Here is a 72,089-nt window from a genome sequence, read left to right as displayed (position 1 = left end):
GTACGCTCTATGTAAACCTTCCTTGATTTCGTTCCATTGCTTAAACACGATAACCGGTTTATCTTGGATAAGTGCGCTTCGAATTCCTTATCTTTGCGAGCGATTAAAAGAAGATATTTGTACTCTAGCAACATTAATTTCCATTTAATGGAAATGGGATTTTTGATTGAATATAGTTAGACTAAAGGTCGATAGTGGGTGATGAGTGCAAATTTACGAACACAAAAGGTCGAAAATATTGCGTAGGCATTCCTTCTCAGTTGCTGAATAATTCTTTCCGACTGGGTATAAATAGCGAGAACCATATGGAACCGGTAAATCGGGACCAATTTCATCTTGGCTCAATACTGCACTCAAAATTTGTATGATCTAAAGCGCCGGTAATGATAATGATTGGATGGTTGAAATCTAGATAATGTAGTATTAGTTTTATGCAGGCTTCGTCTTGCAGATTTTCAAAGTGCTTCTATTGTTCATCGGTTCATTTCAAACGGATTTCTTTTTCTAGCAGTTGAATCAATGATTTTGCGTTAACAAACTAGTCTCTGATAACGACGATAATATGTGATCCTTGTCAATCCTAGGAATTGTTAGATGTCCTTGGATTCTGGATTGTTGCATTCTGACTTTGGAGTAAGAAAATTTTCTACAGCATGAAGTTTCCTTGGACCTGGTTTGACACTATCGGCAGAAATTATGCCTTAAGTATGTAATTTCTTTACGCAGAAATTCACTTTTTGAGATGATTCAACAGTCTTTAAATTTTGACTTTCTCCAGAGATGAAGAGTAGACTATTATATCATTCTTGTAATTTTGAATTTATATTTCATTCAATTAATACTTGATATATTAAACGTTGGAATTCATTTGCCAGATCAAAGATTGAGAAATACTTTACACCTCTTAGTTGGTCCAGAGTTTCGTAATGGTAATTTGAGATAGTGGATACTGTCGCTTTGTTTTTTTCGTTTAGTGCACGAAAATTGATTATCAATCCATAATGCGGAGTTATACGGTGAAGTGCACGGTCTAATTGTTTCTTGGAATAACAGAGCTTCAAATTAATGCTGTATCTTCTCTTGATTCGTCGGTGGGTAGCGGTACTGGCTGGTATACATTTCGTCTGTTACATAAACCGAATGGTAAATTCTTCATTCGTTATACCTTGCAACTTCCCCAAGCAATAATTTCCTTTATTATTTGGAATAACACTGATGTTTCAAGTGGACAACTTTGGTAGAACAATTATCTATAGATACAGTAATATAATCTCAATTTTTTCCACCAAAATTGTATCTGTAGATACAGTAATATAATATCTACCATAATACATTGCCGAATATTAATGCCACTTACTATATGCATATTGGTGAGCTTTCATTGAAACGTTTCGTCAGTGGCTTGCATGGACAAACATTGCATCTCTGAAAAGTAACTAAGCAGGAACGCCTGCGCAGAGTGCAAAAGGTGGAAGTCCCTAACCTCGAAACTAATTATTTATTTGTCATAAGTAAAATTATTAGAATGATGTTTAATATCGTATAGTATTGGTATCGGTATTAATGTCTATTATTACGTATTAATATTAATTTATAGTATAAGTACGTAGTGTTAGGATTTCCACCAGTATATTACGTATGGTAGTAGTATGTATATATATGTACTACTGTAAACATCATACATATGTATATACATGTATATACATGTGCACAATGTAAGACAGTAGTATATGTACATATATTATGAAAGAATAATAGATAATATTACCTTAGAGGTAAATATCTTATCTTTTTAATATATAGACATAGAATTTTGTTTTATATACATATTTCAAATTTAATTATTTCAACATATACCAAAAATACCTTCTTAATACATGGGTTATCCTCGGTAACTATGGACAGCCCTTTATTGCCTGATGTATTGCAGATACCAAAAATTGTTACATGGCGATTGTATGATACAATTAGGGCATATTTTTAACAAAGACTAACTTATTTACATCATTATTCTCCAAGGATATGGAGGTAAAATTCAAATTCAACGTAAAGTTCAAGATAAAATTCAAATGGAACTATATATTTTTCTATTTCACAAGATGCAATATTTGATATGTGGCACTTTAAGACGCGAACAAGACCACCAGCCACGCTTTTGACCCACTTGAGGAATGTTTTCCCTCAAAAATCAGCAAATTTATCACACAATATCTCAAAAATTAATTGAAATCGGTAATATACATGAAAGGTTAGTGAGAATTATCAAATGCTGCCAAAAAAATACATAATTCCAAATAAAAACGGAACTACATCTCCATATGTAAAAAAATAATAATGTAAAAAAGATGGTTTGTTATGGTTAATTACATATATTAAGTTTATGTTTTCTTACAAATACAGTTGAGCAAAATTTGATTTACCTATTAAATAATAAATAACAAATTAAAGTAGCATTTTAATTCTGAATAAGAATTAAATTTCTTATTTAAATAATAATCGTTTAGACGATACCAAAAGTAATTTATTTATTACTTCGTAGTTGTAAATGAAATTTTATTTTCTATATGGATTAAATCCGACAACAAATGATAATATATAAATATGTTTTGTTTTTGTCTTATCTGTTTCATTTTGTACAATGATAAAATCGTATAATTCATACGATTATTTTTCAATAGACAGATCACAGTTCATATTATTCTTAGCTAATATTATTAAAAATTACAAGTTGTAATTTACAGCGTTCTTTCCGATTGAAACGTTATATTTACGTAAACATAAATTCCCTCAACGATCGATAAATAACAAATAAAAGTTATAAACAAGAAATAAAATTTCATTTGGTAATAACAATTAATCTCATTATATTAAATATTGTCTTTAGACTTGTCCAATAACAAATAATTCGTTTCTGCTTTTTATTTGAACTTTCCGAAAATTTATTCCATAATATCCAACATTACTCTCGACCAAACAAATCCTGTTTGAAACATTTTCGAATCAATAAATAATTCGAGAATATAATTGGATTTATAGATTAAAATGGACCAGTCTCTATATACAAGAATAGTATCTCGCACACATCATGATGATCCAATATACGTTTCTCTTTTAGTCTCTCTTTAGTTATTGTTGTTGGATTACAGTTATTTTAGTTACATTTTTAGTTTTATGGTTATTGAAGCGTGCTATTAGTCAGAGGTATTCAAGGAAGGTTCGCTTACCGAACTAGCACTTTCAAACATTTTGGAAATACTCGCAGAACATATGGAAGCAATTATGAGTTGTAGTTTATGATTCGCAAGGGTCAACTTTTATGAAATCCGTTAAGCGAATAGAAGGTGTTCAAGAACTCGATTACCAATGTTCGGTCAATGAGATCGACCTCTAGAAAAGTATGAACAACTTTGTCATCAATGTTGATTTATTATGAGTCTGTGCAATCATATATAAAATCAGTTGACAAAATATGCCTGAACTCCCCCTTCCACGACAGCTTGTAATGATTATGCTGCTAAGAATCCTGATTGCAAAGAGCTGTTACTCATTAAAAACTAGGACATTGATCATTACGATACAATTGAAGTAAACTCGTTACAATTGAGAGGATTGCAAGAAAACAAAGAAGCTTTTTGGTTTGACCTCTTACATTCACAACCCACTTACTTGCCAAATTTACAAATTTTTAGCTACTGTTGCACTTCCGGGTTATTTACTGATAACGGCCGTTTTTGTCTATACACTGTCAGCGAACAATACGAATTACATGCATTAATAACGGTATCCAAAAATTGTATTGTTAGTTAAATAAATAAATAAAAGTACAAAAAAGTTTTAATGATTTTACGAAAGAAGGTTTAAGATGAAACATGTAGGTTTTGATACTCAAACTTAGTTCTTATCTTCTTTTATCCAATATTACATCGTTTCGTGACATCACAAATATTTATAAACGAAGAAGAAAAGTTATTTATAGAATTAAACCTTAATTATGATCTTTCACCGATTCGAACGAGAAATTTTGCAGTTTTATTTACTAAAGAAAGTCACAAAAATATTTCTCACAATTGGATAAAGAACGAAACAGCATCGTACGAATGGTTTCGAAGCTTTATGTCTCGGAACTCTCAGCTTTCCCTTCATGCTCCTGAAGCATTCAGTAAAAGTACGGAGACTGCATTTAGTAAACATAACGTGTTTTATCTTTATAAAAATTTGCGAATATTTCAAAAATATAGCTTTGGTTCAAAATCGATGTATAACGAGAACAAAGCTGGAGTAACCACACAAGCCACAAAAGACAATTTGTAGGAAAGGATAAAAACAAATTACGTAACATTATGTAATAATATATATGTCGGAGATGAAAGAAAAGCCGAAGCCGTACCTTGGAAATTTTGGGAACATCCTCTAGTACTCTAGCCTGGATTTTATCATAGCTGTAATTGTTCGAGATTTGTGATATCAAGATTGGATTCGAGGTGACAATTGGTCGCCGAACGTAGCCACGGTCACGGGATGTACGTTTTGCCTAACGGAGGTCTGGAGTGGTTGTATGGGTTTTCGGAGAAATGTGGTTGTGGCGGCATGCGGCCTCGGGAGCGGGCCTAGCCACGTGTGATACAGTGGGTCCATACATTGTATTACTAATCAAACTCCAGGCAGAAACCGCCTAACAACGGTACAGCGAGAAAAATCCCGACGAGGCTGCCATTCTTGCGACTGCTTTGGAGAGTGACACGTCGTGTTTCTGTGCTTAAGATCAGTCTACGCTTAGTAAAGAGTCATCCCGTTGGCCGTGGATTCGTTTGAACTCAAAAATATTGTTAATAGCGTTCATTAAACTTATTGTTCGTAAATCATACTATTCATTGAACTTACTATTCGTTAAACTTATTATTCATTAGACTTATTATTTGTTAGACTTATTATTCGTTCAACTTATTATCCACTAACTTTATTATTTGTTAAGCTTATTATTCACTAGACTTATTATTTGTTAATCTTTGTAGTAGACTTGTGTATACGTGTAAATATAACCTCGGTTGTGTAAAACAATGGTTAATTCACGTGAAGAGTTGTTACGCGCCCAAAATTCCAACCATAACCCGACATATAAATGATACGTCTGTTGGTGTAGACAGAAGTGTTTAAACATTCTTAACACTATGTTTACGGGACCCGACATTTTGACAGATTTCATTCAAACTTCGAAATGAAATATCCCAAAAACCATAGCATTAATTTTAACCATTTTGCATAGTAAATTAATCTATTAAATTAATCTAAATTAATTAACTTATACACACAATTATTTTTTCCTAAGCTTTTTCATTTTTTAAATTTGTATGTAATATACGAATCTCTACGAAACCCGTCAAATTGACGGGCTAGCTGATTTCATAAACAATCCGTTTTTCAAAGGCAGTGTGCAAAAGTTTCAGATTATTACAAGTATTTACGATAGGATAATTGAATTTAGGCACAGTATTTTCTTATTTTGACCAATCTCCCTTTTCTAGCAATCATGTGTCACTCACCACATCCAGGAGATATAATAAGATATCTGAGGTGATCGTCGGCGAAGGTGCTCACAAGAAATACTCTTGATTTTCAACAATAACGTTTATTAAACTCTTAACGATTAACAACGGTTAATGATTAACAACGGTTAACGTTTAACAACGATTAATAATAAGTAACGATTAACACTGAACTCCTCAAGAGACAATAACTCGTTTCTCTAATTGTGTTGGCTTCGCTTAACTTTTCACACTTCGCAGCTCGGGGCAGAATGAATCTTTTGGTTCAAAATCAAACAGATTCTTTCCTTTATTGCCCCTCGATAACCCCACTACGATCGCGTTTATTAGAAGTCCGGATATTCGGCGAAAGAACCGTAGGGATATCGATTAGGCCTGTCGGCCTTACGCTTTGGAGGTATAGCGCTTTGTGTCGCGAAGCCGTTGGAAATTTCCGTGGTCGAGTGTCGCCACATATCGAACAAAATTGTCAACATGAATGAAGATTGTTTTGAAGATACCTCCGAAGAAGATCAGTATAAATTAGGCCAAAGCGAAGCTGACAGTGAAAGTTCTGAATACATTGAAGATGGAGAGATAGAAAGATCTTCGGATAATGAAGAGGAAACCTTCTTGAAAGTGTGTGGTAAGAAGAAAAGGATGCGTATTCTTTCTAGTTCCGACGATAAGAGGACGAGCATTCTAACACATCCCAAAATATAATAGGTAAAATTGAAATTGCAGTTGACGGGACACAGTGGATAAAACTGAAAGCAGGGGGGTCTTGGGCTAGGACGCCGGTTCGTATGATATTCAAGGATATCGCAGGGCCTACTGGTTATGCTAAGAGAAATATTATGTCGGGTTGTGTAACTAGCGCTTTCGAATGGATAATTGACAGACACATAATGGAACACATAAAAGATTGCACTGAAACCGAGGCGCATCGAGTTTTGAAAAAAGACTGGACAATAACAGTTGCTGAGTTACGTAGTTTTCTAGGAATACTATATGCCCGGGGCACATATGAAGCGAGATCATTGATAGCCTCCGAAAGATTACAAACAGATAAATTTGCGCTGATATGCGAAATATGGAACAGATTTATAAGTAATAGCCAGGCTTGTTACAAGCCATTTGAAAATATCTCAATAGATGAACAATTATTTCCAAGGAAAGTCCGATGCAGGTTTACGCAATATATGACGAATAAGCCTCATAAATTTGCCATTAAGCAAATGTTAATGTATGCTTTGCCATTAAGCATTAAGTTTTGGTTAGCAGTTGACGTACAAACAAAATATATCTTGAATGGTTTCCCTTATATGGGGAAAGATGAAACTCGATGCTCAAGGGAAAAAGGACAAAATGACTTTGTTTTCCTCACATTTATATAAATTAGAAGACTGCACGCTTACTGTGTATACAAGTAAACCTAACGTAAAAGTCCTCCTTCTAAGCACCAAACATACAGGTATACAAGTACAAGACTATTATAAACGTGTTCCAGAAACCATTGCTTTTTATAATAAAACAATTACAAAACAAACAAATTAGCTGGAGAAAACAAGGAGAACATTTGCCAGAGATCAGACGCTTCATTTCGGTCACCTTCAACGTCATAAGTACGAAAAAGTTGCCTAGTGGGCTATTGCAAAAAAAAAATAGAAGCAATAATTGTTGTATATGTTATTATTGTTATCATTTCTATGATAATTTAAAAAAAAAAAGACTTGGAAATGACAACGTGAGTTCGTGCTCGCCATCCATATGCAGATGCGTTAGTTATAAGAAATAGTAACTAGAGCATGATCCAAGTTACAATCGATAGATTTAATCGATAGGCTTAAGATGCCTTTTTGTTTTTATCACTAGTTTTTTGTAAACGTGTGCAACAAAGGTTTTTTTGGTTCAGAACGGTGTGATAGATTTATCCATTCAATAAAATAATAACTATTCTGATCTTACCTCTGAGTATAGAAATAACAACAGACTTCTTACTTATTAATAATTTATTTAAACGTGAAGCCTGATATTGTTCGATTCAGACTTAATTTGAATAAATCGATTTTTTAAAGAAAACGCGTATTTTCGTTTACCCGCCAATTTGACGGGTGCTCGTAGAGTTAGGTATATAAGAAACGTTTGTAAATCTAGTGCTAAAAATGTTCTGTGTGTAGTGTACAGGATGATACCTACACGTGTACCCGCCGAATCATCAGAATTGATTTATTCGAAAATTAAACATTGTAGAAGAACATGTCACTACATTTTCAATGTATTTTTTCATGTAAATTCGCACACCTTTTTCTTGTATCACCAGATCGGTATCAGCCTGCATATTATATACCATACATTTTAAAACACCATTAGTACCTAATCAAACACGACTATCGTCATTAGATTGACAAAATTTGAAACGAATCTGGAAATGTATAGAGCAAGTGCAGGATATTTTCGAATATTGTTAATAACTCGAAATACTCAAGTATCTAAAAAGCTATTAACATCATCCAATTTGTAACATCGCAAATAGTAGCAATGAATGACCTGTTCAACGACATTTGGGAACGAATCGTAATTTCCACATTTCCGACTCAATCCCAAAGAGTAAAAAAACGTTCAAAAAAGCTTTCCAGTAAGTATTCAATCGTTGCAATCGTGATTAAAATATACGTGTCAAAATTTTAGAATAAGTCATTTACTCTACCCACTCGCATATTAATTCTATGATCTCGTGTCAATTTTACATTAACTTCGAGAATACAAAATGTGACACCAAATTCTAGCTTTTAATGCCATGTTGCTAATTCGGAATATCGAATAGGAATGTAACTTGGAGTGTTCCAAAGCGTAACAATACTTTTGTTTCATGGATAATGGCCAACGTCACGTCAGTTTGAACTGATGGAATCTCCTTCAGGATACTCTCAGACAATCAATAATATCGTCAATATTTCAAGATTCTCGTATCATTGCGTTTTGTTAATAAATATTGATAATATAAACAATATGTATCGTCCATACCACTAGTATTTATTGACGATGCATTCAGTTTCGAGTTAGCGTTCGTTCAATAATGTCGAGTAAGAAGAAAGCATTGTGCACTTTAGCATTATTAGCGAAGAAACCAAAGAAGGAAAGAGCATGTGTGAAGAAACGGCTTTTAAGAAGAGATACATTTTCACATAGAAATTCGTTGTATGATTTGTTGAGATAAATGTCATGTTGGTATGATCACTGGTTTCTACATCCAGAGTTGGTACAACTGCTTGCGGTTCTCTTTTGTTTTTTCCCCTGTCCGCCACGGTTTTTATCTCAGTATCCGGTGTGTTGTAATGGCTGTACATGGTGGTGAAATACAGAGCATACAACACTGATCTGTGTGAATCAATTAATGTATCAAAACACAAACCTATGTAATAATATGATTTTGATTACTTCTTCCTTAACAAACACAAAAAAGCTTCTTCTTACAGAAACGAGCTGGAGGTAACACAGAATAGAAGAAAAATAAAAAAATAGGAGAAAACCAAGGAATAGGAAAAGAAAAAAGGAAGACAATAGGAAAAAGAGAAAGGAAAAATGTTTCGGATAGTGGATCTTCAGACTCCGACATTAATCGTGATCATGTCTCTGATTAATCGGATAAAATAGAATCAACATTTGTGGCAACAGGAAAAGCTAAAATGAGAATGCTGTGTGTCTCTTCTACAATGTGAACTACAGCGAAGACAAAACAAGAGAAGAATGGGTTGTAGTGTTTCATGTGTACTGTAAGGACTCTGTTTCAAGACTCAGAATTTATATTTGCCTAACATGACTGTTCCTATACCGTTATTTCATGTTTATATACTGTATTTTCATGTTTTGCCTGAATAGATGATAAGAGAAAATAATTTTATTATGCACTTGCTTTTTTAATTTGTGAAGTATAAAATGAAGATAGATTGGAATACAGCTATTCGAAATTACCTGCTCCGTATCAAAATCACTTTTCATTTAGTTTCATTAAGTTTCGGATACTTCTTCTTTCTCATATTATTACTGATCGTAAGATGGAAACGTCTCATGGAAAATATATCCGACAAAACAGTAACCTTTTTTCATAACTGTGACTACTTTATGGTGAACATTTTTTTCTTATTTAACTTCATTTTTTATTTATTCAATCCTTAGATTATGTGGACCATTAGGGCTCCATACAACCTTAAATGGAATTTTATTTAATGTGCGAGAATAAGTTGTAATCGTAATTATAATAGCTATTTCTTGTCCCGAATCGTAGACACCAAATCTGAGTAATCCATGGTGTATTCTTCTTTCTTGTTGTTGTATTCTTCTCTCATTCGAATTCAATTAACTTGACTTGAAAAATGAATTTTTCAGACTGACATCATGCATTTTGAGAGAGAATTTTGTACAATATCCACAAGTCTGATCAGTCTAAGTGACCAATTGAGTTTCCTAGCGCCTTCTATTAAGGCTTCTAGAGAAACGAATTCAAAAATCATCACACATCTGATCAAGATCACAGTTTGGATAAACGTATCAGACTTCATTTTTCTTTCTTCTGTTGTCCTTCCTTTTTTTTTTTTTTTTAGCTTTCTTCTCTGAGCTATGATTTGAAATACACCTCACAAGAAATAATACAATAATATTCTAAATTGTCTTCCTTATTATCACTTTCATCTCTTTTTTGACGAATCTTCCGCTTGATTTGGCTTCTATGCTTCCTTCCCTCTGTCACTCTTCCTTCTTTTTTCCTTGTGTTCTTTATTTGCACTACGGAGATTAGATTCCCTGTTTGAGGTCCGCTTTCCTTTTCGACATTCTGATGGTTGGTTCTTGGTTCTCAACTAATTTAAAGTTTTAGCCCTAGTCTTTCAAACCTGACACGTGATCAGCTCATTTTCCGGGGAGTTCAGTGCATCTATCGGCCATCTTAGGACCAAAACGTGGGTTTTATACGTCAATAATAAATCCAATGGAATAAATCCAGTTTTCTGATACATCTAAATGCCTGAAAATGAGATCCTTGCTTGGATCCGCCATATCCAAAGGCCACCGATCTATTAGGTTCGGTACCCTCCTGCGGTTCGTTCCGAATGAATTAGACGACTTTCAGGAATGTTTCACTTGATGAAACCAGAAGAGTATTTATTTATCTTTTTCGAATTCAAGTCAAGCGTTCATGTAGTATCGCAGATGTTCTTGCATTCACGTACCGTATTACAGGGAGCCATCAACAGCAAAATATCGCAATAGACGTTACCGCACTATGCTTCGCAGCAATTATTAATATTAAATCGGCTGAATTTGCAATTTCAAAACTTTTCGGCAGTTAGTCATTCTCCAAAATTTTACCATGTTTCTTGTATTCCAGTCATCTATTATCTCGCCGCGTCTCCCTTTTAATATTTAAAATTCGACGGCCACGTTCGAATATCTGCGATACTATCTACTTAAATTGGACTCGGTAGTTTTCAACTTTCGCCTTGACCGCCGAAGGAGTTTAAATCTTAACGTGTACAAAATTCCAAAAACCACCAATGGGACTGTTACAGCAATGATATACTACACCTAATCGCGATCGCGCAGCACAAAAGCATCCGCTCAAAGTATACGCATTTACTTGACTCTACTGCATTGCCGTTCTCGGTTGTTGTACTAGTAGGAGAATAAGACGAAGAGGGAGAGGTAGCGGTTGAGAAGGAAATGAGGAAAACGAAGGGCAGAAGGAGAAAGGAAGAAAAGGCCGCAGGCGATACCCGCATGCTGAGACAGGATAGGGACAATCGGCTGAAATGCCACTCTGCTAGAACACAACTATATGTTAGCAACTTCGCTTCCTCGTAACCTCCGTTGATAACGATGCTACAGGATCATAAAGGTGCATAAAGACATTTTATGGAAAGATTTACTAGGTACTGTCGAAAATATACCGTATTCCGAAGAGAGCATTGTATTTCAACACGATTAAGACTCCAAACATACCACTAAAAGTGTAAAGAATTGACTAGACACACAAGTACATAAATACATTCTTTGATTCTCTACCATTATCCGTCATTGAATTATATGAGAGAATAAATGAACAATGGGATAGAATCTATCCCTATCATTACAGAAAATTAAAGGGCCCACTGCAAGAGAGAGCTATGTCACAACATTCCTGCTTGCACTATGAACGTGTCTATAAATGATTGTTTCCCTTACATATTACAATTTTTGTACAAAGGAGAGCTATGACACAGAAAATTTTCGTAATCGTTGCATACACGCCCAACTGCGAAACTGAAGGATATAACTTGCATACTGTCGTTTATTTCGTCTGTGTACCATAAAGTTTAAAAGAAATATAAATGAGGAAATAGTGATGAAGAAAAAGACGTGTGAGATTAAATGCTTGTGCGTGCTTTCCATAGTTTATTTAGAAAATTATTATTCATAGATTTCAATGCAAATAAAATGTACAAAAATGTTTTGTCATGTAAGATAGTCCTAAAAACATTGTATTATGAGAACAACCTTTATAAAGCTTTTTCTTTCATCCGATTTTCAGGCTCAAACGCGCAAAAGAGTAAATTAATATTAAATTATTTTCCAAGATATACCAGTATATTAACACATTGTTGACCGGTCACGAGTTGACTCGTGTTTTCGTGGCCAAACGTAGCCGCGGACCGGTCACGAGTAAACTCGTGATCCGCTTTTTTCCGCTCAAGCTGTGTCTTTCGCTGATAAGACCCGTCAAGTTGCGTCCTTTGTTATAAAAAAAAAAAAATTCAACGATGACGGAACGTACTTATCTGATTGTCCGAGTGACTGTGAATCAAATTGTGGTGACTTGGAAAATGATACTGTATCAGAAGATAGTGAATTTGATATTAGGCCACCAAAATATCATTAAACCTACGCGCATATTACAATATAATAAGCACATGAAAGGGGTAGATCGTGCAGATCAGTATTTGGCGAACAGCAGTACAGCAGTTTTACGAAAAACTTTAAAGTGGTCCAAAAAATTAGCATTATTTCTGATAAACTGCACCTTGTTCAATGCATATAAAATGTACTGTACCTATCTGCCAGAAAATAAAACAAGATACAAAAAATTTCCACTGGAAGTAGCTAGAGAATGGATAACTGTGGATTTCAAGGAATGCAGCATTGCACATGATACTTCTTGAATTTCTAAAACAGCTCGGTACAATGATCCACCCTACAGGCATTCCGCACAACTAAGAGACCACGTCTTAGAAAAAATAGTCACTGGCAGAAAAACAAATCCGACTAGAGCGTGTAGAGTGTGCTCTTCAAAAGGAAAACGCAGTGAAACTAGATATATTTGCAAAATCTGTTGTGCATGTTAGGAAGATGATACATTTACATTGGACATGTGAATGTGTGTGTAAGCGTCAGAGGGCGTCCAGGCCTTAGTTGAGACAAAAGACGATTGGCAGTCGTTAAGAAACAGCTGGAAGAGTCGGTTGACAACAAGCGTGCGTGCGAGTAGGATAACGAGGTCTGCAGAGTATGAGATATGTGTATAACTGTCGTGTGCTGAATAAAGTAAATTATTTGTATTTCCGAATCCCTCCAATATCTTAACATAGGGAAGAAACGTTCAAAGAAAGAAGAGAAAAGATATACTTCGAGCACGTGGGAACGCTTGAGTAAGATATAAGGAATCAATTAAAATGGAGAGATCGGAAATCATGATACCTATATTCGATATATAGGATTCGATGGTGAGGATTACGGTATGTGGAAGCAGAGAATAACAATGTTTCTGAAGTATAAGGAATGTGTGTTACGCCACGAGGCCTTCCATAGGCCGTATTCTTAACCGTCGCTCGCTGTCCTACAGGGTCGCAGGCAGATCGTCTTATGTGCCCGGCGGATCATATACGATGTATCGACAAGCGCATAGTTGTCGCCAAGCAGCGAGCTCTAGAAACGTCGAATTTTGTCCGTTACGTTTCCACACAAGAAGGTGACACGCGTGATCATGGCGTGATCAGTGGCGTGACCCGAGCATAGTGGAGGTCATCTTCCAAACAAGACAAAGGAATGATCGAAAGGCGACAGTCCTTTCTGACGAGTCGAACGATACATATCGAGAGATCTGACGAGCAAAATAAAAATCATAAAGTCTAACGAATTCATTGAAAGCTGTTGTACAGTCGAATCAACTTTCTATAGTATATTACCTTATTCAGTGTAAAACAGTTTGTGGCTTGTTCATTATATTACTGTTAAATATATTAATTTATGTTAACCTGTGAATACAGTGTTACATTCATTAAACCACCTCTGTTATCCTAATCGAAACAGAGGAACGACTATTTCGCGGCGTCGATTAACAGAATCGTAGCGAGAATTTACGCCTCTCGCTGACGCGTTTTCCTAGCGATCGCGTCTCTCCGCGAACGGTCGTAACAATGTGATATTGTTATAACGAGAGTGAAGACCGAAACAGATAATCCAGACTGGGACAAAAAGGATCTGAAAGCGATAAATATAATTTACAGTGTCATAACAAATAGACAATTGGAATATGTTAGGGAGGAAAAAACGGCGTACGGAATAGTAAAAAAGTTCGATGAAATATACTTGAAAGAGTCGACGGCGCTACAGATCGTATGCAGAAGGAGATTGGAAAAGATAAGACTGGATAACTACAGTGATTCAGCATCGTTTTTTAGCGATTTCGAAAAATTAATAAATGAATTAAAAGGTGCGGGCGCACAAGTGAGTGAGAGGGAAAAACTAAATTACATGCTGAATACGTTACCAGAAGAATACAGCTACATAGCGGACATAATAGATGCATCGAAAGAAGAAAATCAAACGGTAGCGTATGTGAAAAATAAAATTGAAATGGCGGAGAAGAGAAATAAGTCCAATCGAGGAGAAATGCAAACCAAAGCCTTTTCTGCAAAAGAGGAAGGATGCTTCAGATGTGGAAGAGAAGGACACTTTGCGAGAGAGTGTCAAAATGGCGTCCAAGCGCGAAGCAGTAACAGCTACTGGCATGGGCCAACACGTGGTCGCAGCAGAGGACAAGGAAACAAAGGAAAAACGAGAAGGGGACGTGGAAACCTCCATCGTCAATCAACAACCGGCACGAGCGAGCATGGCAACTCAGAGCAGGCACATGCATAGCGACGGCGCATGCAACACACAACAGCGAGACGAATGAGATATGTGAGAACGAAATAGCATGGCTATTAGATAGCGGTTGTACCGATCATATAATTAATAATACAAATTATTTTGTGAAATGTATTGACCTTAAAGAACCAGTAAATATATATTTAGGCGATAATAGACCGGTAAAAGCAACAAAAGTTGGAAACGTTGTAAGCTACTTTTTTAGAGCATTTGGAAAGCGAACTAAAATAAATATGAGAAAAGTATTTTACGCGAAAGAAATGTCCGCAAATTTGATCAGTTTAGGTAAACTAACAGATAATAAGAATACGGTTATTTCAAAAGGAACTATTGCAAAAGTAATAGATGAGGACAATAGACTTACGGCTGTAGCGTTCAAAGAGAATGGGACATATAGAATGAAAGGTATATTGAAAGGAAAGGAGCACTTAGTAAACAGTGCCGAACGTAGTGGTATGAGTAAGAAGGAAAGATGGCATAGGATGTTAGGGCACGTAAATTTTAAATACTTAAATATTTTGGGTAAAGAGCAGCTAGTGACTGGCATACCGAATAAATTTGAAAAGGAATTTTTGAAATGTAGGGTATGCACAGAAAGTAAAATGCATAACTTACCTTTCAAAAATAATCGAACTAAGGCTAGAGGAATAATGGAAATTGTTCATACGGACGTGTGCGGTCCCTTTATGACTACCGGTTTCAATGGAGAGAAATATTTTATCTCATTTATCGACGATTATAGTAAAGTAGCTAGGATTTATTGTATAAAATCAAAAGATGAAGTCTTTGATTCTTTCGTACAGTTTGTAAATGGAGCCGAGAATTTAACGGGAAAGAGGTTAAAAATATTAAGATGTGATAATGATAAAGAATACTTAAATAATCGAATTTATAAATTTACTAGGGATAAAGGTATCATCAACTAAACGTACATCAACTAAACGGGACAGCGGAAAGGTATAATAGAACAGTGATGGACATGGCGCGGTGCTTGTTAGCGGAAGCGAAAGTACATAAAAGGTACTGGCCGGAAATAGTATGTACAGCGGCATACTTGAAATATCGAATTCTAGCAAATACTGTAGAGAAAAAGACACCTTCTGAAATATTCTTCGGGAGAAAACCAAATGTCGAAAATTTACATCTATATGGAAGTAAAGTGTTTGTAAAAAGGCCAGAACAAAAAAGAGTTTCCAAATGGGACAAGAAGGCAGATATGGGAATTCTGTTAGGATATAGTAAAGTAGGTTACAGAGTCTTATTAGGTGGGAAAATAACAATAGCTAGACATATAGAGGTCATAGAAACAGATACAAAATGTATCGGTTTTGAGGAAAATTCATTAGACGAAGATAGCGATGATAGCAAAGATAATTATTTATTGGACAGCACGAATAAGGAACAGTTAGAAAGTAGAGAAGATGAAAATGATAATAGTTCGGAATGCTTAAACATACCTAGGAGATCTACACGTAATAAGAAAACTCCAGTAAGGTATCCAGAAAAGGAAAATATTAGTGACATTTATGCAAATTATTGCAAAGTAGATATCCCGTGTACATTTGAGGAGGCGATTAGGTGTGAAAATAGCGAAGATTGGAAACAGGCTATGGATAAGGAAATAGAATGTCTCTATAAGAATAAAACTTGGAAATTGGTAGAAAGGGTAAAAGACAAAGAAGTATTAGATGTAAAATGGGTTTACACGAGAAAATCAGATAACAGGTATAAGGCTAGATTAGTGGTAAGGGGATTTCAACAAAGAAACGTAGTCGATGACATATATTCTCCAGTAGCGAGTAATCAGACCTTTAAGATATTGCTATCATATTGTTGTCAAAATGGATTAATCATTGAGCAAATGGATGTAGAAACTGCCTTTTTAAATGGTGAAGTAAGTTCGGAAGTGTATGTAAATCAACCAAAGGGATATGCGGACGGAACGAATAGAGTTTGTAAATTATCAAAAGCGCTTTATGGGTTAAAAGAAAGTCCGAGGGACTGGTACGAGTGTTTCGATAAGTATGTGATGAGATTAGGTTTTAAGAAGAATAACATAGAGTTGTGCCTATATACTCATGGAGAGGGAGAAAATGCTGTTTATTTGTTAATATATGTAGACGATTTGTTAATTTGTATTAAAAACAAAAGGAAGATACAAAGTGTAAAAAAGTTATTAACTGATAGATTTGAAATGAAAGATTTAGGTGAAGTGAAAGAATATCTTGGAATAAATATAGAGTATGATTATTTCAAAAATGAAGTGAGATTAAGTCAAAGGAAATACATTGAATCATTAGCAAACAAATATAAATTACAAAACAGCAAACTGTACTGTACACCTATGGAGACCAACTTCAAAATTGAGAAAGCTGAGATAAATAGAGAACATATTGGATACAAGAATTTAATTGGCGCATTGCTGTATATTAGTGTAAATACTAGACCCGATATAAGTCAAACTGTGAATTATCTGAGTAGATATCAAGATTGTTGTAGCGAGACACATTTTAAATATGCTTTGCGAATACTGAAATATTTGTACCGGACTAGAGATTTAAGGTTACATTATAAAAGGAACGAAAAGTGTGAAACGATAGATTGTTATGTGGACGCTGATTGGGCAGGAGATCATTTAGATAGGAAATCGACTTCTGTATATGTAATTAGATTGTATGGAAATGTAATTGGATGGAAGTCTATAAAACAGAGGTGTGTGACTAAAGCCTCAACGTATGCAGAGTATGTAGCTCTATCGGAAGCGGTGACTGAATTAATGTCCATTAGAGAAATTATGAAAATCTTCAATGTAAATCTAGACGATAACCCTGTAAAAATTTACGAGGATAACTCTGGAGCGATAAGTATAGCAAAGTACGGAAATTGTACAAAAAACTCTAAACACATTAAAGTTCATTACCACTACGTTCACGAGTGCTTAAAGGAAAACAAGATAAATATAATTAAAGTAAGTACAGACGAAAATACTGCGGATATTTTTACGAAGGCATTGTGTAGAGAGAAATTCGAAAGGTTTAGGTCATGGATGAATGTAAACTAAGAGGAATGTAAATAAAGCAATAAGTGTTAAAGTTTCTGTTAAGTAATTCGATAAGGCATGTAAATACGATTAAGTGTACAGTATAAATGTAAGGAGGCGTGTTACGAAGATGATACATTTACATTGGACATGTGAATGTGTGTGTAAGCGTCAGAGGGCGTCCAGGCCTTAGTTGAGACAAAAGACGATTGGCAGTCGTTAAGAAACAGCTGGATGAGTCGGTTGACAACAAGCGTGCGTGCGAGTAGGATAACGAGGTCTTCAGAGTATAAGATACGTGTATAACTGTTGTGTGCTGAATAAAGTAAATTATTTGTATTTCCCAATCCCTCCAATATCTTAACAGTGCACCATTACACGTAGGTGATTGTTACACTGTTTATCATATGAAAAAGAAATATTGTAAGTTGAATAATAAATAAAATTTACTAAAGTTTATTTATATTGTTTTACTTCCACATCCAATTATGGAAGAATAGCCGGTGATATGAGATAAATTCTCAGTAAAATTGCCAGTCAACAATGTGTTAATAGATTTAAATAATAAAAATAGCAGTCTTAATAAGTCTTAACTTCTCCTGAAACATTGCATTTTATAATATTTTATATTTTATAATATTTTATAATATTTATTGCATGCTTAATATTTTAAAATACCAACAAAACGTAGAAGTCCCACTTGTGGCAAGTCCTTCGCTTAATAGAAATCAACAAACTAAAGGACTGTGGACAGAGTAATAGAAACATTTCAAAGTTAAAAAGTTATACTGTTAAAAATATTGCGCAAACCCGAATCAATGAATACTTTTTGTTACATATGAATAAAAATAAATTCAAAATTTATGAAAATTGTTTACGTTAACTTAACCTCTACAAAACGTTATTGTTATGCTTTCTTTTTATATACGTGACTGTCCATGATATTAAATAAAGATTTATACGAAACCTTTGAATATTGGTTCAGTTTTTCTCTTCGCTATAAACGCATCATGGCACGGGCATATAATATAATCCTGACCGTAGACAAACATAAAGCGAAGCGCATTGTGGTTCCTATTACTATTTCTATGACATTTATTTTTTCCGCCAAGTACACTTTTTAAGAACACATTATAAAATTCGCAATTTATAAATATCAACTGAATTTCCGAAAGACGTGAATTAAAAAAATGTTACTGTTAAATTTTTATTATTTTATTAAATAATATGAATATTCATACTTTTAATTGTTAATTTTTCTATTAATCCAACATAGGATGCAACAGTTTATTATAATATTAGTATAAGAAATAAGTAAATATATTTTTGCATTTCGAATTTTTTCTATTTCTATTGTATTCTCTTATCATTATTGTATGAAAATCATAAGTATCACAATGGAAATTTTCAAGTTAACCACGACCGAGGGAAGCATGGCAGTGAGATCAAACGTTCAAGTCCTCCTCACAGCTTTTTTTTCTATTACCGCGGTATTGTGTTTCATAAATTTTTATCGCAATATGTTACGATCCATAGGGAATACTATTTGAACGTTTCGAAAACTTGTAGAAATTGTACTACTAGAACACATCAGCTCATGCGTCACTACTGACTCGGGAGTTTCTCGCAAAAAATAACATTTACAGTCACCATATTCACCTGATCGCTCCCTTGTGATTATTTGTTATTCTCCAGAATGAAAAAATAAAACAAAAATAGTTATGTGAACTATGCACTATAGAAGAAAGTAATTTCAGAAATGTGTTAATGATTGGAAGACACGCTGGCAAAAATATATTATATTCAAAGGGAATAACTTAAATATAGACGAACAAATAAATATTTTCTCAAATAAGAGAAAGATTCAACGATCTTTTTGATCACGCCTCGTATGAGGGAGAGAAAAGAAAAAGAGGGAAGTAAAAAATGATATACAGCTGAGTAAAGGTTCAGAAGAAAAGCCTGAGGAAATTGTGAAAGGAAAATGTCTGTGATCAAATGTGATGATTAAGAAACGAGTGAGATATGAAGCATGTTATATAAAATATACTTTATACATTCTATTTTGGTTCAAGTATATAATATAAAAAGTGTATATGTAGTACAAAACGAGTGTAGAATATACGTACTAATGTTTAATCAGAGTTTCTGTAATTTTAATAGTTTTGTATTTTTTTATTTTTATATTTTCTATACTTCTGTATTTTGAATTTTTAAACGTTTTCTATAATTCTATATTCAAGCAATGGTATAAAAAAAAGGGATACGAATAGTGTGGAATGGCAACGCAGGTAACGGTACGTGAAATGTTACGCGTGCGCCAGATAACCAGGGGAGGTTGTATAGAAATCGACAGTTCGTTTAACAAAGAGAACATTTTTTAGGAATACGTTATGTTTATGTAAACTATATACCAAAGAATTCCAAAAAAGAAATAAATAAAATCGGGTAACCAATTAGTTACCCGAAGAAACAAAGGAAAACATTCGCTAAACGAAATGGCGCGATCAACCTGCGAATCCAAGATTGCAACGATTGGCGTTAACAGTTGGGATGCACGACACAAACAATTTCAAATCGGAGTTTGACCGCCAGCCGCGACAAGGCCACGGTGATTTTTACTCTTTTCTATACGCAGGCAGCGCGTTATAAATAGAGATCTCACTTCGCTGGTCCGATGTTTTTAATTATATTTTTAATACAGCGCTTATCGTATCGAGCAGCATCATGGCCATTTGTAAGCATTCATTGGTAAAGGCATGCGATACATCATTTAAATCCGTCATAATAAAAAGGAGGACGCATGATTACATACATTTCATAATAAAGATAATAAAAAAAAGACTCACCATACCAACGTAAGAGAAAATTTAGAATGATTTACCTTACAGGAGAATAGGTTTAGTTGAATAACACAAAATCCATGCATAAGGTTCTGGAGATCCAAAGACTTTAAGCACCCTAAGAAATTAAAGCAAGTTAGATAAATACAACAATTAAAATTGAAACATGATTATGTTCTAAGAGTATCGTATTGAATTATATATTTAATGCATACAACTAAGTTAAGATGTTACAATATTTTGTCATTATTTGTTTAAATTTCATCAAATGCTTTTAAATATGAAAAAATTTGATAAAAACAAGTAACTTACAGCGTTAAAATAAAAAATTGCATTACCTTTATAGCGTAATTTATCGATAGGTTATAAATGAATTTATAGCTATAATATTCAGAATTTCGCAAAATATTCTCAGGATATATCTTCTTTCACTTGCTAAAACTTTTTAATGGATTGTTACCTAACATACATGATTAAAGCACACTCTTCTGTTAATCATTGATCAATCAAATTCTGTTCTTAAAATCTTAACGAATTCCATAATCAATGTCTCACAATATATAGAAAAAAAATAATTTTAAAGCGATCTGCTCTATATAAAAAAAGAACATTCTCAAGTTTAACATTGCAATGTTGTAATATTATTGCATTTATAAAAGAAACGTTGACATGTTTAAACAAAATCAACCATCAGCGCGTCACATTTTTTTAGGATTATTAAAATATAATTTCACTTGATACAACCCTTGGCGGGTCGAAAGTTTTTAAAATTAATGAAAGTGTACATTATTGTACATTTAATAATAACAATAAGTGTACATATAAGTTATGACGAAAAGTAGAAGAGCAAACTAAGGTTCAATACTTCAATACTTGCTTATCATATATTAATGTTAATTACAAATAAAGATGAGTTTTAACATATATTAACCCACTGAACAACTGTCGTTTGTGTATATAACTATGTGCTATAAAATCTATGTATCAATATTAGTGATTTTCTGCCTGTTGCTTCATATCTAATACAATTTTATATCTATACTCACAATTTAATTTATGAAATGTAACAGTGACATATCAGCAATATGGATATAATTAACTCTTGCTGGAATACATTTGAAACAATCTTGGCAGTTCCATCTTCAGATTCCATAAGAATCTGTAAATACGTCGATAAATGGGTGCCACCCATTATTTATTCTGCAACATAAACAAATTGGTATTGTAATTTTATTGCAAAACTTTACAAGACCATGATATAAGAAGATCATATAAACATATATATACATATTTGCAAATATATACAATTTTCATATACTCCTGAAATCTAGTCCATACCGCTTTATGGCTTTCAGCATTGTTTGAACATATTTCATGCTAATATAATACTTACATCGGGATGCCCTTTCATTTTTTTATAGCTAAGAAATTTTATTGTTGTTATACAATATGATGAAACATGGTAAAAAGGTAGTACGATAATATGGCAAATTTGTAACTTTTAATTAAAAAAAGGAGGAGAAAGAAAATGTTTTACATTTAAAAATGAACCTTTGAAACCCATTATCTTGCATCAATAAGGATAGAAATGAAACAAATTTCGTATATCGCATCGCAAACTCAACTATGAAAATTGGAAAGTTAATCGTTATCGATCGTCATGTAGGCCCATACCAATAATCACAAATAGGTATTTTATTCCTTAATTTTCTTTGGTTCTGTACATATTCCTAGGTAGTCGTGTATTAATATTAGATAGAAAGGTACGAAACTTATCTACACAGTTAATAAAAATATGATTGAATTAAGAACATAAATTCCGTATTTTATAATACATACTATACGTTTATTTGTCTTATACGCACGTCTAGATCTACGATCTCTTCCATCTATCTTTGATACATATAGTTTGATATATTTAGTATACAGCAATAATTAGGTTAAATTGTGTAAAACATATCCGTTTCATATTAGAATAACTTAAGCAAAATCTTTAATTGTATAAACACATATAAAATATTTACCTTAAATAAATCAATGATCGATCAACAAGTGTTACATCTTTTGTATTTATACATTTTCTTCTATCAAAATTTAACAGATTAACTTTGTAACTTTTTGTTTAGCATTCATTACTAACTGATATATATCCACATTGTAGGCATCCTTCGATACGACACACATCCGACCACGTGCGAATCCACAGAACGACTGTGCGGTGCCTCGTGTCGGTTAACCGCTATTATTTCGAATTGCTTAAGAAGCACTGCTTCCTGATTGGCTACAATTCAGCAGTACAACATGGTACATGCGCACATCCTCCCGCGAATATATAAAAATATAAACGTATAATATTTGTACTTTAAGATTGATTAAATAGATGTGTAAGTACGATTTTAACAAGCCGTCTTAACAAGATCATTATGCACATATCGTACATTAAACATGATACATGCAAAGTATGTATAACATTCAAGATACATGTATGTATGCACAGTGAAAACCAAGTGTTCGTACAGTTGGAATGTAGAAATAAAAAGAACAATATTTTCTACATTATTCAAATATATGTAATTATATACCATAAGAGACATTTATATAAATAATGCAATTCTATAATAAACATTGACATTATTTATAATATTACAATGCATGAATTTAATAATATATAAAATATTGATCATTTTATTTCCACATTCCTTTTTCTTTTATTTTTTTTTTTTTTTTTAATTTGTGCTTTAGAATTCGTCCATCTGGACACTTGGTAAATTTTTATAACACTTTATTACTATATAACTCGTGCATGGCTACCCCTAGCGAGATACCATCTTACAGCTTGCCTATTATATTTCTTTGACGAGGTCGCTGGGATATTTTCTTCATAGCCTTCTTTTGATATGGGTTTTGTATATAATATTCGTATATAATATTGCTAGTAAAATTTCATTGACAAGCCTGTGCATCTGTTCTGTGGTGGAGTGTTTGTTTCTGAATCCAAATTGGTGATCTGACATTAATTTTTATTCATACAGGTATGGTATAGTGCTTGTCAGTTGAGGTATTTTGCACGTCTATGTCTGTACGACAATTGGAGGTACTGTTGTTAATATTATGTGGAGTGAATGTTTTACAAAGGTGGTTGGAAAATACTTCAGCTTGTTCTTCGTTGCTTCTGATCCATGTGTTGTCTGTTTTTCTGATTGCTGAGATTAGCTTTACTGGCTTCTTTATTTTGTTCGTGGCTTTCGATAGGAAATAGTTGGCATTTTCGTGTGCAGAGAGTTAATCTATGAATTTTGAGAATTCGTTATTATGATGATCTTTTATTTTACTTTTTATTTCCTTTCCATGTTTTTTGTTTTCACGTATTCCAAGTTTTTGCCATTTTGCTTTAGCTTTTCTTTTTTCTCTGTTTTCGTCAAAGATGTCTGGTGGAATTATTTTTGTTTGCCTGTTGTTTGGTTCATAATTAGTAGTTGCCCATACTGCTTCTTGTATAATTTCTGTCAATGTTGTTACTGCCTGTTCGATGTGTTCGGGCGTTTTTAGTGGAATATTGCAGTTGATTCTGCTCTCGATTAGTTCTTTAAATGTTTGCCATTTGGTGCTTTTATTGCAAAGCGACTCTGATTTGCGATAAAGTATTGGTTTGCTTGTGTATTTTATTATTATCGGTGTACGATCGTAGCTAAGCTCAAGACTGGGTGTTATTTTTAATTTGTTCGCGCTTAGTCCTTTTATAACTGCAAAATCAGGCAAGTCAGGAATTTTGAAATGGAATTGAAATTACTAGTTCTAATATATTTCTCTAGTGTTTTACCTCGAGGTGTGTTAATTCTTCAGCCACATAGCGTGTGCTTTGCATTGAAGTCTCCCGCTGCGATGTATTTGTCACCTAAGGATTGAAAATACCGTTCCCATTTTTATAATGCCATTTTGTGTCGCGGTGGTGCATATACTGCTGACATCTGAAAGTAATTGCTGTTTGTTTGTATTGTAACGGTGGTTGCTTGCTCGTGTTCCTGACTAATTTGACTATGTATAGTGTTTGATATCGTTTCTTATTATCACCGTGGCCCCTCCATGTGCTTTTCCTGGAGGGTATTTGGTATCATAAATGGTGTAATATGGTATTTTCATGTAGCTTTTTGGTGTGAAATGTGTTTACATTCCAAGTGTATGAATATTTTTGTCCTGCATGGCATGTAGAATGTGGAGATATATGTAAAATGTACAAATTGTATAGCATATTTTTTGTTCTAGTTTGACTACTGATAATAGGAGCGAAAATCGCATTTAAGGCAATATACGATTGAGCCAGTATAAAAATGTGTTGCACTCTTAAAGACACCAATGGTAATGATATAAAACATTTAACTAATTGTAAGTACAGCATAGACGTGACATTATATGGGACTTCTGTCTCGCGTTCTGAAGTATCGACCTTGAAAAAAATATATTTTTCATACCCTCTACAATTTATAACGTCGAAGCGCGAAAATTATAATTATAAGTCCGTTTGAACCACAGGTTTGATCGCGCTCCGTTTATTCAAATAAAACTTTAATTAATACTCGAGTAAGTAAACTTCTTGTCATTGAACTCATTTATCTGAACGTGAAATCTAGTATATGAACGAGAAATCGCAAATATGTAGTAAAGACATAAGTCAAATAAACGGTATTCTACCGTATATTAAATATAAATTACAGATGTTATTGAATAAAACAACATAAGTAATTAAATTAATAATCAAACTAAATTACTATTTTAATGTAATCTTATATTAGAAAATAATATAGAGTTGTGTGTGTGAAAAAATATTAGATTTATAATTGTTAAACAACGGTATATGCTTAGCATGAAGCTAAGAAAATTTCTAACTCGCTCTAGAATATTATGATGGGTCGTAAAAATCACAAATCTAGCAGAAAGATTTCCGGGAAATCTGGAACGATAATAGATTGAAACATTATATAGATTCTTTTCCTTTTGGAATGGGTGCTCATTCTTGACCACTGGTCAATTTCATGTTTGACTATAATAATACAATTGTTTTTGTCATAAACCGACATTTGATATATATTAGCACAGTTTTAAGTAAAAAAAACTAGTACTTCAGAAGTAAATTTAAATTCGTAAAAAATTCCTTAAAAAATATCGAAATTATAGAAACGATTATTGTAATGAATTGAGGTGGATATTCAACGTGTTGGCATGTTTAATAAAGAGACGAGTGATAAAATCGTAATAGTTAATTATATTAATATCAATGTAAGTACAAGTACAGAGATAGTGTATGCCGGTCGTAATCGTCGCCCGCTCAATGCTACTATTCAACTCTCTAACTGTTTTTAGCAGCACTCGACAACAAAACTTTCCAACGGTTTCGTCGATACAAATATATCATCGAAGCGTAAGTGCCGACAGGCCTAATGAGCCATCGATATCCCTGCGGTTCTTCTGCCGAATGTTTGGAAGAAGGCGTACGTGCCAAACGGTCGCGAACGCCTAACGAACGCTTGCGTAGTGGGGATATTGAGGGGTGACAAAAAGAAACGAGTCGGATCAAGAAAACAGTGGAGTTGTAATCGAGAAGTGAGAGTCGTCAATTGGAATCGAGAGTTGTACGTGTCGCGTAAAATAACAAAAAAAAAAAAAAAAAATAAAAAAGATATTTGAGGTGAAAAATAAAAAAAGAAACTTTATTTTTCTAACAACAATCCACTTTACAATCCACTTCCGAACTCTAGACGTGACTTTCCAAGACCGAAGCTCTTACGATTTGACTTTCGATCGGATCCGATTACTTCCTTTGGTCATCCCTCAACATCCCCACCGTCCATGCATTTGCTAGGCGTTCGCGACCGTTGCCACGTGCTCTTCCTTCTAGAACCTTCGTCGGAAGGACCGTTGGGATGTTGATGGTTCATTAGGCACTTCAGCGATATACATTGTCGCCGAGTGCCGCCACATCTTTATCTCCATCGTCAGTCCATCGAATTTGAAGTATGTCGGTCGTGACATGAGAGTCGTCAGTTGGAATCGAGAGTTGTACGTAAAGAGTCGAAAGCGAGAATTGTTAATAAATATACTGTTAAACACCATCGAATATTTCTTTAGCAATCTACACACCCTACACCAATTCACCTCATATTCAACTATTCGACTATATGACTCTCCTAGGGAGCACGTTCGTCTATTTGTATCGACAGGTGTTATTATAAAAAGTTCAAATGTAACTCCGGTTGGAGATTATAAATAACGGCAATAATATTTTGTCCGGAGTTCGTTTACCTTTACGCTTAGCAAACCAAAACAACGTTGGTATTCCAAAGCACAATAATATGAGTCTCTGCCGATTCAAATCTTCCGTTGACTCATGTGCCATTACGGAATTATTTTAATGAATTGGAGGCATCAGTTTACAACAGCAATTAAAAAATTATTAAATTTTATTGTATGATAATGAAAAAATCACTTTTCATCGTCAAACTGGACCGTTGTTACTTGTACACGAGGAACATCCTACTCGCGCGTAAACTCATTTTTTCTTGAATCACCGCACCATAAAAATCGGAAAAGAACTTTCACTTAGTTATTGGTAATTTAATTATTAATTTATAACAATTAATGTAATAATATATTACGTTATAATATAATAATGTAATATGATAATGCAGGCCCATGGATGAGTGAAGTTAGAACTCAGCTTGAATGCCGAGATTTATGTGTAATGTTAAGTGATATTTGAGCGGGTCTTGTTCGTAGTCACCTCGTCATTTTGAAAATTGGCATAATTTTTCTAAAATAAATCTTTACATTGTTTTCGCAGGGACATCGTAAGGTACGTGTACTTCGCGTTACATTACATACGCGTTAGCCGGGTAAAAGTAGCCGTACTTGCAGCTAATCGTAGGTGCGAGAAGGATAAAGTGATTCAAAGGCATTAACCTTATTCACACACAGTTGAAGATTTTTAGTCGATGGGCAAAACCAGATGGGTTACAGTATGACTAAGTCTGTGTTCTAAAGCCTAGACCAAGGTAATGCAAAAACTGGCTATGTTCGAGTACACCGCCAAGCAACAAAAATGCGTGTGCTCGGCAAAAACAGAATAAGCCGATGAGTAATCGATCAATGAAATAAACTCGATCATTACTAGCTACAATATAAAGGAAATTTACCACACTGATTTCTTTATTAACTGAAAAATATATTTTCGAATTCCTGTTCAAGTTATCATACAAATTATTATTGTTATTTATATAATTTTGAATTACATATCAATAAACCATAATACAATGTTAAAAATACATAATTATATATTTACAGAATGGCTCGTGGAAGTCTTACAAACTGTATTAACACATGTATAATTGATAATTTTTTGAAAAAATGAACCCCTGGAAGAGAACTATTGGACTACTAGAACAGACAAATTAAGTAAGCTATTAAGTTATTGCGCATGAAATGACCGATATTTTGCAAAGAATAATATTGTTTCATGATGGACAACATGTATTGCGTTTGTTACATCATATTTCAATTAATTCTGCTATGGATGAACGTATCCTCCTCTGAAGGGATCCTTTTCAGATACGGCTTTTGGGTATGTTTCAAGGAGACATCTCGTAATTATTATGTAATTATTTTTTTTGTTTTTATACGCTTTAATGCTTATTTTGGACAACTTCTATGATTCACGTTATTCTACCCACCCGAAACAAAATCTCCGAAAAAATCTTAATATGTACGATAATAATGCTTAAAATTAACGACGTAACTTAAAACTACGATTGAAAAGGTTTAAATCTGAGACCTAAAATTAATACTTAAGGGGGTATTCTAGTCTAGAAATTTGAAAAAATCGAACATTTTTTTTCATATTTCCAAAGTTTAGACATTCAAGAATATGCCCTCAAAAGGATTTTTCAAAATTTCAATTATTTTATGAGTTATAGCCATTTTTGTGACGCGGCATCTGCTCCGGTCCGACCGGGACAAATGAGCAATAGACGGTAGACGCTGCTCGAGTTCCTACGTATGAAAACCCTCATAAAATCTTTACTGTATTTTATCCCTTTTTTAAGGTATTTTTATTTTTATTTTAACGTATTTTGTCGGGATCTTTTCGTCTTAGTATTTATTTCAAATTAGTTTTGAGCCAGCCTTCAAGCAACGTGTACGTACTAACTCTGATAACGTTTTATAAATATTTAAAGTAAAAATTGTTCTATATATTAAGATTTTAAAATAAAATGGATAAAAAACATTCAAAATTCAGCTCTAAACGGGCATGCAGACCGAAGAAGAGAAGATTTTCCGGCAATCAATTTACCGTAGAAGAAGAAATCAGTTTCACTAGTGCATCTGCAGTAAAATTGACAAGTTCGCAAGATGAAAAAGTTTTAATTAATAACAATTACGGCTATTGTATTTTAGAATTTTTCTCTGTCTTTACCACACTTTCATCGTTAATTCTGTGTTCTACATGTAAGAAAGATATTAAATTTTCTCGTACAGCTGCTCGTGGGTTAGGGTTTAAAATTGCTATACAATGCGGGTTAGAGGAAGTACGGTATATTCAATCATCGCCTTTTATCAATAAAGCATTTCAAGTGAATCGTAGACTTGTAGTAGCTATGAGATTGTTAGGAGTTGGAAGAGAAGGTATCAACATATTTTATGTATGATGGACAGTATGATGGACATTTGCCAAGGCTTGATCATTGGCACATATTACTCCGAGCTTCAGAGGCATCAAAGGAAGCCAGGACTGCTCGTCTCCATGAAAGAACTTCGGAGAATAGGCATTTAGAAGTAGAGGAAGGTTTCTTGTATGCAGCAGGAATCGCCGATTAAAAATATATAAGTATGCTGTACCATTCTATGAGTAAAATTGCCAGAAACTTGTCTCAAAACTTTAAACGCATTTTTCTCGAAACTACTTTTTTCGAGTTGGCGTGCACGATATCTGAAGTTCTAACGAACCAATTTATTTGAAATTTGGTATCAATGTTCTTTATACATTCCTCTATCGCCTGAACCACGTTCAGATCAAAATTTTTAATTTTACTATTTTTTAAACATTCGGAATTGTTAAAAAAACATGCGAAACAAGAAACTTTCCTTCAAACGGCCGTCATTTTGTGAAAAAATGTTGTTTTGACATTTCAAGGTTCATGCTATAGCGGCATCTATACTAATTAAGAATCATGCACGCCAGGACACCCTTCCTTTGGCACCACCCACTTTGCCAGCTCATAACATTGTGAATTTTGAGTTTTTTTGTTCGGTGAATTTTTTGCGTAATCTTAAAATATCAATGAACAAATGCTAAAAAAAAGATAGCAAAAATACTTTTTGTTTCGTTTGTGCAGGGCTTCAAAAATCGTCCGAAATTCATGCCTCTAGACTAGAATACCCCCGTGAAACGTAGACTTAAAATTAAAGGTTAGACTAAGATTTAAAATTAAGACTTAAAACACAGAATAAGTACCCCCGCCGAACTTCGCCGTCCAACAATGTGGCTTAAAAAGTAACTTAATCAAGATCTTGGAACTAAAATCTCCTTAAATTAAAATACATTATATCGCAGCCATACTGGCAGCTTTTCGAACTTTAACTTTCAGCGAAATATACAAACTGAAACTATAAACACTTCTGATCACTTCTGAACACGAACTGATCGATCCTCTATTTCGGTTAGGATAATAGAGGTGGTTGAATTGATTATAACACTGAGAATAACAGGTTACAATGTACACTTTATTCCAAAAATTTGTAGACATAGACAGTTATGCTCGCTGCGTATCGATATAAGTTAAATAGATGACTGATCTAAAGATGGAAAACTAGTCAAGAGATGTGACTGATCTAAGGATGACAACTAGCGAAGAGATGTAGACTGATCTGAGGACGATGAACCAGTGAAGTTCGGTGACGATGCTATTGTCACACACTCAAGAAGGCCACCGGCTCAGAAACAGTAATCAAGTAGACGAAACATCCTGCATGCCACAGCTATTGAAATAATAACAAAACAGTAACTGGATAGCCGCCTCTGATATACATACATCCGACGATAACCCCTCCAAAGGAACTAAAACCTCAATATAAAAACCCTCCTAAATTAGCGCTCAATACCTTATTTTGTTGTAACACTTTGAACCGTCACTCTGTTGGATTTATATAATAAAATTTCCATCATCTTATACGAAGTTCAATTTCTTCACCTTATTCGTGAAACGTTCGAACTGCGACGCGAGGAGATCACCGGCGATCTATCGGTTTCGTGATTTCTCGTGTCTCCGACGTGACACTGTCGCAGAGGAAAATTCCTACTGGGTGTTGGTCGCCCCACCACCAGTCGCTTACTGGTGGAAATGACCGTTGAAAATGGGAAAAACTCCACCTTCCAATTTTTTACCTGATGGAGCAGTAACCATAAGGAACGTCTCGACTTGAACATATTTTATAACGATTAAGGGCCCTAACGGTAAAATACAAACGCTTAGCTTTATGACAGTTCCTTAGGATTATTGCGGTCCGAATAATTATATTTGCACAGCTAGTGGCCGCTTTGGCCGAGGGATGGATTCTGGATTACTTAAAGAGTCACCGGACGTAACAATGAATTTGGCATAAATTTTCTTATCCTCCTGAAAATCTTATTTTTTGGCACTTGCAGTGTTTCCTACAAACACTCATTAATTGTTCTATATGGTAATTTGATATTTAAAAGGATTGAAAAAGAAGTTATTAACTTTTCTCTAAGTTAGTAAATGTATCTTTGTACAAAAAGCGTACACAATGGACTTAGCATAGATACAATTATCTTAAAATTAATTGAAAGTGTAGTACACGTACCTTACGATGTCTCTGCAAAAACAATGTAAAGATTTATTTTAGAAAAATTATGCCAATTTTCAAAATGACGAGGTGACTACGAACAAGACCCGCTCAAATATCACTTAACATTACACATAAATCTCGGCATTCAAGCTGAGTTCTAACTTCACTCATCCATGGGCCTGCATTATCATATTACATTATTATATTATAACGTAATATATTATTACATTAATTGTTATAAATTAATAATTAAATTACCAATAACTAAGTGAAAGTTCTTTTCCGATTTTTATGGTGCGGTGATTCAAGAAAAAATGAGTTTACGCGCGAGTAGGATGTTCCTCGTGTACAAGTAACAACGGTCCAGTTTGACGATGAAAAGTGATTTTTTCATTATCATACAATAAAATTTAATAATTTTTTAATTGCTGTTGTAAACTGATGCCTCCAATTCATTAAAATAATTCCGTAATGGCACATGAGTCAACGGAAGATTTGAATCGGCAGAGACTCATATTATTGTGCTTTGGAATACCAACGTTGTTTTGGTTTGCTAAGCGTAAAGGTAAACGAACTCCGGACAAAATATTATTGCCGTTATTTATAATCTCCAACCGGAGTTACATTTGAACTTTTTATAATAACACCTGTCGATACAAATAGACGAACGTGCTCCCTAGGAGAGTCATATAGTCGAATAGTTGAATATGAGGTGAATTGGTGTAGGGTGTGTAGATTGCTAAAGAAATATTCGATGGTGTTTAACAGTATATTTATTAACAATTCTCGCTTTCGACTCTTTACGTACAACTCTCGATTCCAACTGACGACTCTCATGTCACGACCGACATACTTCAAATTCGATGGACTGACGATGGAGATAAAGATGTGGCGGCACTCGGCGACAATGTATATCGCTGAAGTGCCTAATGAACCATCAACATCCCAACGGTCCTTCCGACGAAGGTTCTAGAAGGAAGAGCACGTGGCAACGGTCGCGAACGCCTAGCAAATGCATGGACGGTGGGGATGTTGAGGGATGACCAAAGGAAGTAATCGGATCCGATCGAAAGTCAAATCGTAAGAGCTTCGGTCTTGGAAAGTCACGTCTAGAGTTCGGAAGTGGATTGTAAAGTGGATTGTTGTTAGAAAAATAAAGTTTCTTTTTTTATTTTTCACCTCAAATATCTTTTTTATTTTTTTTTTTTTTTTTTGTTATTTTACGCGACACGTACAACTCTCGATTCCAATTGACGACTCTCACTTCTCGATTACAACTCCACTGTTTTCTTGATCCGACTCGTTTCTTTTTGTCACCCCTCAATATCCCCACTACGCAAGCGTTCGTTAGGCGTTCGCGACCGTTTGGCACGTACGCCTTCTTCCAAACATTCGGCAGAAGAACCGCAGGGATATCGATGGCTCATTAGGCCTGTCGGCACTTACGCTTCGATGATATATTTGTATCGACGAAACCGTTGGAAAGTTTTGTTGTCGAGTGCTGCTAAAAACAGTTAGAGAGTTGAATAGTAGCATTGAGCGGGCGACGATTACGACCGGCATACACTATCTCTGTACTTGTACTTACATTGATATTAATATAATTAACTATTACGATTTTATCACTCGTCTCTTTATTAAACATGCCAACACGTTGAATATCCACCTCAATTCATTACAATAATCGTTTCTATAATTTCGATATTTTTTAAGGAATTTTTTACGAATTTAAATTTACTTCTGAAGTACTAGTTTTTTTTACTTAAAACTGTGCTAATATATATCAAATGTCGGTTTATGACAAAAACAATTGTATTATTATAGTCAAACATGAAATTGACCAGTGGTCAAGAATGAGCACCCATTCCAAAAGGAAAAGAATCTATATAATGTTTCAATCTATTATCGTTCCAGATTTCCCGGAAATCTTTCTGCTAGATTTGTGATTTTTACGACCCATCATAATATTCTAGAGCGAGTTAGAAATTTTCTTAGCTTCATGCTAAGCATATACCGTTGTTTAACAATTATAAATCTAATATTTTTTCACACACACAACTCTATATTATTTTCTAATATAAGATTACATTAAAATAGTAATTTAGTTTGATTATTAATTTAATTACTTATGTTGTTTTATTCAATAACATCTGTAATTTATATTTAATATACGGTAGAATACCGTTTATTTGACTTATGTCTTTACTACATATTTGCGATTTCTCGTTCATATACTAGATTTCACGTTCAGATAAATGAGTTCAATGACAAGAAGTTTACTTACTCGAGTATTAATTAAAGTTTTATTTGAATAAACGGAGCGCGATCAAACCTGTGGTTCAAACGGACTTATAATTATAATTTTCGCGCTTCGACGTTATAAATTGTAGAGGGTATGAAAAATATATTTTTTTCAAGGTCGATACTTCAGAACGCGAGACAGAAGTCCCATATAATGTCACGTCTATGCTGTACTTACAATTAGTTAAATGTTTTATATCATTACCATTGGTGTCTTTAAGAGTGCAACACATTTTTATACTGGCTCAATCGTATATTGCCTTAAATGCGATTTTCGCTCCTATTATCAGTAGTCAAACTAGAACAAAAAATATGCTATACAATTTGTACATTTTACATATATCTCCACATTCTACATGCCATGCAGGACAAAAATATTCATACACTTGGAATGTAAACACATTTCACACCAAAAAGCTACATGAAAATACCATATTACACCATTTATGATACCAAATACCCTCCAGGAAAAGCACATGGAGGGGCCACGGTGATAATAAGAAACGATATCAAACACTATACATAGTCAAATTAGTCAGGAACACGAGCAAGCAACCACCGTTACAATACAAACAAACAGCAATTACTTTCAGATGTCAGCAGTATATGCACCACCGCGACACAAAATGGCATTATAAAAATGGGAACGGTATTTTCAATCCTTAGGTGACAAATACATCGCAGCGGGAGACTTCAATGCAAAGCACACGCTATGTGGCTGAAGAATTAACACACCTCGAGGTAAAACACTAGAGAAATATATTAGAACTAGTAATTTCAATTCCATTTCAAAATTCCTGACTTGCCTGATTTTGCAGTTATAAAAGGACTAAGCGCGAACAAATTAAAAATAACACCCAGTCTTGAGCTTAGCTACGATCGTACACCGATAATAATAAAATACACAAGCAAACCAATACTTTATCGCAAATCAGAGTCGCTTTGCAATAAAAGCACCAAATGGCAAACATTTAAAGAACTAATCGAGAGCAGAATCAACTGCAATATTCCACTAAAAACGCCCGAACACATCGAACAGGCAGTAACAACATTGACAGAAATTATACAAGAAGCAGTATGGGCAACTACTAATTATGAACCAAACAACAGGCAAACAAAAATAATTCCACCAGACATCTTTGACGAAAACAGAGAAAAAAGAAAAGCTAAAGCAAAATGGCAAAAACTTGGAATACGTGAAAACAAAAAACATGGAAAGGAAATAAAAAGTAAAATAAAAGATCATCATAATAACGAATTCTCAAAATTCATAGATTAACTCTCTGCACACGAAAATGCCAACTATTTCCTATCGAAAGCCACGAACAAAATAAAGAAGCCAGTAAAGCTAATCTCAGCAATCAGAAAAACAGACAACACATGGATCAGAAGCAACGAAGAACAAGCTGAAGTATTTTCCAACCACCTTTGTAAAACATTCACTCCACATAATATTAACAACAGTACCTCCAATTGTCGTACAGACATAGACGTGCAAAATACCTCAACTGACAAGCACTATACCATACCTGTATGAATAAAAATTAATGTCAGATCACCAATTTGGATTCAGAAACAAACACTCCACCACAGAACAGATGCACAGGCTTGTCAATGAAATTTTACTAGCAATATTATATACGAATATTATATACAAAACCCATATCAAAAGAAGGCTATGAAGAAAATATCCCAGCGACCTCGTCAAAGAAATATAATAGGCAAGCTGTAAGATGGTATCTCGCTAGGGGTAGCCATGCACGAGTTATATAGTAATAAAGTGTTATAAAAATTTACCAAGTGTCCAGATGGACGAATTCTAAAGCACAAATTAAAAAAAAAAAAAAAAATAAAAGAAAAAGGAATGTGGAAATAAAATGATCAATATTTTATATATTATTAAATTCATGCATTGTAATATTATAAATAATGTCAATGTTTATTATAGAATTGCATTATTTATATAAATGTCTCTTATGGTATATAATTACATATATTTGAATAATGTAGAAAATATTGTTCTTTTTATTTCTACATTCCAACTGTACGAACACTTGGTTTTCACTGTGCATACATACATGTATCTTGAATGTTATACATACTTTGCATGTATCATGTTTAATGTACGATATGTGCATAATGATCTTGTTAAGACGGCTTGTTAAAATCGTACTTACACATCTATTTAATCAATCTTAAAGTACAAATATTATACGTTTATATTTTTATATATTCGCGGGAGGATGTGCGCATGTACCATGTTGTACTGCTGAATTGTAGCCAATCAGGAAGCAGTGCTTCTTAAGCAATTCGAAATAATAGCGGTTAACCGACACGAGGCACCGCACAGTCGTTCTGTGGATTCGCACGTGGTCGGATGTGTGTCGTATCGAAGGATGCCTACAATGTGGATATATATCAGTTAGTAATGAATGCTAAACAAAAAGTTACAAAGTTAATCTGTTAAATTTTGATAGAAGAAAATGTATAAATACAAAAGATGTAACACTTGTTGATCGATCATTGATTTATTTAAGGTAAATATTTTATATGTGTTTATACAATTAAAGATTTTGCTTAAGTTATTCTAATATGAAACGGATATGTTTTACACAATTTAACCTAATTATTGCTGTATACTAAATATATCAAACTATATGTATCAAAGATAGATGGAAGAGATCGTAGATCTAGACGTGCGTATAAGACAAATAAACGTATAGTATGTATTATAAAATACGGAATTTATGTTCTTAATTCAATCATATTTTTATTAACTGTGTAGATAAGTTTCGTACCTTTCTATCTAATATTAATACACGACTACCTAGGAATATGTACAGAACCAAAGAAAATTAAGGAATAAAATACCTATTTGTGATTATTGGTATGGGCCTACATGACGATCGATAACGATTAACTTTCCAATTTTCATAGTTGAGTTTGCGATGCGATATACGAAATTTGTTTCATTTCTATCCTTATTGATGCAAGATAATGGGTTTCAAAGGTTCATTTTTAAATGTAAAACATTTTCTTTCTCCTCCTTTTTTTAATTAAAAGTTACAAATTTGCCATATTATCGTACTACCTTTTTACCATGTTTCATCATATTGTATAACAACAATAAAATTTCTTAGCTATAAAAAAATGAAAGGGCATCCCGATGTAAGTATTATATTAGCATGAAATATGTTCAAACAATGCTGAAAGCCATAAAGCGGTATGGACTAGATTTCAGGAGTATATGAAAATTGTATATATTTGCAAATATGTATATATATGTTTATATGATCTTCTTATATCATGGTCTTGTAAAGTTTTGCAATAAAATTACAATACCAATTTGTTTATGTTGCAGAATAAATAATGGGTGGCACCCATTTATCGACGTATTTACAGATTCTTATGGAATCTGAAGATGGAACTGCCAAGATTGTTTCAAATGTATTCCAGCAAGAGTTAATTATATCCATATTGCTGATATGTCACTGTTACATTTCATAAATTAAATTGTGAGTATAGATATAAAATTGTATTAGATATGAAGCAACAGGCAGAAAATCACTAATATTGATACATAGATTTTATAGCACATAGTTATATACACAAACGACAGTTGTTCAGTGGGTTAATATATGTTAAAACTCATCTTTATTTGTAATTAACATTAATATATGATAAGCAAGTATTGAAGTATTGAACCTTAGTTTGCTCTTCTACTTTTCGTCATAACTTATATGTACACTTATTGTTATTATTAAATGTACAATAATGTACACTTTCATTAATTTTAAAAACTTTCGACCCGCCAAGGGTTGTATCAAGTGAAATTATATTTTAATAATCCTAAAAAAATGTGACGCGCTGATGGTTGATTTTGTTTAAACATGTCAACGTTTCTTTTATAAATGCAATAATATTACAACATTGCAATGTTAAACTTGAGAATGTTCTTTTTTTATATAGAGCAGATCGCTTTAAAATTATTTTTTTTCTATATATTGTGAGACATTGATTATGGAATTCGTTAAGATTTTAAGAACAGAATTTGATTGATCAATGATTAACAGAAGAGTGTGCTTTAATCATGTATGTTAGGTAACAATCCATTAAAAAGTTTTAGCAAGTGAAAGAAGATATATCCTGAGAATATTTTGCGAAATTCTGAATATTATAGCTATAAATTCATTTATAACCTATCGATAAATTACGCTATAAAGGTAATGCAATTTTTTATTTTAACGCTGTAAGTTACTTGTTTTTATCAAATTTTTTCATATTTAAAAGCATTTGATGAAATTTAAACAAATAATGACAAAATATTGTAACATCTTAACTTAGTTGTATGCATTAAATATATAATTCAATACGATACTCTTAGAACATAATCATGTTTCAATTTTAATTGTTGTATTTATCTAACTTGCTTTAATTTCTTAGGGTGCTTAAAGTCTTTGGATCTCCAGAACCTTATGCATGGATTTTGTGTTATTCAACTAAACCTATTCTCCTGTAAGGTAAATCATTCTAAATTTTCTCTTACGTTGGTATGGTGAGTCTTTTTTTTATTATCTTTATTATGAAATGTATGTAATCATGCGTCCTCCTTTTTATTATGACGGATTTAAATGATGTATCGCATGCCTTTACCAATGAATGCTTACAAATGGCCATGATGCTGCTCGATACGATAAGCGCTGTATTAAAAATATAATTAAAAACATCGGACCAGCGAAGTGAGATCTCTATTTATAACGCGCTGCCTGCGTATAGAAAAGAGTAAAAATCACCGTGGCCTTGTCGCGGCTGGCGGTCAAACTCCGATTTGAAATTGTTTGTGTCGTGCATCCCAACTGTTAACGCCAATCGTTGCAATCTTGGATTCGCAGGTTGATCGCGCCATTTCGTTTAGCGAATGTTTTCCTTTGTTTCTTCGGGTAACTAATTGGTTACCCGATTTTATTTATTTCTTTTTTGGAATTCTTTGGTATATAGTTTACATAAACATAACGTATTCCTAAAAAATGTTCTCTTTGTTAAACGAACTGTCGATTTCTATACAACCTCCCCTGGTTATCTGGCGCACGCGTAACATTTCACGTACCGTTACCTGCGTTGCCATTCCACACTATTCGTATCCCTTTTTTTTATACCATTGCTTGAATATAGAATTATAGAAAACGTTTAAAAATTCAAAATACAGAAGTATAGAAAATATAAAAATAAAAAAATACAAAACTATTAAAATTACAGAAACTCTGATTAAACATTAGTACGTATATTCTACACTCGTTTTGTACTACATATACACTTTTTATATTATATACTTGAACCAAAATAGAATGTATAAAGTATATTTTATATAACATGCTTCATATCTCACTCGTTTCTTAATCATCACATTTGATCACAGACATTTTCCTTTCACAATTTCCTCAGGCTTTTCTTCTGAACCTTTACTCAGCTGTATATCATTTTTTACTTCCCTCTTTTTCTTTTCTCTCCCTCATACGAGGCGTGATCAAAAAGATCGTTGAATCTTTCTCTTATTTGAGAAAATATTTATTTGTTCGTCTATATTTAAGTTATTCCCTTTGAATATAATATATTTTTGCCAGCGTGTCTTCCAATCATTAACACATTTCTGAAATTACTTTCTTCTATAGTGCATAGTTCACATAACTATTTTTGTTTTATTTTTTCATTCTGGAGAATAACAAATAATCACAAGGGAGCGATCAGGTGAATATGGTGACTGTAAATGTTATTTTTTGCGAGAAACTCCCGAGTCAGTAGTGACGCATGAGCTGATGTGTTCTAGTAGTACAATTTCTACAAGTTTTCGAAACGTTCAAATAGTATTCCCTATGGATCGTAACATATTGCGATAAAAATTTATGAAACACAATACCGCGGTAATAGAAAAAAAAGCTGTGAGGAGGACTTGAACGTTTGATCTCACTGCCATGCTTCCCTCGGTCGTGGTTAACTTGAAAATTTCCATTGTGATACTTATGATTTTCATACAATAATGATAAGAGAATACAATAGAAATAGAAAAAATTCGAAATGCAAAAATATATTTACTTATTTCTTATACTAATATTATAATAAACTGTTGCATCCTATGTTGGATTAATAGAAAAATTAACAATTAAAAGTATGAATATTCATATTATTTAATAAAATAATAAAAATTTAACAGTAACATTTTTTTAATTCACGTCTTTCGGAAATTCAGTTGATATTTATAAATTGCGAATTTTATAATGTGTTCTTAAAAAGTGTACTTGGCGGAAAAAATAAATGTCATAGAAATAGTAATAGGAACCACAATGCGCTTCGCTTTATGTTTGTCTACGGTCAGGATTATATTATATGCCCGTGCCATGATGCGTTTATAGCGAAGAGAAAAACTGAACCAATATTCAAAGGTTTCGTATAAATCTTTATTTAATATCATGGACAGTCACGTATATAAAAAGAAAGCATAACAATAACGTTTTGTAGAGGTTAAGTTAACGTAAACAATTTTCATAAATTTTGAATTTATTTTTATTCATATGTAACAAAAAGTATTCATTGATTCGGGTTTGCGCAATATTTTTAACAGTATAACTTTTTAACTTTGAAATGTTTCTATTACTCTGTCCACAGTCCTTTAGTTTGTTGATTTCTATTAAGCGAAGGACTTGCCACAAGTGGGACTTCTACGTTTTGTTGGTATTTTAAAATATTAAGCATGCAATAAATATTATAAAATATTATAAAATATAAAATATTATAAAATGCAATGTTTCAGGAGAAGTTAAGACTTATTAAGACTGCTATTTTTATTATTTAAATCTATTAACACATTGTTGACTGGCAATTTTACTGAGAATTTATCTCATATCACCGGCTATTCTTCCATAATTGGATGTGGAAGTAAAACAATATAAATAAACTTTAGTAAATTTTATTTATTATTCAACTTACAATATTTCTTTTTCATATGATAAACAGTGTAACAATCACCTACGTGTAATGGTGCACTGTTAAGATATTGGAGGGATTGGGAAATACAAATAATTTACTTTATTCAGCACACAACAGTTATACACGTATCTTATACTCTGAAGACCTCGTTATCCTACTCGCACGCACGCTTGTTGTCAACCGACTCATCCAGCTGTTTCTTAACGACTGCCAATCGTCTTTTGTCTCAACTAAGGCCTGGACGCCCTCTGACGCTTACACACACATTCACATGTCCAATGTAAATGTATCATCTTCGTAACACGCCTCCTTACATTTATACTGTACACTTAATCGTATTTACATGCCTTATCGAATTACTTAACAGAAACTTTAACACTTATTGCTTTATTTACATTCCTCTTAGTTTACATTCATCCATGACCTAAACCTTTCGAATTTCTCTCTACACAATGCCTTCGTAAAAATATCCGCAGTATTTTCGTCTGTACTTACTTTAATTATATTTATCTTGTTTTCCTTTAAGCACTCGTGAACGTAGTGGTAATGAACTTTAATGTGTTTAGAGTTTTTTGTACAATTTCCGTACTTTGCTATACTTATCGCTCCAGAGTTATCCTCGTAAATTTTTACAGGGTTATCGTCTAGATTTACATTGAAGATTTTCATAATTTCTCTAATGGACATTAATTCAGTCACCGCTTCCGATAGAGCTACATACTCTGCATACGTTGAGGCTTTAGTCACACACCTCTGTTTTATAGACTTCCATCCAATTACATTTCCATACAATCTAATTACATATACAGAAGTCGATTTCCTATCTAAATGATCTCCTGCCCAATCAGCGTCCACATAACAATCTATCGTTTCACACTTTTCGTTCCTTTTATAATGTAACCTTAAATCTCTAGTCCGGTACAAATATTTCAGTATTCGCAAAGCATATTTAAAATGTGTCTCGCTACAACAATCTTGATATCTACTCAGATAATTCACAGTTTGACTTATATCGGGTCTAGTATTTACACTAATATACAGCAATGCGCCAATTAAATTCTTGTATCCAATATGTTCTCTATTTATCTCAGCTTTCTCAATTTTGAAGTTGGTCTCCATAGGTGTACAGTACAGTTTGCTGTTTTGTAATTTATATTTGTTTGCTAATGATTCAATGTATTTCCTTTGACTTAATCTCACTTCATTTTTGAAATAATCATACTCTATATTTATTCCAAGATATTCTTTCACTTCACCTAAATCTTTCATTTCAAATCTATCAGTTAATAACTTTTTTACACTTTGTATCTTCCTTTTGTTTTTAATACAAATTAACAAATCGTCTACATATATTAACAAATAAACAGCATTTTCTCCCTCTCCATGAGTATATAGGCACAACTCTATGTTATTCTTCTTAAAACCTAATCTCATCACATACTTATCGAAACACTCGTACCAGTCCCTCGGACTTTCTTTTAACCCATAAAGCGCTTTTGATAATTTACAAACTCTATTCGTTCCGTCCGCATATCCCTTTGGTTGATTTACATACACTTCCGAACTTACTTCACCATTTAAAAAGGCAGTTTCTACATCCATTTGCTCAATGATTAATCCATTTTGACAACAATATGATAGCAATATCTTAAAGGTCTGATTACTCGCTACTGGAGAATATATGTCATCGACTACGTTTCTTTGTTGAAATCCCCTTACCACTAATCTAGCCTTATACCTGTTATCTGATTTTCTCGTGTAAACCCATTTTACATCTAATACTTCTTTGTCTTTTACCCTTTCTACCAATTTCCAAGTTTTATTCTTATAGAGACATTCTATTTCCTTATCCATAGCCTGTTTCCAATCTTCGCTATTTTCACACCTAATCGCCTCCTCAAATGTACACGGGATATCTACTTTGCAATAATTTGCATAAATGTCACTAATATTTTCCTTTTCTGGATACCTTACTGGAGTTTTCTTATTACGTGTAGATCTCCTAGGTATGTTTAAGCATTCCGAACTATTATCATTTTCATCTTCTCTACTTTCTAACTGTTCCTTATTCGTGCTGTCCAATAAATAATTATCTTTGCTATCATCGCTATCTTCGTCTAATGAATTTTCCTCAAAACCGATACATTTTGTATCTGTTTCTATGACCTCTATATGTCTAGCTATTGTTATTTTCCCACCTAATAAGACTCTGTAACCTACTTTACTATATCCTAACAGAATTCCCATATCTGCCTTCTTGTCCCATTTGGAAACTCTTTTTTGTTCTGGCCTTTTTACAAACACTTTACTTCCATATAGATGTAAATTTTCGACATTTGGTTTTCTCCCGAAGAATATTTCAGAAGGTGTCTTTTTCTCTACAGTATTTGCTAGAATTCGATATTTCAAGTATGCCGCTGTACATACTATTTCCGGCCAGTACCTTTTATGTACTTTCGCTTCCGCTAACAAGCACCGCGCCATGTCCATCACTGTTCTATTATACCTTTCCGCTGTCCCGTTTAGTTGACGTACGTTTAGTTGATGATACCTTTATCCCTAGTAAATTTATAAATTCGATTATTTAAGTATTCTTTATCATTATCACATCTTAATATTTTTAACCTCTTTCCCGTTAAATTCTCGGCTCCATTTACAAACTGTACGAAAGAATCAAAGACTTCATCTTTTGATTTTATACAATAAATCCTAGCTACTTTACTATAATCGTCGATAAATGAGATAAAATATTTCTCTCCATTGAAACCGGTAGTCATAAAGGGACCGCACACGTCCGTATGAACAATTTCCATTATTCCTCTAGCCTTAGTTCGATTATTTTTGAAAGGTAAGTTATGCATTTTACTTTCTGTGCATACCCTACATTTCAAAAATTCCTTTTCAAATTTATTCGGTATGCCAGTCACTAGCTGCTCTTTACCCAAAATATTTAAGTATTTAAAATTTACGTGCCCTAACATCCTATGCCATCTTTCCTTCTTACTCATACCACTACGTTCGGCACTGTTTACTAAGTGCTCCTTTCCTTTCAATATACCTTTCATTCTATATGTCCCATTCTCTTTGAACGCTACAGCCGTAAGTCTATTGTCCTCATCTATTACTTTTGCAATAGTTCCTTTTGAAATAACCGTATTCTTATTATCTGTTAGTTTACCTAAACTGATCAAATTTGCGGACATTTCTTTCGCGTAAAATACTTTTCTCATATTTATTTTAGTTCGCTTTCCAAATGCTCTAAAAAAGTAGCTTACAACGTTTCCAACTTTTGTTGCTTTTACCGGTCTATTATCGCCTAAATATATATTTACTGGTTCTTTAAGGTCAATACATTTCACAAAATAATTTGTATTATTAATTATATGATCGGTACAACCGCTATCTAATAGCCATGCTATTTCGTTCTCACATATCTCATTCGTCTCGCTGTTGTGTGTTGCATGCGCCGTCGCTATGCATGTGCCTGCTCTGAGTTGCCATGCTCGCTCGTGCCGGTTGTTGATTGACGATGGAGGTTTCCACGTCCCCTTCTCGTTTTTCCTTTGTTTCCTTGTCCTCTGCTGCGACCACGTGTTGGCCCATGCCAGTAGCTGTTACTGCTTCGCGCTTGGACGCCATTTTGACACTCTCTCGCAAAGTGTCCTTCTCTTCCACATCTGAAGCATCCTTCCTCTTTTGCAGAAAAGGCTTTGGTTTGCATTTCTCCTCGATTGGACTTATTTCTCTTCTCCGCCATTTCAATTTTATTTTTCACATACGCTACCGTTTGATTTTCTTCTTTCGATGCATCTATTATGTCCGCTATGTAGCTGTATTCTTCTGGTAACGTATTCAGCATGTAATTTAGTTTTTCCCTCTCACTCACTTGTGCGCCCGCACCTTTTAATTCATTTATTAATTTTTCGAAATCGCTAAAAAACGATGCTGAATCACTGTAGTTATCCAGTCTTATCTTTTCCAATCTCCTTCTGCATACGATCTGTAGCGCCGTCGACTCTTTCAAGTATATTTCATCGAACTTTTTTACTATTCCGTACGCCGTTTTTTCCTCCCTAACATATTCCAATTGTCTATTTGTTATGACACTGTAAATTATATTTATCGCTTTCAGATCCTTTTTGTCCCAGTCTGGATTATCTGTTTCGGTCTTCACTCTCGTTATAACAATATCACATTGTTACGACCGTTCGCGGAGAGACGCGATCGCTAGGAAAACGCGTCAGCGAGAGGCGTAAATTCTCGCTACGATTCTGTTAATCGACGCCGCGAAATAGTCGTTCCTCTGTTTCGATTAGGATAACAGAGGTGGTTTAATGAATGTAACACTGTATTCACAGGTTAACATAAATTAATATATTTAACAGTAATATAATGAACAAGCCACAAACTGTTTTACACTGAATAAGGTAATATACTATAGAAAGTTGATTCGACTGTACAACAGCTTTCAATGAATTCGTTAGACTTTATGATTTTTATTTTGCTCGTCAGATCTCTCGATATGTATCGTTCGACTCGTCAGAAAGGACTGTCGCCTTTCGATCATTCCTTTGTCTTGTTTGGAAGATGACCTCCACTATGCTCGGGTCACGCCACTGATCACGCCATGATCACGCGTGTCACCTTCTTGTGTGGAAACGTAACGGACAAAATTCGACGTTTCTAGAGCTCGCTGCTTGGCGACAACTATGCGCTTGTCGATACATCGTATATGATCCGCCGGGCACATAAGACGATCTGCCTGCGACCCTGTAGGACAGCGAGCGACGGTTAAGAATACGGCCTATGGAAGGCCTCGTGGCGTAACACACATTCCTTATACTTCAGAAACATTGTTATTCTCTGCTTCCACATACCGTAATCCTCACCATCGAATCCTATATATCGAATATAGGTATCATGATTTCCGATCTCTCCATTTTAATTGATTCCTTATATCTTACTCAAGCGTTCCCACGTGCTCGAAGTATATCTTTTCTCTTCTTTCTTTGAACGTTTCTTCCCTATGTTAAGATATTGGAGGGATTCGGAAATACAAATAATTTACTTTATTCAGCACACGACAGTTATACACATATCTCATACTCTGCAGACCTCGTTATCCTACTCGCACGCACGCTTGTTGTCAACCGACTCTTCCAGCTGTTTCTTAACGACTGCCAATCGTCTTTTGTCTCAACTAAGGCCTGGACGCCCTCTGACGCTTACACACACATTCACATGTCCAATGTAAATGTATCATCTTCCTAACATGCACAACAGATTTTGCAAATATATCTAGTTTCACTGCGTTTTCCTTTTGAAGAGCACACTCTACACGCTCTAGTCGGATGTGTTTTTCTGCCAGTGACTATTTTTTCTAAGACGTGGTCTCTTAGTTGTGCGGAATGCCTGTAGGGTGGATCATTGTACCGAGCTGTTTTAGAAATTCAAGAAGTATCATGTGCAATGCTGCATTCCTTGAAATCCACAGTTATCCATTCTCTAGCTACTTCCAGTGGAAATTTTTTGTATCTTGTTTTATTTTCTGGCAGATAGGTACAGTACATTTTATATGCATTGAACAAGGTGCAGTTTATCAGAAATAATGCTAATTTTTTGGACCACTTTAAAGTTTTTCGTAAAACTGCTGTACTGCTGTTCGCCAAATACTGATCTGCACGATCTACCCCTTTCATGTGCTTATTATATTGTAATATGCGCGTAGGTTTAATGATATTTTGGTGGCCTAATATCAAATTCACTATCTTCTGATACAGTATCATTTTCCAAGTCACCACAATTTGATTCACAGTCACTCGGACAATCAGATAAGTACGTTCCGTCATCGTTGAATTTTTTTTTTTTTATAACAAAGGACGCAACTTGACGGGTCTTATCAGCGAAAGACACAGCTTGAGCGGAAAAAAGCGGATCACGAGTTTACTCGTGACCGGTCCGCGGCTACGTTTGGCCACGAAAACACGAGTCAACTCGTGACCGGTCAACAATGTGTTAATATACTGGTATATCTTGGAAAATAATTTAATATTAATTTACTCTTTTGCGCGTTTGAGCCTGAAAATCGGATGAAAGAAAAAGCTTTATAAAGGTTGTTCTCATAATACAATGTTTTTAGGACTATCTTACATGACAAAACATTTTTGTACATTTTATTTGCATTGAAATCTATGAATAATAATTTTCTAAATAAACTATGGAAAGCACGCACAAGCATTTAATCTCACACGTCTTTTTCTTCATCACTATTTCCTCATTTATATTTCTTTTAAACTTTATGGTACACAGACGAAATAAACGACAGTATGCAAGTTATATCCTTCAGTTTCGCAGTTGGGCGTGTATGCAACGATTACGAAAATTTTCTGTGTCATAGCTCTCCTTTGTACAAAAATTGTAATATGTAAGGGAAACAATCATTTATAGACACGTTCATAGTGCAAGCAGGAATGTTGTGACATAGCTCTCTCTTGCAGTGGGCCCTTTAATTTTCTGTAATGATAGGGATAGATTCTATCCCATTGTTCATTTATTCTCTCATATAATTCAATGACGGATAATGGTAGAGAATCAAAGAATGTATTTATGTACTTGTGTGTCTAGTCAATTCTTTACACTTTTAGTGGTATGTTTGGAGTCTTAATCGTGTTGAAATACAATGCTCTCTTCGGAATACGGTATATTTTCGACAGTACCTAGTAAATCTTTCCATAAAATGTCTTTATGCACCTTTATGATCCTGTAGCATCGTTATCAACGGAGGTTACGAGGAAGCGAAGTTGCTAACATATAGTTGTGTTCTAGCAGAGTGGCATTTCAGCCGATTGTCCCTATCCTGTCTCAGCATGCGGGTATCGCCTGCGGCCTTTTCTTCCTTTCTCCTTCTGCCCTTCGTTTTCCTCATTTCCTTCTCAACCGCTACCTCTCCCTCTTCGTCTTATTCTCCTACTAGTACAACAACCGAGAACGGCAATGCAGTAGAGTCAAGTAAATGCGTATACTTTGAGCGGATGCTTTTGTGCTGCGCGATCGCGATTAGGTGTAGTATATCATTGCTGTAACAGTCCCATTGGTGGTTTTTGGAATTTTGTACACGTTAAGATTTAAACTCCTTCGGCGGTCAAGGCGAAAGTTGAAAACTACCGAGTCCAATTTAAGTAGATAGTATCGCAGATATTCGAACGTGGCCGTCGAATTTTAAATGTTAAAAGGGAGACGCGGCGAGATAATAGATGACTGGAATACAAGAAACATGGTAAAATTTTGGAGAATGACTAACTGCCGAAAAGTTTTGAAATTGCAAATTCAGCCGATTTAATATTAATAATTGCTGCGAAGCATAGTGCGGTAACGTCTATTGCGATATTTTGCTGTTGATGGCTCCCTGTAATACGGTACGTGAATGCAAGAACATCTGCGATACTACATGAACGCTTGACTTGAATTCGAAAAAGATAAATAAATACTCTTCTGGTTTCATCAAGTGAAACATTCCTGAAAGTCGTCTAATTCATTCGGAACGAACCGCAGGAGGGTACCGAACCTAATAGATCGGTGGCCTTTGGATATGGCGGATCCAAGCAAGGATCTCATTTTCAGGCATTTAGATGTATCAGAAAACTGGATTTATTCCATTGGATTTATTATTGACGTATAAAACCCACGTTTTGGTCCTAAGATGGCCGATAGATGCACTGAACTCCCCGGAAAATGAGCTGATCACGTGTCAGGTTTGAAAGACTAGGGCTAAAACTTTAAATTAGTTGAGAACCAAGAACCAACCATCAGAATGTCGAAAAGGAAAGCGGACCTCAAACAGGGAATCTAATCTCCGTAGTGCAAATAAAGAACACAAGGAAAAAAGAAGGAAGAGTGACAGAGGGAAGGAAGCATAGAAGCCAAATCAAGCGGAAGATTCGTCAAAAAAGAGATGAAAGTGATAATAAGGAAGACAATTTAGAATATTATTGTATTATTTCTTGTGAGGTGTATTTCAAATCATAGCTCAGAGAAGAAAGCTAAAAAAAAAAAAAAAAGGAAGGACAACAGAAGAAAGAAAAATGAAGTCTGATACGTTTATCCAAACTGTGATCTTGATCAGATGTGTGATGATTTTTGAATTCGTTTCTCTAGAAGCCTTAATAGAAGGCGCTAGGAAACTCAATTGGTCACTTAGACTGATCAGACTTGTGGATATTGTACAAAATTCTCTCTCAAAATGCATGATGTCAGTCTGAAAAATTCATTTTTCAAGTCAAGTTAATTGAATTCGAATGAGAGAAGAATACAACAACAAGAAAGAAGAATACACCATGGATTACTCAGATTTGGTGTCTACGATTCGGGACAAGAAATAGCTATTATAATTACGATTACAACTTATTCTCGCACATTAAATAAAATTCCATTTAAGGTTGTATGGAGCCCTAATGGTCCACATAATCTAAGGATTGAATAAATAAAAAATGAAGTTAAATAAGAAAAAAATGTTCACCATAAAGTAGTCACAGTTATGAAAAAAGGTTACTGTTTTGTCGGATATATTTTCCATGAGACGTTTCCATCTTACGATCAGTAATAATATGAGAAAGAAGAAGTATCCGAAACTTAATGAAACTAAATGAAAAGTGATTTTGATACGGAGCAGGTAATTTCGAATAGCTGTATTCCAATCTATCTTCATTTTATACTTCACAAATTAAAAAAGCAAGTGCATAATAAAATTATTTTCTCTTATCATCTATTCAGGCAAAACATGAAAATACAGTATATAAACATGAAATAACGGTATAGGAACAGTCATGTTAGGCAAATATAAATTCTGAGTCTTGAAACAGAGTCCTTACAGTACACATGAAACACTACAACCCATTCTTCTCTTGTTTTGTCTTCGCTGTAGTTCACATTGTAGAAGAGACACACAGCATTCTCATTTTAGCTTTTCCTGTTGCCACAAATGTTGATTCTATTTTATCCGATTAATCAGAGACATGATCACGATTAATGTCGGAGTCTGAAGATCCACTATCCGAAACATTTTTCCTTTCTCTTTTTCCTATTGTCTTCCTTTTTTCTTTTCCTATTCCTTGGTTTTCTCCTATTTTTTTATTTTTCTTCTATTCTGTGTTACCTCCAGCTCGTTTCTGTAAGAAGAAGCTTTTTTGTGTTTGTTAAGGAAGAAGTAATCAAAATCATATTATTACATAGGTTTGTGTTTTGATACATTAATTGATTCACACAGATCAGTGTTGTATGCTCTGTATTTCACCACCATGTACAGCCATTACAACACACCGGATACTGAGATAAAAACCGTGGCGGACAGGGGAAAAAACAAAAGAGAACCGCAAGCAGTTGTACCAACTCTGGATGTAGAAACCAGTGATCATACCAACATGACATTTATCTCAACAAATCATACAACGAATTTCTATGTGAAAATGTATCTCTTCTTAAAAGCCGTTTCTTCACACATGCTCTTTCCTTCTTTGGTTTCTTCGCTAATAATGCTAAAGTGCACAATGCTTTCTTCTTACTCGACATTATTGAACGAACGCTAACTCGAAACTGAATGCATCGTCAATAAATACTAGTGGTATGGACGATACATATTGTTTATATTATCAATATTTATTAACAAAACGCAATGATACGAGAATCTTGAAATATTGACGATATTATTGATTGTCTGAGAGTATCCTGAAGGAGATTCCATCAGTTCAAACTGACGTGACGTTGGCCATTATCCATGAAACAAAAGTATTGTTACGCTTTGGAACACTCCAAGTTACATTCCTATTCGATATTCCGAATTAGCAACATGGCATTAAAAGCTAGAATTTGGTGTCACATTTTGTATTCTCGAAGTTAATGTAAAATTGACACGAGATCATAGAATTAATATGCGAGTGGGTAGAGTAAATGACTTATTCTAAAATTTTGACACGTATATTTTAATCACGATTGCAACGATTGAATACTTACTGGAAAGCTTTTTTGAACGTTTTTTTACTCTTTGGGATTGAGTCGGAAATGTGGAAATTACGATTCGTTCCCAAATGTCGTTGAACAGGTCATTCATTGCTACTATTTGCGATGTTACAAATTGGATGATGTTAATAGCTTTTTAGATACTTGAGTATTTCGAGTTATTAACAATATTCGAAAATATCCTGCACTTGCTCTATACATTTCCAGATTCGTTTCAAATTTTGTCAATCTAATGACGATAGTCGTGTTTGATTAGGTACTAATGGTGTTTTAAAATGTATGGTATATAATATGCAGGCTGATACCGATCTGGTGATACAAGAAAAAGGTGTGCGAATTTACATGAAAAAATACATTGAAAATGTAGTGACATGTTCTTCTACAATGTTTAATTTTCGAATAAATCAATTCTGATGATTCGGCGGGTACACGTGTAGGTATCATCCTGTACACTACACACAGAACATTTTTAGCACTAGATTTACAAACGTTTCTTATATACCTAACTCTACGAGCACCCGTCAAATTGGCGGGTAAACGAAAATACGCGTTTTCTTTAAAAAATCGATTTATTCAAATTAAGTCTGAATCGAACAATATCAGGCTTCACGTTTAAATAAATTATTAATAAGTAAGAAGTCTGTTGTTATTTCTATACTCAGAGGTAAGATCAGAATAGTTATTATTTTATTGAATGGATAAATCTATCACACCGTTCTGAACCAAAAAAACCTTTGTTGCACACGTTTACAAAAAACTAGTGATAAAAACAAAAAGGCATCTTAAGCCTATCGATTAAATCTATCGATTGTAACTTGGATCATGCTCTAGTTACTATTTCTTATAACTAACGCATCTGCATATGGATGGCGAGCACGAACTCACGTTGTCATTTCCAAGTCTTTTTTTTTTTAAATTATCATAGAAATGATAACAATAATAACATATACAACAATTATTGCTTCTATTTTTTTTTTGCAATAGCCCACTAGGCAACTTTTTCGTACTTATGACGTTGAAGGTGACCGAAATGAAGCGTCTGATCTCTGGCAAATGTTCTCCTTGTTTTCTCCAGCTAATTTGTTTGTTTTGTAATTGTTTTATTATAAAAAGCAATGGTTTCTGGAACACGTTTATAATAGTCTTGTACTTGTATACCTGTATGTTTGGTGCTTAGAAGGAGGACTTTTACGTTAGGTTTACTTGTATACACAGTAAGCGTGCAGTCTTCTAATTTATATAAATGTGAGGAAAACAAAGTCATTTTGTCCTTTTTCCCTTGAGCATCGAGTTTCATCTTTCCCCATATAAGGGAAACCATTCAAGATATATTTTGTTTGTACGTCAACTGCTAACCAAAACTTAATGCTTAATGGCAAAGCATACATTAACATTTGCTTAATGGCAAATTTATGAGGCTTATTCGTCATATATTGCGTAAACCTGCATCGGACTTTCCTTGGAAATAATTGTTCATCTATTGAGATATTTTCAAATGGCTTGTAACAAGCCTGGCTATTACTTATAAATCTGTTCCATATTTCGCATATCAGCGCAAATTTATCTGTTTGTAATCTTTCGGAGGCTATCAATGATCTCGCTTCATATGTGCCCCGGGCATATAGTATTCCTAGAAAACTACGTAACTCAGCAACTGTTATTGTCCAGTCTTTTTTCAAAACTCGATGCGCCTCGGTTTCAGTGCAATCTTTTATGTGTTCCATTATGTGTCTGTCAATTATCCATTCGAAAGCGCTAGTTACACAACCCGACATAATATTTCTCTTAGCATAACCAGTAGGCCCTGCGATATCCTTGAATATCATACGAACCGGCGTCCTAGCCCAAGACCCCCCTGCTTTCAGTTTTATCCACTGTGTCCCGTCAACTGCAATTTCAATTTTACCTATTATATTTTGGGATGTGTTAGAATGCTCGTCCTCTTATCGTCGGAACTAGAAAGAATACGCATCCTTTTCTTCTTACCACACACTTTCAAGAAGGTTTCCTCTTCATTATCCGAAGATCTTTCTATCTCTCCATCTTCAATGTATTCAGAACTTTCACTGTCAGCTTCGCTTTGGCCTAATTTATACTGATCTTCTTCGGAGGTATCTTCAAAACAATCTTCATTCATGTTGACAATTTTGTTCGATATGTGGCGACACTCGACCACGGAAATTTCCAACGGCTTCGCGACACAAAGCGCTATACCTCCAAAGCGTAAGGCCGACAGGCCTAATCGATATCCCTACGGTTCTTTCGCCGAATATCCGGACTTCTAATAAACGCGATCGTAGTGGGGTTATCGAGGGGCAATAAAGGAAAGAATCTGTTTGATTTTGAACCAAAAGATTCATTCTGCCCCGAGCTGCGAAGTGTGAAAAGTTAAGCGAAGCCAACACAATTAGAGAAACGAGTTATTGTCTCTTGAGGAGTTCAGTGTTAATCGTTACTTATTATTAATCGTTGTTAAACGTTAACCGTTGTTAATCATTAACCGTTGTTAATCGTTAAGAGTTTAATAAACGTTATTGTTGAAAATCAAGAGTATTTCTTGTGAGCACCTTCGCCGACGATCACCTCAGATATCTTATTATATCTCCTGGATGTGGTGAGTGACACATGATTGCTAGAAAAGGGAGATTGGTCAAAATAAGAAAATACTGTGCCTAAATTCAATTATCCTATCGTAAATACTTGTAATAATCTGAAACTTTTGCACACTGCCTTTGAAAAACGGATTGTTTATGAAATCAGCTAGCCCGTCAATTTGACGGGTTTCGTAGAGATTCGTATATTACATACAAATTTAAAAAATGAAAAAGCTTAGGAAAAAATAATTGTGTGTATAAGTTAATTAATTTAGATTAATTTAATAGATTAATTTACTATGCAAAATGGTTAAAATTAATGCTATGGTTTTTGGGATATTTCATTTCGAAGTTTGAATGAAATCTGTCAAAATGTCGGGTCCCGTAAACATAGTGTTAAGAATGTTTAAACACTTCTGTCTACACCAACAGACGTATCATTTATATGTCGGGTTATGGTTGGAATTTTGGGCGCGTAACAACTCTTCACGTGAATTAACCATTGTTTTACACAACCGAGGTTATATTTACACGTATACACAAGTCTACTACAAAGATTAACAAATAATAAGTCTAGTGAATAATAAGCTTAACAAATAATAAAGTTAGTGGATAATAAGTTGAACGAATAATAAGTCTAACAAATAATAAGTCTAATGAATAATAAGTTTAACGAATAGTAAGTTCAATGAATAGTATGATTTACGAACAATAAGTTTAATGAACGCTATTAACAATATTTTTGAGTTCAAACGAATCCACGGCCAACGGGATGACTCTTTACTAAGCGTAGACTGATCTTAAGCACAGAAACACGACGTGTCACTCTCCAAAGCAGTCGCAAGAATGGCAGCCTCGTCGGGATTTTTCTCGCTGTACCGTTGTTAGGCGGTTTCTGCCTGGAGTTTGATTAGTAATACAATGTATGGACCCACTGTATCACACGTGGCTAGGCCCGCTCCCGAGGCCGCATGCCGCCACAACCACATTTCTCCGAAAACCCATACAACCACTCCAGACCTCCGTTAGGCAAAACGTACATCCCGTGACCGTGGCTACGTTCGGCGACCAATTGTCACCTCGAATCCAATCTTGATATCACAAATCTCGAACAATTACAGCTATGATAAAATCCAGGCTAGAGTACTAGAGGATGTTCCCAAAATTTCCAAGGTACGGCTTCGGCTTTTCTTTCATCTCCGACATATATATTATTACATAATGTTACGTAATTTGTTTTTATCCTTTCCTACAAATTGTCTTTTGTGGCTTGTGTGGTTACTCCAGCTTTGTTCTCGTTATACATCGATTTTGAACCAAAGCTATATTTTTGAAATATTCGCAAATTTTTATAAAGATAAAACACGTTATGTTTACTAAATGCAGTCTCCGTACTTTTACTGAATGCTTCAGGAGCATGAAGGGAAAGCTGAGAGTTCCGAGACATAAAGCTTCGAAACCATTCGTACGATGCTGTTTCGTTCTTTATCCAATTGTGAGAAATATTTTTGTGACTTTCTTTAGTAAATAAAACTGCAAAATTTCTCGTTCGAATCGGTGAAAGATCATAATTAAGGTTTAATTCTATAAATAACTTTTCTTCTTCGTTTATAAATATTTGTGATGTCACGAAACGATGTAATATTGGATAAAAGAAGATAAGAACTAAGTTTGAGTATCAAAACCTACATGTTTCATCTTAAACCTTCTTTCGTAAAATCATTAAAACTTTTTTGTACTTTTATTTATTTATTTAACTAACAATACAATTTTTGGATACCGTTATTAATGCATGTAATTCGTATTGTTCGCTGACAGTGTATAGACAAAAACGGCCGTTATCAGTAAATAACCCGGAAGTGCAACAGTAGCTAAAAATTTGTAAATTTGGCAAGTAAGTGGGTTGTGAATGTAAGAGGTCAAACCAAAAAGCTTCTTTGTTTTCTTGCAATCCTCTCAATTGTAACGAGTTTACTTCAATTGTATCGTAATGATCAATGTCCTAGTTTTTAATGAGTAACAGCTCTTTGCAATCAGGATTCTTAGCAGCATAATCATTACAAGCTGTCGTGGAAGGGGGAGTTCAGGCATATTTTGTCAACTGATTTTATATATGATTGCACAGACTCATAATAAATCAACATTGATGACAAAGTTGTTCATACTTTTCTAGAGGTCGATCTCATTGACCGAACATTGGTAATCGAGTTCTTGAACACCTTCTATTCGCTTAACGGATTTCATAAAAGTTGACCCTTGCGAATCATAAACTACAACTCATAATTGCTTCCATATGTTCTGCGAGTATTTCCAAAATGTTTGAAAGTGCTAGTTCGGTAAGCGAACCTTCCTTGAATACCTCTGACTAATAGCACGCTTCAATAACCATAAAACTAAAAATGTAACTAAAATAACTGTAATCCAACAACAATAACTAAAGAGAGACTAAAAGAGAAACGTATATTGGATCATCATGATGTGTGCGAGATACTATTCTTGTATATAGAGACTGGTCCATTTTAATCTATAAATCCAATTATATTCTCGAATTATTTATTGATTCGAAAATGTTTCAAACAGGATTTGTTTGGTCGAGAGTAATGTTGGATATTATGGAATAAATTTTCGGAAAGTTCAAATAAAAAGCAGAAACGAATTATTTGTTATTGGACAAGTCTAAAGACAATATTTAATATAATGAGATTAATTGTTATTACCAAATGAAATTTTATTTCTTGTTTATAACTTTTATTTGTTATTTATCGATCGTTGAGGGAATTTATGTTTACGTAAATATAACGTTTCAATCGGAAAGAACGCTGTAAATTACAACTTGTAATTTTTAATAATATTAGCTAAGAATAATATGAACTGTGATCTGTCTATTGAAAAATAATCGTATGAATTATACGATTTTATCATTGTACAAAATGAAACAGATAAGACAAAAACAAAACATATTTATATATTATCATTTGTTGTCGGATTTAATCCATATAGAAAATAAAATTTCATTTACAACTACGAAGTAATAAATAAATTACTTTTGGTATCGTCTAAACGATTATTATTTAAATAAGAAATTTAATTCTTATTCAGAATTAAAATGCTACTTTAATTTGTTATTTATTATTTAATAGGTAAATCAAATTTTGCTCAACTGTATTTGTAAGAAAACATAAACTTAATATATGTAATTAACCATAACAAACCATCTTTTTTACATTATTATTTTTTTACATATGGAGATGTAGTTCCGTTTTTATTTGGAATTATGTATTTTTTTGGCAGCATTTGATAATTCTCACTAACCTTTCATGTATATTACCGATTTCAATTAATTTTTGAGATATTGTGTGATAAATTTGCTGATTTTTGAGGGAAAACATTCCTCAAGTGGGTCAAAAGCGTGGCTGGTGGTCTTGTTCGCGTCTTAAAGTGCCACATATCAAATATTGCATCTTGTGAAATAGAAAAATATATAGTTCCATTTGAATTTTATCTTGAACTTTACGTTGAATTTGAATTTTACCTCCATATCCTTGGAGAATAATGATGTAAATAAGTTAGTCTTTGTTAAAAATATGCCCTAATTGTATCATACAATCGCCATGTAACAATTTTTGGTATCTGCAATACATCAGGCAATAAAGGGCTGTCCATAGTTACCGAGGATAACCCATGTATTAAGAAGGTATTTTTGGTATATGTTGAAATAATTAAATTTGAAATATGTATATAAAACAAAATTCTATGTCTATATATTAAAAAGATAAGATATTTACCTCTAAGGTAATATTATCTATTATTCTTTCATAATATATGTACATATACTACTGTCTTACATTGTGCACATGTATATACATGTATATACATATGTATGATGTTTACAGTAGTACATATATATACATACTACTACCATACGTAATATACTGGTGGAAATCCTAACACTACGTACTTATACTATAAATTAATATTAATACGTAGTAATAGACATTAATACCGATACCAATACTATACGATATTAAACATCATTCTAATAATTTTACTTATGACAAATAAATAATTAGTTTCGAGGTTAGGGACTTCCACCTTTTGCACTCTGCGCAGGCGTTCCTGCTTAGTTACTTTTCAGAGATGCAATGTTTGTCCATGCAAGCCACTGACGAAACGTTTCAATGAAAGCTCACCAATATGCATATAGTAAGTGGCATTAATATTCGGCAATGTATTATGGTAGATATTATATTACTGTATCTACAGATACAATTTTGGTGGAAAAAATTGAGATTATATTACTGTATCTATAGATAATTGTTCTACCAAAGTTGTCCACTTGAAACATCAGTGTTATTCCAAATAATAAAGGAAATTATTGCTTGGGGAAGTTGCAAGGTATAACGAATGAAGAATTTACCATTCGGTTTATGTAACAGACGAAATGTATACCAGCCAGTACCGCTACCCACCGACGAATCAAGAGAAGATACAGCATTAATTTGAAGCTCTGTTATTCCAAGAAACAATTAGACCGTGCACTTCACCGTATAACTCCGCATTATGGATTGATAATCAATTTTCGTGCACTAAACGAAAAAAACAAAGCGACAGTATCCACTATCTCAAATTACCATTACGAAACTCTGGACCAACTAAGAGGTGTAAAGTATTTCTCAATCTTTGATCTGGCAAATGAATTCCAACGTTTAATATATCAAGTATTAATTGAATGAAATATAAATTCAAAATTACAAGAATGATATAATAGTCTACTCTTCATCTCTGGAGAAAGTCAAAATTTAAAGACTGTTGAATCATCTCAAAAAGTGAATTTCTGCGTAAAGAAATTACATACTTAAGGCATAATTTCTGCCGATAGTGTCAAACCAGGTCCAAGGAAACTTCATGCTGTAGAAAATTTTCTTACTCCAAAGTCAGAATGCAACAATCCAGAATCCAAGGACATCTAACAATTCCTAGGATTGACAAGGATCACATATTATCGTCGTTATCAGAGACTAGTTTGTTAACGCAAAATCATTGATTCAACTGCTAGAAAAAGAAATCCGTTTGAAATGAACCGATGAACAATAGAAGCACTTTGAAAATCTGCAAGACGAAGCCTGCATAAAACTAATACTACATTATCTAGATTTCAACCATCCAATCATTATCATTACCGGCGCTTTAGATCATACAAATTTTGAGTGCAGTATTGAGCCAAGATGAAATTGGTCCCGATTTACCGGTTCCATATGGTTCTCGCTATTTATACCCAGTCGGAAAGAATTATTCAGCAACTGAGAAGGAATGCCTACGCAATATTTTCGACCTTTTGTGTTCGTAAATTTGCACTCATCACCCACTATCGACCTTTAGTCTAACTATATTCAATCAAAAATCCCATTTCCATTAAATGGAAATTAATGTTGCTAGAGTACAAATATCTTCTTTTAATCGCTCGCAAAGATAAGGAATTCGAAGCGCACTTATCCAAGATAAACCGGTTATCGTGTTTAAGCAATGGAACGAAATCAAGGAAGGTTTACATAGAGCGTACCTCCTAGCAATTCGAACGAAGGACCAATTACAGCGCCACGTTTATCCGTAGAAGGAGGAAAAGTTCACCAGGAAGCAACCAACGCAATAACGAAAGACCGTTGGCGCACCGTTCCTCAAAACCACATGGAAGGCGATATAAATTCATATACGATACATTCACTCTATTAGCACATTTCAACACTAACCAACAATCATCTCACGTTAAGCCTGAACGATAAATAAAATACTAATAATTCACAAAGGGATCTAATAACGTTGGTCGAAGGAGAAACCGAAGAACCTACTTCACTTGAAAATCCCAACCCATTGAGTGAAATAGAGAAATCACGCGATCAAAGCCTGCAATCTCGTCTATCTCCTCAGCCATATAAGAATATGGACTCCACAAATTCTGGAAAGCACTTGAACGCAGTTGAGAAGTATTATTCCCGATTATTAAGAATCTGATACAGATATATCACTCTTCTGAGATTCACAACCCGAAGAAGGAGAAGACAACCACGAGCCTTGTAAAATAAACATATCCAGAGAAATATTTATCGCTATAATGGAAAAAGATGTATATTTAATATGTACATTTAAGAAGTCCGCAAATTGCTACTTAAAAGATGCCAGGGGAAGAATTCTTGCTGATGTCCATGAATCTAAATGAATGAATTTTTTCCCTGAATCTAAAATAAATTTGAAGAACTGAAAGACGAAAATATCGTCACAGTACTACGAAACTTGAAAACTATACTCAAAGAAACGAGAACGACAGCCGTTATATTGTCATCGGCAAAGAATCAGAATCAACCTATCATTCGACAATACTAAACTCTCATCTGAAAAATACTCAAAAACACCAACGTCGAAATTACCCCATATACGGAAACAAGTATAGCACTTCCAGAGGATATTCGAAAAGAGTTCATGGAAGAAACACATAGCAGTGTACAAACGAATCATCAAACCATAAAGATGTTTCAGAGTAAGATATTCATGCCGAGGAATGAAAAGCGATGTACAAGAATTAATCAGAAAATGCAAAAGCTGCGAGAAACGACAGTTGGTAAGAGCGAAAATCCCACAACTGATATTCATTACAGACAATATATAGAAGAACCTGCCACATACCAACTTAACCAAAAACTGCATAGCTGTTGCGATACCGAACACCGGAGCCACAACAATAGCAGATGCCTTCGCAACGATTTTAATTCCCATCTTCGACACATCACGCGCAATCCTCACAGACAAAGGAACAAATTTTTCAGTTCAATTCGGAATCAGTCTTTTATTCGATTCAGGAGCAGTTGTATGTTATGGGAAGTCAAATGTTTTATTACGGTGAAGTTTTGAATGGTACAAGGTCAAACCTGGTAATGGCGGTAATATAGCACGGTTCCACGGCGGCAAATGGGACATAATAAATTTTGGTATCGATCGAGCGGAAAGGGTGCGTGGATCTCGCGATTGGCGCACAATCTCATGGAATTCACTTTTGTGAGTTAGACGTGATCAACAGTCGCGCAAGATGCGGCGAGAATCCAACGACGAAACGTTACCATTGGTTGAAACGAACTTTACATAATGTGTCGGTATTAATTTCTAGTGCGTTTTAACTAAATATATTGCGCCCGTAAAAATACACACAACAATACGACACAAATAATAGTAAATACCAGACTAAATTTAAAAAGTAGTATTTGTAACATCGTTACTATTTCGCGCTTTTCCATGTATGAAATTGACCGATATGTCTTTAAGAGAATTCGTATCATTGTTTTATATTATTATTATGTACATAACGTGTTACTATATTTACCCTTTTACTATTAGTTTACTATATTATCCTATTAGATTGCGTTAGAATAAGAGGATGGTAACCAGAATCTTGGTAATCTGTCGAGCAATTAATAAAGAACTAATTGTGATCTTATTTTTGAAAGCAGATCTGAATTAATGTCAAGTCTCGTGAATATTTTTCATCGAGTCATGAATATTTGAAACACGTGCATTCTCGGTTCTCACACAGTCCGACAGGACGAATGAAGCACATCTAACAGGAAAGAAGGAAATTAGTGTATGAATGCGTGGTTCACTCACGATCGATCAAGGTAGAAAGTGCTTACGGGGGAGAATGTAGGGCGAGCGGAGAATGATGGATAAGAATGGGAAACGGATCAGCCGAATGACTGGCAGTGAGAATAATAGGCCTGACGAATTGTAAGTGCGCCGCATTTTCACGTCAAAAACAATGCACGTAGTAAAAGGGTAAATAGAGAAACGACCTTATAAATGATATTTGTCGATTACGCTTGTCAGGTTTGTTTACGAGCAAGACTATAGTAAGTGCTATTTTAGCAGAATGCAAGAAAATTATGGGTATTTATGTGGGTGTCATGTTTAACCGCAGTTTCATACAAAAGTCTGAACTTTAGAGCGAGAACGTCGTTGTGGAAGTAATGATAAGTAGAGTGCAGATGTTTGTGTAAATTCATATTTTTATAAATTGAAAAAATAAAATCTGAGTAGACGATTGTTTTACTATAAATGTTATAACGAGTACTACTACTATATCTTGTATGTTTCATATTTCGTTCGATCTAATACTTCATATATAAAACCTATAGTACTCATTGTTATATATATTTATTTAATTAATATTTATAATAAAACAATTGTCTATATACGAAGCATAAAAGTTTCAGTAACGATATAGTACATGGCATTAGCATTATGTTAGGCATTATTTCACATTAGTCTTTGATTCCCGTTTTCTCGCTTGCGTGAAGGAAAAGGATTAGACTTTTACGTCGTTGGAATTGAAACTTAAATAACTCAATTTAGTATTCCTTTGAAATTACTTAACTTGTGACTTAGAGAGTATACGTAGATTCCTCGTCCATTACACTAAACAATTGTACGTCCCTGTTTGTAAAATATGTGTCTCACACCCACAATGATATACCTTTGCCACTCGAGGTAACCATCTTCTATATTTTGTATTATGTTTAAATTTTTATTTACAGTCGTGCATGTAACTGAAACAACAATTATCTTTGCTACAATGATATAATAACTATAAAAGGAGAAAAATTAAGTAACTATAGATAGCAGAATGTTCCATAGCATGAAACTTTTTATTTATATATTTCACTCTCCATTTCTTCGTAATACAAGAAGCGGAGATAGTACATTTCATATATCTACATCAAGTTCCTAAACTCCTCTTTGAAATTAATAATCCCGATTGAACGGTCAAGATGGCTACAGTTATTGGCGATTTTAAAATAAGGTTTCCGTAAGTCCCCGATCGAGGCAACTTGGATGAAGGTGGTCTTATTTGCGCCTTTTGACGTCATACGAGATTTTCTTATTTCACAAGATCTTTACTAAGCGAATCCTTAAGACACGACCTTAAAATTAATCTTCAGTCACAATTATGAAATCAAAAGACATCTGAAGACTGTTCTTGAGACGATCTTAAGTATAAGACTGGGGTATGAATATCGTCCATAGATTTATATGAAGCAGGTCATATGGGGTGCAATTTTGAGCGCGAGAGACCTATCGTTATATAGGACATATTAAAAGCAATACATTGTAAAAGCAAGAATACCTTTTCGCATCTTTCTTTGTTAAAGTTAAAGTATCTGTTGAACTAATTACTTTTTGACATAAATAGGTTAATATCTTTTTGTAGGAAACGCTGATACGAATCAATTACTTTATTTAAAGCTATATGATTCCATTAAAAAAAAACATATTTTGTCATCATATGATTTACATGTGGCCATATACAAAAAAAAAATTATTATAGCAGATTATGTTTCCTTTGAAACTATTCATTTCTTGCCTAAAACATTTTTTCATACAGTGGATAGTATTTCAGTAATTTACATACATTTCTTGAAATCAAACAACCTATATATATGTCGGAGATGTAGGGATAGCGGGCCTTTCTTTTGGAATTTTGGGAAGATTCCCAATACTTTCGGTTAAACTGTTCGTTTAACCTGTTCAATATAGTATTATAACAGTGGACTTGAGGTTGAGGTGACACTGCCGGTCACCGAACGTAGCCACGGTCTCGGGATGAACGTAGAAGTACTAATGTTGAGGGACACACGTTGTATTAACAAACAAGTCCCGAGGCGGGAGCAATAACGGCTCTACGCGAGCCTAGTAACGGTGCCTGGAATTTTGTTGATAACCCTGATCAATATGCAATTGACAAGTGTGATCGTGTCAGTCTTTTATTTGTATGATCACCTTGGAGAGTTGATACACAACGTCAAACGATTAGTCAAAAAGATACCGAACGTCATAGCTAACGTCATTTCAAGAATAGCTTATAACTAAATGTTCAAAAAGTTGTCCCGTTGACCGTGGATTCGTTAAACCCGAGAACATTGTTTATTTAAGAGTGACTTTACGTTATACAGTTAAACCTTGTTTAATCAACTCCTGTACATATTACTGTAAATATAAACCTTTGAACAACTATAATGGCTAGTCCTAATGAAGAAACACAAGGCGCCCCAAGAACCAGCACCAACCCAACAAACCCGATTAACCCGACATATATGTCGGAGATGAAAGAAAATTGGGATTTCCCGGCTGGAATGTTGGGAAAACCGCCAATACCCTAGTCCAGATTTTTACTATAGTTACACTTAAGTAATAAAAATAAGCAATAGTTCTAATGTTTCAATCTGGCTTATGACGATGGGTTCGAGCTCGAAGTGACATAGCGGGTCACTAGACGTAGCCACGGTCACGGGAGGGACGTGTACCTGACAAAGGTATGGAATGATTATATGGCCCTCATTAAGAACAAAGATTGCCCCGAGAAGTGGGGACAGGAGTATATAAGGACAGTTTGATTTTGGATCGGAAGAGTTACGCAGATAGTTAGTTAGTGAGTCGTTGGGCGCATTGCTGATTGAGTTATTGAGACAGTTATCCGCATCATGTAGTACGTTGGTAACCGTTATCTCGTGGACCGTGGATTCGTTATCGAACCTGAACTCGTTGTCACCGTCACCTTTACCATCCTATCGCTGCGATTACTCATAGCCTCTTGTGTCCACATTCGTAACAATCAACATTAGCTACATCCGCGATGGTAAATTAAGTAAAGGATCATCGAACGCCCATACTTCCAATCCTTCTCCGACATCAGAAGTGGGATCAGTGCCGGTTATAACACTGCAAGAGCTTACGACCGATTCCACTGCATGATGCGCAGCTGTCAATTTGATTATGGAGTGAAATCATTAGAAAGCAGTGCCCTGAATATAATTTCAATAACGAGCGTCGAATCGTCTTGTACGTAGTGGAGCATCGACTGGTGGATCAAGTCATCCGGTTGAGTCGTTTCCATTTTACCCCGATTTTGGAGCCGAGTGTTCACTAATTGTACTAAACGTACATCTCAAATCTTGTCCGTTGCCGGTGTTAGTGGTTTTACATTACAGTTAAATTTTTCATGTCCTTGCAGATAGTTATTTGAAATGTGATATCGTGAATGATCGTAAATCTTAAGCCAAGGTTTTGACGTTTCAAAATATACACAAAATAGCCTCGCTATGTGTAAAACGAAAATAACTAATGCCTGTAACAATACCGCCGAGAAAAAAAACGAGATCGATGTTAATGAAGTTGACAATGATGTACGTGATAGTGATAAAAGTCGATTAATCTCTCTTTTCGAATATTCAAAGATTCACCCGCTACGGGTTTCCCACGTACTCGCGTAGATACAGGCCAGTGAGAAATACAATTTTAATTGATCCTAATATCACCGTACATAGAAGTCTTTATAGACTTAACGAGGAAGAGCGCAGAATAGTACGTGAGAGAATAAGCGAATTAATTAGAGCCAAAAATCATAAGGTCTAGTAGTCCACCGTTCACGAGCCCTATGTTACTCGTGAAGACGAACGATGGTTCAGATAGATGATTTGTAGATTTTCGAGAACTAAATAAAAATACGGTCGCGGATCTGTATCCTTTACCCCTTATTGCGGATCAAGTCGCGAGCTTGCAAAAGCGCGAGATATTTTACTAGTCTGACATGGCCAGCGGGTTTCGCCGAATCCCGATTCATCCCAATTCTAGGAAGTATACAGCATTGGTTACCCTAGTTGGACAATTTGGACAATAAGTTATTGTTTCTTCAAATTCTTTTGTGCCTTTGCTTGGTCCACTCGACGTCTTTTATTTGCATAACATGGTTGCGTGCGCGTCTGGTGTTTCTTTTGGAATCGTTTTTCCGAACGGCGATATTATGCTGACACTGTCGAAAACAGGGATTTTGCATTTTTAGACAACCCTAATAATTTTGCAATTAATACTTGTCTAAACATTCTAATTTCTTCCTTGCTGCAATTTTTGAACCATCGGAGCGTTTACCACAGAAATCCCCCAGAAGTAGTCGTACCAAGTCTTCTGTACCATTTGATCCTTTTTCTAATTGTGGTGACATGGGAGGCCATTTGGTCGGAGTGATCTGTACCACACTTTTCTTCATTGTACTCAACAGCGGCTGGTGATTTTAATGTTGCGAACCATCTCTGCTTGTCATCTATTTCTTATTTTCTATCAAATATTATTATTATTTTGTATATAGGATGTACCGAAAATCGAGAAATAGTAGAAGTCAGAAGGTAATGAGTCGGTTGAACGAGTTTCAGCAGACATATTGTAAGATACTCTGTTCTTAGCCAGCTAAGTTGACCACATAGCCACAGTTTTTTTTACTTATAACGTTTATTGCCCAAAGAAATACAAATTACGTACTTTACATTCTCAATAAACAAAAAATTTCGGTTCAGAAGTGGCTCTGACGAAATTATCGTTAACGCAACGGTACGATGTAGTCATGTAATATTTGATGCAGGATTTACACATTTTTTACATTGCAGTAGTTGATTCTATCAAAATTGCTCATAAGCGGTACCGTTACGACCATTCGCGGAGAGACGCGTTAGCGAGGAAACGCGTCGGCAAGAGCGTAAATTCTTGTTTCGATTTTGATAGTCGACGCCGCGAACCAGACGATTCTCCTGTTTTGATTAGAATAACAGAGATAGTTCAACTGATTGTGACACTGAATTAACAGGGTTAATATAAGCTTCTATTTTTAACAATATTTAAAATTATATGTCGGATCACGATTCGAATTTTGGGCTCGCGACTACTCTTCATGTGGACTAGCCATCGTTTCACAAAGCCGAGATTTTATTTACACGTATATACAGGTCTATCACTAAGCTTAACAAATAATAAGTACAACTAATAATAAGTCTAACAAACACTAAGCCTAATGAATAATACGATCTACGAATAATTAAATTAAATAATACTATTAGCAATGTTTGAGTTCAATCGAATCCACGGTCATCGGGATAACTCCTTACTAAGCGAAACTAACTTAGACGCAAATGCGATCGTCGAAAATGCTCGATGTGTCACTCTCCAAGGCAATCGCAAGAATGCCAGCCTCGTGGAAATTTTTCTCCCTGTACGATTGCATTTTGTTTTCTATACCCGTTTGGAAGCATCGAGAAGGTTCCAAACGCCGTTGCTAGGCACACTCGTTGGAAGCATCGAGAAAGTTGCAAACGCCGTTGCTAGGCAGTTTCTGCCTGGAGTTTTGATTACTAATACAATGTATGTCCCATTGCATCGGCACCTCCGAGGCAACATCACACGTGGCTAGGCCCGCTCTCGAGGCCGCATGCCGCCACAACCACATTTCTCGGAAAACACATACAACCACTCCAGACCTCCGTTAGATAAAACATCCATCCCGTGACCGTGGCTACGTTCAGCGACCGATTGTCACCTCGAACCCAATCTCGCTTATTACAAATCTTAAGCAATTACAACTATAATAAAATCTAGGCTAAGGTACTAGAGGGGATGTTCCCAAAATTTCCAAGGAAAGGCTTCGGCTTTCCTTTCATCTCCGACACGGCCATCCTGACTATCACACGTCCTCGGGTGTACCTTCGTCAACAAAACAAACGGAAACAAGATTAGTATCATTGTGATTAGCATTCAAAGTGCCAGTTGCATTCTGCGTGCTTTCAGTCGGGTCGTAATGACATGACGGACCATTCTCGATTTCACACCCAAATGGGTCTCATCCTTCGAATCGCACATACTCTCAAAGTTCGTTACATAACCAGCTTCGTAACACAATCGCTGTCAACACTAGACCGGCTCCAGCCTCGGGACATTGTCACTGTCGGTACTAGACCAGCTCCAGCTTCGTGACATTGTCACTGTCGGTACTAGACCAGCTCCAGCTTCGTGACATCGTCGCTGTCGGTACTAGACCAGTTCCAAATCCGTGACATTGTCGCTGTCGGTACTAGACCAGCTCCAACCTCGTGACATTGTCGCTGTCGGTACTAAACCGGCTCCCAGCTTCGTGACATCGTCACTTCCAGTGCCTGACCGCACTGAACTCCATCCCATGGCCGCACCTGGGCTCATATAATTCTACGATCCTCTGGGATCGGGGTACTCACATCGCCATGGTCACTGTTCTCGTCATCACAACAGACATCCAACTCCGCAGGAATGCAACTATCCGGCATTTTCCTTAACCTGTCATGACTGTACTTGTATGACCTTTTTCCATCCAGTGTTTTCAAGGTATATCGGTCTCCTTCCAGGACCTCCGATATCACGAACGGACCCCTGAATTTTGGATCCAATTTTGTCTGGTTCCTTTCTTCATTTTGGCGTAGTACCAAATCACCGAGATTAAACCTAACTACCTTAGCTTTGGTTTTATCGAATCTCTCTTTGTCATACCTAGCACTGGTTTCCATCTCTTTTATTGCCTGTTGTCTTACACTGGAGATATCTATTTCTTTTTCCTCGATGTTATCAGGTAGTAATAAGTCATACGGTCTTGCTGCTCTACCAATCAATAACTCTAAAGGACTCGATTTGGTTACGCGGTTGATGGTGCAATTCAAAGCCAATTGCATCTCCCCGATCGCGTCTTGCCATGAACGTCCGGTCGTTTCTACCGTTGTGAACATATTTTTTAACGTGCTCATAACACGTTCTACTTGCCCATTGGCCCTACTTGCACCGGTCGCGATCAAATGAACTTTGATTTGTTTGCTTGCACAGAATTCTTGAAATTCCCGGCCCGTGAAACATCTACCCTGATCTGCTATTATCCGACGGGGACTACCGAACAAAAACACGGCGGACTTAAGTGCCTTGATAACGCTAAGCGAATCCAATTTGCGTGTGTGGTGTAAGTGCACGAATTTCGTAAAGGCATCGATCAAGACGACGACATACTCTTTCGAGTCATTCTTGCCACTCAGCTTGCCCGTTATGTCCATGTGCACCGTATGCCACGGTATGCCGGTCTTAGGTATAGGATGCAGTTCAGCCTGTATTTTACCTGAACTAGCCTTCGAAACTCTACAAGCATGGCAGTTCTCGACGAATTTGCGAACATACTTCGCCATTCCCTCGAACCAATAATACTCATAGAGCTTCTCGAGCGTTTTATCCCATCCTAAGTGCATAATTGACTGATGCACATGGTTGATATCATACGGCGATTCAAGTCTACGGGGTTTCGCGAAAAGAAATCTACGTGGGCCATTCGTTTACCCTCTCGATACATGATGTCAAAATCGAATGTTTGCAAATAAGCCCACCACCTATAAACCCGGTCGTTTAAGTTTACTTTGTTGCTGGAGGCTTTCAAAGAATTACAGTCGGTAACTACTAAGAATTTCCGTCCATGTAAGTAGTGTCGGAAATGCTTGACGGCGCTCACTACTGCTAGTGTCTCCAGTTCGTACGAATGATACCTAGATTCCGCGGGACTGGTTCTTTTACTATAATATTCGATGACTCTGTTTTCCTTTTCGACTTTATGCATTAAAATAGCTCCATACCCCTCCGAACTAGAGTCGGTATGTAGCTCTATGGGACGATTGGGATCAAATATCATTAACACCGGCGCGTCGGTCAGAACGGAAATTATCTGTTGTCTTATCTTTTCGTGCCTGTTCGTCCAAGTTATGTGCTTGTTACTAGAAGTGAGTGCGTACAAGGGTTTCATCACTTGTGAAAATTTAGGAATAAATTTTCGGAAGTAAGAGGCCAAACCTATGAACTGCCTAAGCTGCGTGACGGTCGACGGTGCAGGTAAAGAATTCAAAGCTTGTATTTTTCCCGGGTTTGGACGAACTTCTCCGTTACGAATTACATATCCCAAATAAAGTACCGACGTCTTCAGAAAAGAACATTTAGCGAAATTGAAAGAAAATCCGGCGTTTACGAGAGTGTTTAGTACAGTGTGCAACCTTTCTAGAGCTTGATCTATTGAGTCGGCGATTACTAGAACGTCGTCCAAATAAACAACGACATACGAATAAGCGAGGTCGCCTAAGGCCTTGAAAATGGCTCTCTGGAAAACGGCTGGTGCATTTTTCAACCCAAACGGCATCGTCACGTATTCGTATTGACCGTCGGGGGTAACGAACGCAGTATATTCCGTCGAGTTAGGATGAATGGGAATCTGGTGAAATCCGCTAGCCATGTCCAGGCTAATGAAGTATCTCGCACTCTGCAATCTCGCGATTTGATCAGCAATAAGGGGTAAGGGATACCGATCCGCGACCGTATTTTTATTCAGCGCTCGAAAGTCTACACACAATCTGTCTGAGTCGTCCTTCTTCTTCACGAGTATCATAGGGCTCGCGAACGGCGAATTACTAGGTTTTACAATTTGTGCTTTAATTAATTCGTCTATTCTCTCGCGTACTATTCTTCGCTCTTCCTCGCTAAGCCTGTAAGGGCTTCTCTGCACGGTGACGTTGGGATCAATCAGCCGTATTTCCAACTGGCCCGTACTGACGCGAGTACGCGGGAAACCCGTAATGAATGATTCTTTAAATTCTTCGAGAACAGAGATTAATCGATCTTTATCGTTACCGATCACATCAGTGTCAACCTCGTTAATGTTGACCGCATCTTCCGCGACTTTACCACAAGCGTTAACGACCTTTGTTTTACAAATAACGAGGCTATTTTGCGTGATATTTACGTCGAATCCCTGGCTCAAAATCTCGCGACCAATCATGATGTCGTATTTTAGGTAATCGTCAGCAAGGACATGAAAAACTACCTCCAATGTAAGACCGTTAATACAAACAGTGGACAAAATCTGAAGTGTACTCTTAATACAAGTATTCCCGATTCCCCGCATCACTACCACATCGGTTATTCTTTTACCCGAAAATTTCGAGGCTAGGGACTCTTTGATTAACGAACACTCGGGCCCAGAATCAAAGTAAAATGGATACGACTCACCCAGATGGCTTAATCTACCAGTCGGAGCTTCCACTACACAGGAGTCGATCTGGCGTTCGTCAATGGAATCGTAGTTCCTTTTCCGCGACGATGGGCAATTAGGCGCGATATGTCCCTCCTCGTGGCATTTGAAGCAGGTCACCTTCGACGATGCGGCTGGTCGTTTTTCTTTCGGGTTTCGTATATCCTGCTCCTTCCCCGTTTGTGTTTGCAGGCGACACTCCGTTCTCCTATGTCCGTGAGCACCACAGCGGTAGCACTTAATCCGAGGAACTGATAGCTTGCTTCGTTTAGCTTCAGGTTCCGTTAGTGAATTTCTTGGCGAAAATGTCGGCTGATCGTTGTAAGGGAGAATCCTCATTTCATCATGAAATTGGTCCTCCGTCCTGATATTATTCGCGAGCGTTAGTCGCCGAAAGCGTCGATCTTGTGAACTCAGTATATAAAGGGCGAGGGCATTGATCACTTCGGGCATCGTTAGATCTTGCAACTTCATCTGCAGCATGGAGCGGAGGCGACTACCGTACGCTCCCGGGGATTCAGTCTCCGACGGTCGTTCTCTGGATATCCTTATTAACGCCGAAGGGGCTGTCTCTCTGCCACCAAAACGCGAAAGAAATTGTTCCTTAAACGTTGGCCAGGTAAGCTTTCCACCGCGCACCATTTGTGAAAGCCAATGCGCAGCAGAACCCCTTAGGGCGCGATTTAGAGCGGAAAGTAACGCACTATCTTGCATCGGGTGGTCTTTCAAAATCAGATCAGCATGAGAGCACCACGCGGATGGATCGGCGCCCGCGCCTTCGGGGTCAAAACGTGGTAACGTTGCATCCTTAGATTCCGTACTCGGTCTTTGCTCCCCCGGTTTGTGCGCTAGCGTCTGAATTAACTCGCGCATAAGGACCATTTGCTCTTGTAGCTCTTTAAACGGTTCTAATCCCACTTCTGATGTCGGATCACGATTCGAATTTTGGGCGCGCGACGACTCTTCATGTGGACTAGCCATCGTTTCACAAAGCCGAGATTTTATTTACACGTATATACAGGTCTATCACTAAGCTTAACAAATAATAAGTACAACTAATAATAAGTCTAACAAACACTAAGCCTAATGAATAATACGATCTACGAATAATTAAATTAAATAATACTATTAGCAATGTTTGAGTTCAAACGAATCCACGGTCATCGGGATAACTCCTTACTAAGCGAAACTAACTTAGACGCAAATGCGATCGTCGAAAATGCTCGATGTGTCACTCTCCAAGGCAATCGCAAGAATGCCAGCCTCGTGGAGATTTTTCTCCCTGTACGATTGCATTTTGTTTTCTATACCCGTTTGGAAGCATCGAGAAGGTTCCAAACGCCGTTGCTAGGCACACTCGTTGGAAGCATCGAGAAAGTTGCAAACGCCGTTGCTAGGCAGTTTCTGCCTGGAGTTTTGATTACTAATACAATGTATGTCCCATTGCATCGGCACCTCCGAGGCAACATCACACGTGGCTAGGCCCGCTCTCGAGGCCGCATGCCGCCACAACCACATTTCTCGGAAAACACATACAACCACTCCAGACCTCCGTTAGATAAAACATCCATCCCGTGACCGTGGCTACGTTCAGCGACCGATTGTCACCTCGAACCCAATCTCGCTTATTACAAATCTTAAGCAATTACAACTATAATAAAATCTAGGCTAAGGTACTAGAGGATGTTCCCAAAATTTCCAAGGAAAGGCTTCGGCTTTCCTTTCATCTCCGACATATAATTAACACGTTACACATGATTTAACGATACACGATACACGACTAGTTTATTATTATAATTCGTCTCGACTTTATAATATTTCTCG

At 35.2% G+C, this 72,089-nt stretch overlaps 4 long non-coding RNA genes across 4 annotated transcripts; 2 read left to right on the top strand and 2 right to left on the bottom strand.

The window, feature by feature from the left end:
- Positions 1–12,297: 12,297 nt before the first annotated feature.
- On the bottom strand, positions 12,298–12,886 carry LOC138188213 (uncharacterized). The gene is made up of 2 exons (XR_011175418.1): positions 12,648–12,886; positions 12,298–12,606 (listed from the first exon to the last, which is right to left on the bottom strand). It is a non-coding gene; the product is annotated as an uncharacterized LOC138188213 (long non-coding RNA).
- A 7,693-nt stretch (positions 12,887–20,579) lies between these two features.
- Positions 20,580–22,903, bottom strand: LOC138187986 (uncharacterized). Its single transcript, XR_011175310.1, has 3 exons — positions 22,610–22,903; positions 21,632–21,785; positions 20,580–20,703 (listed from the first exon to the last, which is right to left on the bottom strand). It is a non-coding gene; the product is annotated as an uncharacterized LOC138187986 (long non-coding RNA).
- A 13,111-nt stretch (positions 22,904–36,014) lies between these two features.
- On the top strand, positions 36,015–38,310 carry LOC138188111 (uncharacterized). Its single transcript, XR_011175367.1, has 3 exons — positions 36,015–36,280; positions 37,105–37,258; positions 38,187–38,310. It is a non-coding gene; the product is annotated as an uncharacterized LOC138188111 (long non-coding RNA).
- Positions 38,311–46,103: 7,793 nt separating this feature from the next.
- Positions 46,104–46,592, top strand: LOC138188112 (uncharacterized). The gene is made up of 2 exons (XR_011175368.1): positions 46,104–46,242; positions 46,284–46,592. It is a non-coding gene; the product is annotated as an uncharacterized LOC138188112 (long non-coding RNA).
- Positions 46,593–72,089: the final 25,497 nt, after the last annotated feature.

Source organism: Bombus flavifrons, chromosome 16, assembly GCF_040668555.2.
Source record: "Bombus flavifrons isolate JBK064 chromosome 16, iyBomFlav1_principal, whole genome shotgun sequence".
Taxonomy (NCBI): domain Eukaryota; kingdom Metazoa; phylum Arthropoda; class Insecta; order Hymenoptera; family Apidae; genus Bombus; species Bombus flavifrons.
The sequence above is the reverse complement of the archived record's forward strand: the minus strand, read 5'-3'. Positions and strand labels throughout refer to the sequence as shown.